This window comes from Meriones unguiculatus, chromosome 6 (genome assembly GCF_030254825.1).
Source record: "Meriones unguiculatus strain TT.TT164.6M chromosome 6, Bangor_MerUng_6.1, whole genome shotgun sequence".
Lineage (NCBI taxonomy): Eukaryota > Metazoa > Chordata > Mammalia > Rodentia > Muridae > Meriones > Meriones unguiculatus.
The window spans coordinates 60,266,515-60,338,603 of NC_083354.1; the positions used below are offsets into that span (position 1 = coordinate 60,266,515).

The following is a 72,089-nucleotide window of genomic DNA, read 5'->3' on the forward strand; positions in this document are numbered from 1 at the left end:
AATGTCCTATCTGCCTACCTTGAGCTCCATGAGTTACAGAGATTAAAACAGTCAATCAAAAAAAAATCATACAAACGTCAACCAACCAACCAACACACCAACCAACCAACTAAAACACTTGTTTTATATATAATATATATTTATATATAATAATATTTATATATAATAATAAATATATTATATTTATATTATTATTTAATATATTATTAATATATATTAAATATAATATATTAAAATCTGTTATTCTCTTTGTACTTTCAAAGTATCTTTACCCACACATTTTTGTTTGTTTGTTTGTTTCATTCTTCACTGGTCATTTGGTCAGCCATGGCTGTCTGAGAGAGGAACACCGACAGTGTGGAAACTCAGCCAGTCTAGTATATAGCACTGAGAGAGAAGGCATGTTTATTGTATGTAGACAAATGAATAGAAGCTACATTAGCTAATCTCAGCAGAAGGTTTCCATAGGAGGATACTTTTAGGTTAAGGCCATATTGGTGTAGGAAGTTGTAGCAATTTTTAAAATACTGATGGCTTTCCTGATACAGGGTTCAAATACACATTTGTTCACACAGACTTCGTCAGAACATCTTTGCATTCTGGAAGGCTGAGGATGTGCATTTCTTCAAATTCTAGTTTTTATTCAAAGAATCAGATTTTTATGACTGGCTGTGCTTAAAGCGATGTTTGACTTTATTGGCTTTATTTGAGAGAGTGTCTCTCAAATACTCAGGTCTGACTTGACAATCATTTATCTGCTGGTTTTCCAGGTAAACATTGCGTTGCATGGAAGACATGCCAGACTCAATTTGAAACTGAAAGGCCACCACAAGTTCTCTTCTAGGAGATGGTGAACAGCCTTCAGCACGTTGTGCAATTGCTTCCATTTCCCCACACGAAATATTGAAAGGATATACTGCAGAAAGGTCAGGTTTGCACAGAATTTATGACCTTTATTACTTTGTGCGGTACATACAAATTGGCCATTTGGATGTTTTGTCTTACTCTGAGCAAGTAACTCTGAAGAGCTCATGGCTACCAGTATATTAGCACACGTTACTCTATGGCTTCTGTGTCATCAGCCCAAAAGTTAAAGCAGTCCCAATGGTAAATAACACCTAAGCTTGTTAGAAAAATAGTTTTAACTTTGGAAACTGCTGGAAAAAAATCTCAAAGATCTCCCAGGGTCTATAAGATGTACTTTGAAAATTCAGTTTTTAAAGCAAAAACCTAGATTCATATCAGTCACCCATGTATACCTAATATTCATCTCCACTGAAAGCTTAAAATACCCTAGACACTAATGATCACATCTAATGCAGATTATAAACATATTTTAATGTCATTCAGTAGGAGTTGGGTTGTGTCTGATTTTTATGATTAAAACAATTTTTTTTTGTCATTTGTTTTCGAATCAGGATCCAAACAGCCACACAAGGCATTCTTTGTGTATGTGTGTGTGTGTGTGTGTAAATTGATGTCATTGCCATCTATTCTCTCCATTTTTGTTCCATTTGTTGAAGAAAGTGGGTCATCTATGCTATGAAATTTCATGTGTTCTGAACTTGGCTGGTAGCATCCTCCTAGTGTCATTAAACATGCTGCTCCTGTCTCCTTTAGAACAGGCGGTTGGATCAAGAGCAGGGTTTCTCAGCTCCACACTGTTGACATCTTGGGTGATTCCTTGTTGGTGGGGAACTGTACTGTGTACTGTGCTTTCCAAGCATTCCTGTTTTCATCACAGTAAATGTCAGTACTCTTCCGAGTTGGTGTGAGAGTGGACACTGACTCTAGACATTGCTAAGTGTTCTCTGCTGGGGATGACAAAGACTTTACCCTCAGCTTGCTGAGAATCACCGTTCCAGGATTCTAGAAACTTGGCTAGACTCAAGGTTAGCTTCTGCTTTGCCAAGACTAGGGCATTGGACTGGAGGTACGATTCTGAGTGCTTGTCTAGTGTGTGTAAAGCCTAGGGTTCTGTCTTCAGCACTGTGCAAAACAAACAGAAGAAACGGTACTAGTCACTGGCAAGGTATCAAGGTAGAGTATTTCTCACTGTATCTTTTTTCTTTTTTATTAATTACAATTTATTCACTTTGTATTCCCCATGTAGTTCCCTCCCTCTTCCCCTCCCAATTCCACCCTCCCTCCCCCTTCTCCATCCATGCTCCTTCCCCAGTCCACTGATAGGGGAGGTCTTCCTCTCTTTCCTCTGATCCTAGTCTATCAGGTCTCATCAGGAATGGCTGCATTGTCCTCAGGAGGAGATGATCAAAGAGCAGGCTAATCAGTTCGTGTCAGAGACAGTCCCTGTTCCCATTACTATGGAACCCACTTGGACGCTGAACTGCCATGGGCTACATATGTACAGGGCTTCTAGGTTATCTCCATGCATGGTCCTTGGTTGGAGTATCAGTCTCAGAAAAGACCCTTGTGCCCAGATTTTTTGGTTCTGTTGCTCTCCTTGTGGAGCTCCTGTCCTTTCCAGGTCTTATTATTTTCCACTTCTTTCATAAGGTTCCCTGCATTCTGCCCAGAGGTTGCCCATAAGTCTCAGCATCTGCTTTGATATCCTGCAAGGTAGAGCCTTTCAGATGTCTTCTGTGGCAGGCTCATTGGTCCCTGAGCTCCAGTGTTGTCAAACAGCTCTATTAAGTTTAGAGGTACCAAGTAAACCTAAAAATTCTAACACATATTAGTCAGGGTTCTTTATAGAAACAAAATGTATAGAATGAATCTCTATTATCTGTCTATCTATCTATCTATCTTCATCTATCTATATGGGATTTATTAGAATGGACTAAAGGCTGTGGTCCAGCTAGTACAACAATGGCTGTCTACCAGTGAGAGGTCCAAGAATCCAATAGTTGTTCAATCAATGAGACTGGATTTCTCAGCTAGTCTTCAGTACATGCCAGACCCCCCAAAGACGTATGCTTAAATACTTATGAAAAAAAATGGACTTGCCAGTGAGAGTGAGAACAACCAGGCAAAGAGAGTAAGTTTCCTTTTTATATGCCTTTTATATAGGTTGTCACAAGAAGAGGTAGCCTAGATTGAAAGTGAATCATTCCACCTCAAAAGATCCAGATTAAAAGGTGGGTCTTCTCACTTCAGATGATTTTATTAAGAAAATAATCCATCACAGATGTACCAAGCACTTGGGTTTTAGTTAATTTACAATATTGTCAACTTGACAACTAAGAATAGCCATCACACATATTGAACATGGTCTAGATCCATTATCTCATTGGAAATTGAAAGGTGAGGAGTTGCTTTCTTTAACCACCACCAAAATTCAAACAAACAAACAAACAAAAAACCCCCCAAATGTCCCCTGATCACCTATTTTGTTATCCCCAAATCAGGACTGTTAGCTTTTCATCTCTATGGCAATCTTTATGATCAAGAGAAAAAGTTTATTTCTGTTTTCCGTTTTATGCCTTTCAGCCCATAATTAATGGCAGGAATATATGAAAGAGCAAAACCATTCATCATGTGTTGGAAAGCAAAAATGAGAATGAAAAAGGCAGTAGGGTCTCACTATCCCCCCTTGAGGGAATGCTACCAGCAATCTGAGCACCTTACACAAACTCCCTTTCATCATCTCCCAGTAGCACTTCCTGGGGACAAAGTCTGATTCAACACAGCAGCTTCTGGCGGAACAGGGAACACTTGATATTCAAACTATAGCAAGTACTGAGTAGTGCAGGTATCTATCTTTTCCTTTTATTTACTAATTTTCAGAAAAAATAAGTCAATGTTCTACTTATACTTTTGTTAGCTTTTCTTTCTACATTGAATAGTTTTAAACTTATAGAAAAATTTACAGGAGTCTTTGAAAGGTTTTTTTTTTCTTCCCTGAACCATTTGAGAATGAACTCCTGACATGATGTCCCTTGATTTCTATAGCACACAAGAACCAGATAGTGCAGCCATTAACTGATACTTCATGCAAGACAGCCACCATCATCACTATCCTGATCCATCCCCAGAACACAAATGTCCTCCTCACCTCAATTCACACCAGGCTTAGTGGCTGCTTGAATGTGGGCACTTTAGGCATCTCTGTCCTACAATGTGAGAAGAGATGCTCAGTACCAGCAGTGTGTTGAAATGCACTTGAACTATCGTTGTGTAATAGTTCGTTTCAGAGGTAGTTAGTTTCAGGTTGTTTTCAGTCTGGGAAAATGGAAATTCTATTCCTTTGATATTTTCAATTATATGAAACCATTTTAGGGCTCCAAATTTACAACTAAAATACAAGATAAGTGTAGCTGCTAGAATTCAGAGGAGGCTTGCTTCCTCCCAGGTCTCCCTACTTCTGGCTGTTTGTTCTTAGAGATTAATGTTGTGTTAATTTTTGTTTTCTAAGACCATGACTTCCACTGTAGATATATGCTCCTTTTCAAATAAAAAGATAAAAAAATGAGCCTCACCCAAAATGTTCTGCTTCACTCCATTTCCAACTTGGTGCTATAGCCTGAAGATTGCTTATATTTATAAATTTTCTTTTGTTTGTAACACCATAATACTGATGAAATTACAAAGAAGATTACTTGGGCTCATAGTTTCAGGGGTCTGAGGTTAGTAATAGACATCTTGCTGTCAGAACCCCCAAACAGGTCAGAACATCAGGTGGTGAAATTGTGTGTGTGTGTGTGTGTGTGTGTGTGTGTGTGTGCATGTGTACATTCTCAGGTCGCCTACTCTCTTGTAAACTCTCCAATATTCAACCATAAGTGGTATGCTAATGGCCTGTCTAATAATCATTATCTCCCCAAAAGCTATTTATTTATTTGAGACAGGCTGGCCTTGAACACATGATCTTCCTGTTTTAGCTTCCCAGGTCCTGGGATTCCAAGCCGGCACCATCATCCCAGCAGGCTCCACCCATAAACATCATAGGTTTTGATTCCTCCCTCTTGACTCACAGTGGTGATTAAACTTAATGAAATGATGTCTTAGGAATCCACTCAGACCATAACAATACCATCGTCTCACTCTGGACAGAATTTGGAGATGGCCTCACTCATTTTTGCTTTGTGGTTTTATTGAGGAATGTTTTATATGCTATAAAACTCGGTTGTAAATGTATAATTTAGTGATTTTAATATATCTCAATCATTGTTCAAACATAATCTTGGTTTCAGATCATTTTCATCATTCAAAAACTTCTGCTATGCTCATTCGTTAATGTTTGTTCCTTTTTTAAAAAAATATTTTTTATTTGACAATTTTTGGGGAGAATTTCATGCATGAGTCCTGAGTTTATATGAGTTCCTCCTCATGTTCTACCCTTGAAGTACCCTGTGGTCAATTCTAATTCCCTCTCATCTTCCTGACTTCTTCTTCTCTTATTATTATTGTTACATTCACATACATATGCCTATATAAATAAATGTATCCTGCTGTGTCCTTTTAGTGCTGTTTGGGTGTATATGTGTTGAGGGCTGACTACATGCTGTTAGAACATCTATCAAGAATCTTGTCCTGGAGACAATCAGTTCTTCCTCTTTCAGCAGCCATTAATTGTTTATAGCTCTTCTTCTAATCTCAGTCAACCACTGGTCTACATTGTCACTGGGAGTTTGTTTTCTCTCAATGTTTCATGTTGTCACATGGTATTTTGTACTTTGCTTTTTTCACTTACCATGATGTTTTCTGAGCTTCGTACATGGAGCATGAATTAGTACTTTCTGAATTTTAAACTTTCTGATTTTGTTCTATTGTCTATAACATTTTGGTTGTTCCCAGGCAATCGTGTGTGTGTGTGTGTGTGTGTATGTGTGTGTGTGTGTGTGTGTGTGTGTGTGTGTGTCTATCTGTCTAGAGTTGTAGAAGCTAATTTCAGCAGTCTTCTGTTGATAGACACATGCTTCAGTTTTCCATTTTGCTATTACAAACAGTGATGCAATGGACAGCCAATGTACTGGTAGTCTGTTTCTTTTACTAATGTGTCATTTTTCTGGATTGCTAGACATGGTTTTGCTGAGTGGAAGAGTAATCACATATGTGGTTTGACAAGATATTCCCAAATTCTCTTCCATTATGTTTTGCTATTTTGTACCTTTATCAGAAAGCCATGAGAGTGATTTTACAGACTTCCCATGAGTACATATTAAGTATATAATAGGTTTAAAGTTACTTCAGTGTTTAATTTTTTTCTCCTTTATTTTGTGCCCCCCTCTTTGTTCATCCATCCATCCATTCATCCACCCACCCACCCATCCATCCATGAAATTTGTAAAGTGCTAGGGTGTCACTGGTGAGTAGCAACTAATTTTTTTTTTTTTTATAAGATGACTGCGAACAGTGTGTGGTCTCTGACCAGTCTTGCAAGATAACTGTTACTGGCTAACACTGCTGTGCTAGCTGGAGAAGATACAGAAAAACAGATGTCATTTTTGTTTACACTCTGGTCACCAAGCTCCTCCAGGAAGGCTGTATGGTCCTAAGGCTTGCTCTTGCACAGTTTGCCCAATTTCTGGAGCCCTGAAGTTTGTGATCATTAGTATTTCATTATTTATCCTCCATATCTGTTTCAGAAAGTATAAAACCTTCTTCTTCAAAGATGAGCATATCCCCAAAAGTTCTTCACAAGCTCTGTCTGTGAAGGGCCATGCAAAAAACCTTCTCTCCTGACCACTCATTTCTGAGGTACTGTGTGAAAACAATTGTAAGGTGAAAGGTGAAGGGGAATCTGGATTGTGAAGTTGATTTGGTTGCTGACAGCCAGGGGCATACTCTGGGTGTGTCTGTGGGGGATATTTACAAGCTGGAAGGTTCTCTAATTGATTGTTTAATCTATGAATGAATTCAGAATTGAGTAGCAGTAAAAGCATGGAAGGCAGGGCCTCACTAAAGAAATGGATTGCCAGGGGCACACCTTTGAAGGATGCATCTTGGTCCTAGTCCTTTCCTGTCATGTCTCTCTGCTCTGCTTCCTGGTTGTCATGAGGTGAACATCTGCACTTCATCATGCCATACCACCATGTCAGACTGCCTTAACAGTCTGCTGGCCCAGAAACATTGCACAAGCTAGCCATGCATGGTAACCTCTGAAGTCACAGGCCAAAGGGAAATTCTCCTTTGAGTCATTTGTCACAGTTATGAAAAGTCTGGCTAACAGGCTGTGGATGAGGATGCATTCCAACAAAATTCCATTTGTTAAAACATGCTGTGGAGGAGTTGACCCTCAGCAGCTTCAAAGTATTATGAACATAGAGAACAGATTTTTCTTTCTAAACTCTTTTTTTGTGTGGACTTACTTTATGATACTCTTTAAATAATATAAAAATGGGCAAAAATCCCAGTCTTACAGAAGAACTACTAGACTTTCATAAATGTGAGCAAACACAGTGGAAAACTGTTCCATAAAGTAAAAAATGAGTTCTTCACCTCTTTCATAACAAAATGCAATGTTTTTATCAAAAAAATTTACCTTTTTTTGTGATGAACTCACAAATAAAAATGCTATACCAATCAATTAGGGAATGGAATAATATACAGTGTAAAGAAAAGGAACTCATAAAATTTACAGGAAAATTGATGGTTTTAAGTTAATAAAGTAAGGTGACTCATATCAGAAGGAAAAAAATTGCATGTTTCCTCTTAGATGGGGATTCTAGCTTCTAATGTATACATGTCACTTAAACAGGTAGGTGTAAGTGTGGTATAGAGCAGCTTTAAAACAGGACACCAAGAGAGGGCAGTTTTGGTGATAATGAAAGATGGAATACAGGCGAAAGGACACATACATGAGTATTAAAGAGGATATAAAGCTATTTTTTTCTAGTTTCAGCTCTGTCACTTTTTTTTCTGGTGGATAAATGAATGAAAATGTAAATGTTAATGAAAGTGAAACCTTAAACATCAGTTTTGCATTAGTGCTACTGCTTGGCAGGCCAGGCTTTGGTACACAGAAGAGTGACTTGAAGCAGTTGCTTTCTGCATCCAGCACAGGAGTGATGCAGGGACTGATAATCTGCATTGCTTGGAGCATGTTCCCATTGCTGAGAATGACTCCTCAGACTCTCCGGTGTTGTTTGAAGCTCTGCTGTCTGTTGAAGGGCTTCCAAAGCCGTTCTGACTCTTTAGGAGACGGACTTAGTCATGATATCAGTCAGATTTTGCTGATGCTGTGGTAGTTTGAATGAGATATCCCCATAATCTCAGGAATTTTAATGCTTGGTTTCTAGTTGGTGGCCCTGTTTGGATAGGTTTAGGAGGTGTGCCCTTGTTGGAGGAAGTATGTCACTGGAGGCAAGCTTTGAGCTTTCGTAGCCACGTGCTGTTCTTATTTTTTTTTCTCTGCTTCTTGTTTGTGGTTTAAGTGAGCCCTCAGCTTTTAGCTTCCAGCTACATCCTCCATGAATGCCTGAAGCCATGCTTTCCTGAGATGATGGTGATGAAATTCTAACCCTCTGGAACTGTAAGCCTCAAACAAATAAACCCTTCCTTCTATAAGTTGCCTTGGTCATGGTATTTTATTGTAATGATAACAAAAGTAGTGGAGACAATTGCTTCCTTGGCCATGTCTGCAGGCACAAAGTTTGTTTGTTTATTTGTTTTAAACATAGAGTCTTATAGTGGAGACCAGGCTAATTTGGAACTCATGGCAATCCTCCTGCCTCAGTATTTTGAGAGCTGGAATTATAGGCATGTGCCGTTATGCCTGGTTTCCTTTGTTCTTTAGTCACTGTGCAGAAGTCAGTAGTACTTGATTCATCCACACACAAGTTGGGCCAAGGTAAGCCTGCCCTGCTGTAAGTTCATGATCACTGCCCAGGCTAAGTCAGAAATTCAATCAAAATGCAAGATCTGCCCTCTACACCTGCTCTAAAAAAGGAGTGATTAAAGTGGAAGGACAAGGATAAAGGATCTACGGATAACCTTCATGTGACAGGCTCCATCTTGCCAATATTACCAGCAGGGACATGAAGTCTAAAGGAAGTACCCCAGAGCAACTCCCAAGGAACCTCTGGGCAGCCCTGTCCCTGATGCCGGTCCTCATAGTGCTTCCTGGAGACTGCAAGCAAGGGCTGCATCTCCAGGCTGCTCAGTGCTTGGCTCCCAGTTCCTGGAAATTTACATATGCTAAACTTCCTTTGGAAGAAACAGGGTTTTAAATGAGATTATTTTTTTTTTAAAAAACTACAAGGCTCCTGCAGGACCCAAAAGCACAAGCTCACAGCTTCTAACTAGGGTAGCTAAACAAGGATGCTCCTTGGAGGGAGCTGCAAGTGTGGACTCTATTTTAGGCTTTTAGGAGGAACACGGGTGATCATGACTTCCACTGGATAGAGCAGCTATTTAGGGACATTTATTTTTGTTGAAATATTTGCTGAGTATTTTTATAAAGTACTTTAAATCTGAAAAGACTAAATAGCTCCTGTAGAAGCATTGAGAACAGGGTAGGAAGAGGGCAGCCATAATAGTGTTGCTTTTATGTGGTGGTGACACTTTGGATTCAGTCTTTAATGAAAGGAGAGAAAGGAGTGAAGCAGAGGCGGCAGCATAAATACCACACAGCTTGCTGCCTCTGTAGGCTTTCCCAGAGCCATTTTCCCTGATGGAGAGGACAATAGAGAAGAAGTTTCATGTGGCCATGCTTCTGAGAACTGTGGATTCATTCAGGTCTTGGGATTCTATTTCTTAGGGAGTCACTGTGCTGCCACCTGCTATGGTTACTTACATTCCTCCTTCTACAGGAAAGTTGACCTTAGCGTTTCAGGCACACCGAGCACACGGAAGAGCTAAGATCTAGACCCTAGAGTGAAACCGTCCCTACCTCTTTGAAAAAGACACTGATGCTTGGGCTCCAGCTCATCCAGTTGTACAATTTCTGATGGTGGGACTCAGATATGGGGGCTTAAATTAAATACTCCACATGACTCTATTGGACAGTTTTGCATTAGTGCTACTGCTTGGCAGGCCAGGCTTTGGTACACAGAAGAGTGAATTGAAGCAGTTGCTTTCTGCATCCAGCACAGGAGTGATGCAGGGACTGATAATCTGCATTGTTCTCAAGCTTCCTTGCACTGCTGCTGCTACTGCTGCTGCTGCTGCTGCTGCTGCTGCTGCTGCTGCTTCTCTAGGCATTCCACACTGAGGTCCCAGCTGTAGATCACTTCATACTTGACCAGTTGCAGGAACAGAAGGGCTTTTACCCCTGTCAGTAGCCATAGTGCATAGTTCAGTGAGCCCAGGCCTGAGCTTTTGCCATCTTTAGGAAATGTAAATTGGGCCATGCCATTCCTGAGAGCCCTTCAACCTCAGCTTTTCTATGATTTATGAATGCTGGTCAGGAGTGTATTAGACCTTGCTTATAACAGCTTGTAGGAATTGGATGTAAAATTTCGTGGAACTTTGCCAGCCTGATGTCAAAACATAGCCATTATTTAAAATTTTTATAGCAACTTAACAGTTGTGTCTACCAAAAAAAAAAAAAACATAAGTCCCCAAAATGCATTCCTTTATTGTATATATTCTTAGGGATATAGGCTTGTTATAGCTGTATGGTGGAAATACCATAGAAGGGCTTGGGAATCTCCATAGATCTGCTGGAATTCAGCGAATCAAAACCATCCATGACAGAAGAATCTATACCGTAGAATCATCAAACACATCAAGGCTAAACTTACCAGCCTACTTAATTTGTCTGTATTTCAGGAAGTAAGCAATGGAGGGAATGTTAATAATGTAGATTAAACTTAAAATGAGTGCTGGAGTAGAAGCAAGTTTTAGTTTAATAACACACACATACACACACACACATTTCTCACAAGAATGAGAAATAATCTGATACTAGATCGTGAAGTTGATGCAATGACAAACTTATTAAGAAACAAATTAGTGGTTGCATTGCTTCCTATATTTATAGTTTGATGAAGAAATAAGAAAAGGTAGTCAAGACTGGCTGCATTGTCTTCCTCTGTGGCCTGGCAACGCTGCACCCCCCCAGGGGGAGGTGATCAGAGAGCCTTCCCCTGAGTTCATGCCAGAGACACCCTCTGCTCCCCTTACTAGGGAACCTACTTGGAGATTGAGTCTCTGGGCTACATCTGAGCCAGAGTTTTAGGTACTCTCCATGCATGGTCCTTGGTTGGGGTATCAGTCTCTTCAGGGCTCCCAGGGCTCAGGAGACCTGATAGGCTGGGTTCAGATAGAAGGGGAGGAGGACTTCTCTTATAAGTGGACTAGAGAAGGGCATAGGGGAAGAAGGGAAGGGAGGGTGGAATTGGGAGGAGACAAGGGAAGGGACCATGGCCAGGATACAAACTGAATAAATTGTAATAATAAAAAATTAAAAAAGATAGTAAAAAATCAATAAAATCCTTTGGTGAGAATTAATTAATTACATGGAGGTTACAAAAAAGGACTTGCATATTTTATTATTATCTATACACAGCATACCAGTTGACCTTGATTTTAGTAATGCTTGAGCTGTTATGTATGGGAACAATGCGTATATGCAGATACACATAGCTGTAACCTGCACATTCGTTTTGCCAACCAGAGAGCTCATGGCATTCACCAGCATGCCACTATATTTTGCAAGATGTGTTTTCAACTTCCCTCCCTAGTAAAGATGTGTTTGCAATTAGAAACAGAAGTCTGCATGTGTTCAGGGATTCCCTAATCTGCATTGTAATGTCTACAGTTGATTCTGTGGCCTTTGCAATGAACAGAATTATAGAGAGTAATAGTAGCTGACTCTGAGGACTTTAAGCTCAAAGTCTAGGAAGCCAAAAGGTCTTTTCAGAGGGAACTATTGGAGATTCTGGGCATGAGACACGTTGCTGCATCACTAGTGGAAACCAAAGGCAAGGAGACTCTGGTCTACATTTAATTAAATTTTCTCCTGGGAGGAAATTTAAGACAGTTCCCTGCCTAGCGTTATGGGAAGCTGTTTGTGGGTGTAAAGGTTTCTGATGCTACATTTTCCATTCCTCTACTCAGTGGTCTCCACAGCATTCACACATCACTCAAAACACACTCCTGCTCAGCACCTTCTAGTGTTAAGCCCTGGAGGGAGTTCTGTTCATAATGAGTGAAAGATAAGGTTTGCTTCCTAGAGTCTATTTAGAGAGATACACAAATACAAAGAAATTTCAGGTTCCATCTCTAATCTGGTCTGTCAAAAATCACAATAAAATTTGGTTCTTGTTGGCAGAATCATATTCTTTACACTCAATATTTGCAGATGCTTGGAATATACATTTATAAGCCCTCTCTGGACACCATCTTACAAAGCATTGTTTGCAAAGGCTAGTGCCAAAGGTTCTGAATGGTTCAAGAAAGCTATGCTCCATGATGCGATTCATGTTAGCTCCCTAAAAATATTATGTCTCTAGGTGACTCATCTCAATTCCTGGCTGAATGCAGAAGAAAAGGTATTGCAGGCAATCTTCGCATATATCTCCATTCTTTTAGCACAGATATAAAGAGCTAAAGGGAACATAGGAGTCGTCAGGGAATATTGCTTGTATTCATGGGTCTCTTACTCAAATAAACAAAGAGCAACCTTGTACGAAAACCAACTCAAATGAATCAAAGATCTTAATTTGAAACCTGAAACACTGAAAACATAGGGAATACACTTCAAGATATTAGAGTAGGCAAGGACTTTTAAAATGAAATATCAATCAACAGCACAAGAGTATCAACAGATATCAAACATTAACAGTATCAACAGATGGGGCTATGTGAAAATAAAATATTTCCATACAGCAAAGAACAGTTGGCAGAGTTAACAGGCAGTCCACAGAGTGGGAGTAAAATCTTTACCAAATACACTTCAGACAAGGGGCTAATATTCAAGACTACAAAGAATTACAAAAATTAAATATCCAAGGAGTGAAACTTCCAATCAACAGATGGACAAATGAACTGAATAAACACAGCAGATTGAGACAGATGCTGGGACTTGTAGCCAAGTGCAGGGAAGAACTCTGAGGGTCCTGTGGAAGTGTTAGGAAAAGACTGAAGGACCTGGAGGGGACAAGAACTTCACAAGAAGACCAACAGAGACAACTAACCCAGTCTCATGGGGGCTTTCAGAGACTGAGACATCAATTAAGGAGCATGCATGGTCTGGACCTAGGCCCCCTGCACACATGTAAGCCAGGGGTGGTTTGGTCTTCATATTGGGAACCTGGTGAGTGGAGTGGGGGCTGTTTCTAACATGGACTCTATTGACTGCTTTTAGATCACTTCCTCCTGGTAGGGCTACCTTGCCTAGCCTTGGGGAAAGAAGGTTCTGATGTGGCTTGATGTGTTGGGGAAGGTTAATATGGGGTTTCCCCTTTTCTCAGGGGAAAGGGAAAGGGGAATGGAGAAGGAGGAAATTGGGGGGCTTGAAGGAGGGGAGGGAGTGGGCACCCCCTAGATGTAAAATAAATAAACTAATATAAAATTAAAAAAAAAACAAGAAAGAAAGAAAGAAGACAGGCAGACAGACAGACAAATGGCCAAGAACTACTTTAAAAAGAGTTCAGTATCCCTAGCCATCAGGGAAATGTAAATTAAAACTACTTTGAGATACAACCTTACTCCAGTTATCATCAAGAAATTTGACAACAAATGTTAAAGATGATATTGAGAGGGAGAAGGAAAGAAGAAAAGAGAAGAGAAGAGGAGAGGAGAGGAGAGGAGGGAAGGGGAGGGGAGGGGAGGGGAGGAGAGGGAAGGAGAGGAGAGGAGGGGAGGGGAGGGGAGGAGAGGGAAGGAGAGGAGAGGAGAGGAGGGGAGGGGAGAGAAGGGGAGGAGAGGAGAGGAGGGGAGGGGAGAAAAGGGGAGGAGAGGAGGGGAGGGGAGGGGAGGGGAGGAGAGATGAGAAGAGAAGAGAGAACCCTTATTCACTTATTCACTGTTTGTGGGGAGTGCAAATTAATACAGCCATTGTGGAAATAAGTTTAGGTATTTCCAAAATATATTTTTTAATTTTTAATTATACTTTATTTACTTTGTATCCCCCTCTAGTTCCCTCCCTCCTCCTCTCCTAATCCCTCCTTTCCTCCCCCTTCTCCACACACTCCCCTCCCCAAGTCCACTGGTAGGGGAGGGTTTCTTTTTCTTCCTTCTGATCCTAGTCTGTTAGGTCTCATCAGGAATGGCTGCATTATCTTCCTCTCTGGTCTGATAAGGCTGCTCCCCACTCAGGGCGAGGTGATCAAAGAGCAGGCCAATCAATGGGGAACAGAGCTAAACAGAGAATTCTCGACAGAGGAATATCGAATGGCAGAGAAGCACTTAAAGAAATGCTCAACCTCATTAGCCATTAGGGAAATGCAAATCAAAACAACCCTGAGATTTCACCTTACACCCATGAGAATGGCCAAGATCAAAAACTCAAGTGACAACACATGCTGGAGAGGTTGTGGAGAAAGGGGAACCCTTCTCCAGGAGACCCAGCACCTTTTTCTGACCTTTGTCTCACAAATAGATGGTACACAGTCATGCATACAAATAAATAAAAAAAAACAAGTCTTATTATTATTATTATTATTATTGGGCTGGAGAGATGACATAGAAGAGCACTTGCTGCTCTTTCAGAGGTCCCAGTTTCTATACTTAGCATCCACATGATTCGACACCCTGTCTGTAACGCCAGTTCCAGGGGACCCAACGCCCTCTTCAGGCTTCTACAGGCATCAGGCATGCACGGGATACACATACATAACATGTAGTCCATGCATACAAAATTAACAAGAGTGTAAAATTTCTCATTTTCTTGAGAATTTTACACAGTGTGTTTTGATCACATTTGCGCCTCCCTTCAGTTCCTCTTAGGTCCACACTTTCTTCCCATCCACTCACTTTGTGTCCACCCCCCTCCCCCCTTCCCGCTCGCATCACTTTCGGGGTGATTAATGCCTTCCGAGGAAAGTTCTTCCTTATACCTGATTTGCATCTTTTCTTTAGTAGTGTCTGGTCGGTCCTGTATTATCGGCTTCAGTCGTTTTTCACAAAGTAAGAAACAGGGATCTAGTTCCCTAGTCTACATGTGGACATCTACCTTTTTTAAACATGGTTTGTTGACAGAATATGTATTTCTCCAATATATATTATCGGCATCCTTGTAAAAAATAATCAGGTGGGTATAGCTGCGGGGTTTGTTTCTGGGTTCTCTCGATCATTCCACTGCCCTACATGTCTATTTTTTTGTGTCAATCCCATAATGTTTTTGTTACTATTGTTCTATAGTAGGACTTGAAATCAGGTATGGTGACCTCTCTAGCATTGTTTTATTATTATTATTATTATTTAAATCTAATTCTGGATTGCTTTGGCTATATGAGTCTCTTTTCACATAAGTTTGAGAGTTTTTCTAGTTGTGTGAAGACTGTCATTGGAACTTTGATGGGGAGTACAATGAATCAAAAATGACTTTGATGATATACCCATTATCACAATATTAATTCTGTCAATCATGAGCATAGGAGGTCTCTCCACTTCTTTGTGTCTTTGTCAATTGTTCAGTCTTTTAGAAATCTTTGAATTTTTTAGTGGTTCTTTTACTTTTAAAAAGCTATTGTGAAAGGGATTCTCTTTTCAATTTCTTTCTCAGAAAGTTTGTTACTGGCAAACAGAAAAGATTATGGTAGTTTTAACTGTTTATTTTTGTATCTTACTACCTTACTGAAAATGTTCATTGGAACTAAGGGTTTTCTGCTGACATCTTTAGGCTATTTTAAGTACAGGGTATTGTCATTTGTAAATAGGATTAGAATTGCTATCATTGCATTTCATGAGTTCTGGGATCTTATTTTTTCATTTTTATTTGATTTTAGGAGTTTTAAGTTTTTTCCTCTTGATTTCAATAATTCATTCATCATTCAACAGAGTGCTGTTCAGCTTCCACAAGTCTGTGTATATTCTATATTCTTGTTGCTTTTTAGTTTTATTCCATTGTGATCAGGTGAAATACAAGAACTATTTACATTTTTTGAAAAGTTTTTTCTGTATTTGTTTTCTTTTTGTATTTTGTATTTTTATTAATTACAGTTTATTTACTTTGTATCCCCCTGTAGCTCCCTCCCTCTTCCCCTCCCAAACCCACCTCCCTCTCCCTTCTCCACCCATGCCCCTGTCCACTGATAGGGCAGGTCTTCCTCTCCTTCCTTCTGATCCTAGTCTATCAGATCACATCAGGAGTGGCTGCATTGTCTTCTTCTGTGTCCTGGTAAAGCTGCTCCCCGCTCAGGGGGAGGTGATCAAAGAGCAGGCCAATCAGTTCATGTCAGAGACAGTCCCTGTTCCCATTACTATGGAACCCACTTGGACACTGAACTGCCATGGGCTACATCTGTGCAGGACTTCTAGGTTATCTCCATGCATGGTTCTTGGTCAGAGTATCAGTCTCAGAAAAGACCCTTCAGAAAAGTGCCCAGATTTTTTGGTTCTGTTGCTCTCCTTGTGGAGCTCCTGTCCTCTCCAGGTCTTTAACTACTGTATTTGTTTTCTGAAACACGTTCCACTTTAGAGAAAGTTTCATGGATGGTTGAGAAGAATGGCTGCTCTGCAGCATTTGGGTGGAATATACTGCAGATGTCTGTTATATCCATTTACTTTATGGTGCCATTTAACTCTGATGCTTCTTCATTTTCTTCCCCTGTGTGACCTATTTTTTTTTTTGTGGGAGAGGTATTTAGATCACACACTATTATTGTGTTGTAGTCAATGTGTACCTCTATATACAGTAGTGTTTCTTTTACAGAATTAATTGCATTAATGTTCAGTGCACATATGTTTATAATTATAATAACTTCTTGATAGACTGTTCAGTTCTTTTAATATTTGTTTGGGGGCTATTTTGTCAGGTATTAGAATTTCTGGAACAGCATGCTGTCTAGTTCCATCAGTTTAGAGGATCTTTTCCCTTCTTTTTAATCCTAAATCTGTTTGTCTTAGCCACAGAGTTGTATTATTACAGCCAAAAATGCATTGGTCCTGTTTGTTTTCTCTGATCTAGTCTATAGTTTTTGGTCATGAATTGAGACTGTTAGTGTTCAGAGTGATTACTGAAAAGTCTGTTTTCATTCGTTTCATCTTGTTTCTATACTTTCTTGAGCCTATTGATGTTCTAGTGCAATTTAGTCTTTCCTGTGGCTTCATGGATGTGTTTATCTTTCTCCTCTGTGGGTAGAATTTTTAAGAGAATCTTCTCTAGTGCTACCTTAGTGGTCGTAAAGAAGGGTTTTTTTTCTCTAGTTACAAAGAATAGTTTTTCTGGACATAGTAATATAAGTTATCAGATTTTATTCTGATGGTTTGACTTGGTATTTCTCTAAGCTTTCAATATCCTCTCTTTGTTCTGTGTATGTAGAGACTCAATTGTAATATGATGTGGCAGAGGAAAAAATTGTTTCTGGTCTTGTCTGATTAGTGCTTTAAGTATCTTCTGTATCTGAATGGCCATCGCTTTCCTTAGATATGGGAAAACATCTGCCATAATTTTGTTGACTATGTCTCCTATGCTTTTAGCTTCAAATTCTTCTTATATGTGTTTGGTTCATACTTTTAACCTTTTCATGATGTCTCATAAATCTCTCATCTTTCTTTTGTGCTTTCTTATTATTTCATCTTTGCTATATTATACTTAACATCTTAAGTTAGGCATCTATGCTATACTAAGAATGTTCTAATTCATCTATCTTGTCTTCTAGTCCTAGTATTTTGCTTCCCATTTGATTAAACTCTATTGGAATGAGGATTTCTATTTTATTTTATTTTTGAGATACTTTCTGATATTTTTGTTTGGTTACTTTTTATTATCCCTGTCACTAAAGTTTTACTTTCATATCTTATTTTAACATTCTCATTTAGTTCAGCTGTTTGATTGTATTTTCTTTGACTTCATTGACCGGATCATTTGTGCTCTCTTATTTCATTGAACATTCTTATAGTCATTCATTTGAATTGTCTAGGATTTCATCTAATTTACTCATTGGATAACTTACTGTGGAATCAGTCATTTTCAGTGAAGTCATGTTGCTATGGGCTTTCATGCTTCTTGTGTTTCTGTATTGAGATTTATGCATCTAGGATTAAATTGTTGGCTGAGTCTTTTTTAAATCACTCATTCTTTCAGTGGAAATGACTGCAATACTCAAATAGAACTAGACTGAAGGAGGGTTGAGGTGTTAATTTGTCTGCACTGGACTAAAGATGTAACTCAGAAATTAGATCTTCACCCAACGACTTCAGTGCAGCAGGCTCAATCTTCAGTACTATACTGAGAGCAAAATACTATCTGAAAAAAAAAACCCACAAATGATAGATAGGCCCACTATGAAAAATACAGCAATAGTCAGTTACAAACAAGCGCCCCCTTCAGCTTTAATACTTGTTTTTATAGTACAGAAACTCAGATAGTACTTTGTTTCCTACTATGAAAGTTGCTGGATAGATATAAACCAATGCCCATGCTTGGAAAGCTGAGGCAAGAAACCGTTAACTTTAGGTCAGCCTGAATTATTGTAAAAGCTTATATCAAAAAGAAAAATGCAAAGATAAGAACAGTATGAGAGACAAAACTGCTCCACTGAATTGGCATTAGGTGTTACATATGGAAGCATAAAAGGAAAGAGTCAGGTGGAAGTGAAGGGTCTGTATACAGTCTTTGTGGTGGTTTTGTGGGTGATAGTGCCCACCCATCTCTTTGGTTTGTGAGTGCTTATCAGTCATCTGGGTGGTTCTTGGTGGAGTCAGCTCATGTGTGCTGAGTTTGTGTCTACGGTTCCAACCAGATTTCCACCATGCTGAATACTGTGTGGTTACAGTTTAGCGTTACCCTTCCCCACTCCATCTAGAGGGATCTGCAGGCAGGTTTTATAGCTGTATGACACTCATTCTTGGTTCCCAGAGTATGCTTCTCAGGAAGAGGATTTTGTGTCTAGAGTCACCAAGCTACTGATTCAACATAAGTTTTTAAGATGATTTTCTGTGTTGAGAAGAAAGCTCATATGTGTGTGTGTGTGTGTGTGTGTGTGGTGTGTATGCTGCATTATTTAAAATGGAAACTTTGCAAAACCTTAATGTAAAACAGAGAATTGGTTAAAGAAAGTTTGTGCAAATATTAAAGTATTATGTAGCCTTTAACAATGACAGAGAAGATAGCATGTAATGATACAGAACTAGTATATAAAGGGATATAAAATTTATTTAAATTAATAGGTTTGTCGCTAACATTTTAAAGACAAGAGGACAATTTAAGATGAATATCTTATGTATGGTTTCATTTCTTTTATGTAAATTGTATTGTGCTATTTAATATAAATGTACATAATCTCTCTTTCTTGCAAAATTTTAATAACAAACATGATAATTACACTATCCATTTTTATTTTTGATGAGGACATGATGATTTATTTGGAACCAGCAGTAGATCAGACCAAAGAACAGATTCTTTTTTTCAGACTCAGCTATTCATAATAGTCTTGTTTTCCATATTTCCAGGACCTCTTCAATGTGATCCATTTGAAGTAAAATATATTTAACGATGAAGATGGTTGTGAGATCTATTGCTGGGGAAGTTTTGTCATAAAATATTGAGTGACAAGTAAAATTACTGTCCACTGCTGGTGACATGTCCAGAAAAGGAATTATTTTCTCATCAAAACTTACAAGTGGATTTGTGGTTTGTAAGAGCATGGGCTTACCCAGGGAATAGGGCTGTGAATCGATTCTTCACCTGGGCTGCCTGGCTTTTGGTCTCGATAAGGCTGCTGCTTCCCCCAGCTGCCTCTGGGGAGCCATGCAACATAGATTGGAGTTGCTAGGTGCAACCATGAAAGAGACTCTGTTGTTTAAAACTGTCACTCTGGAGACCAGAGAATGGAGAGCAACCATAAGTCAGTAAACCTAAATTTAACCTTCCACAAACTAAAGGTGAGAGACAGCCTGGGATATAGTTATGAAGAATGAAAGGCCCTGGTTTTGACAAGCCATGATGTGCAAGCATTAGGCTGGGTTGAGAGAGTGACATGCGCGGAAAAGGAGGCTTCATCCTCAGTTGCCAGAAAACAAGTCTCGTCAACTGGGATTACCCTGGGGTGGAACACCCTGAACCTAGTCTCTGGGGCAGACACAGCTCCAGAGCCACGTGCCAATATTGATTATGCATTTTGTCATCGTTGCAGTCTTTTCCTTTTCCTTTTCTTTTCTCCCTATGTTCACCTGTTTGTTTGTTTTTTTCTTAATTCTTGTGTCTGTTTTGTTTTCAAGAGAAAAAAATTTTTTTTTTTTGTGTATCCTTGGCTGTCCTGGCACTTGCTCTGTAGACCCAGAAAAAGACTGAAATTTTGAAACAACAACAATAACAAAAAACCAAATAGAAATAAAAAATTCAGTGAATCAAAAGAAAAGCACAATGGAAAGCATCACAAATAGTCTTGACTAAGCTACAGAAAGTTTAACAAAGATGGAGACAAGGTCAAGGAAATGGTACATTAAAAAACCAACAAAGAAAAAAAAGTTACCTGACCACATCATTCAAGAGCTATGGAATATACTTAAGAAATCAAATCTAAGAATCTGTGGAATAGAAGAAGGAATTGAGATAAAAACTAACGGCATAGAAAATCTAATCAACAAAATTATAATATAATGTCTCCTATATCTAAAGTTCTAAAGAGTTCTAAAGAGATAGAACTCAAAATAGAAGCATTTAAAACCCCAATACACATGACCAGATAAGAAGCTCTGTCACATATTATAAAGAAAATATCAAAACACAAAGAAAAAATATTAAAAGTTGTAAAGGATAAAAGCTAATCCATTTACAAAGTCAAAACATCAAATAAGAGGAATCTTTTGTAATCAGCACTAAAAGCCAAAAAAAAAAAAAAAAAAAACCAAAAAGAAATGATGTATTTTAATCTCTGAAAGTAAATCCTGCCAACTAAGATGGCTGTACTCAGCAAATATCTTTTAAAGCTAATGAAAACAAGGATGCTATAAATAAGTATAATCTGAGGCAGTTTGTGATCACCAAGCAAGCACTAAAGATGTTTAAAAGAATGCTACATACAGGGGTTGTGCAGAGAAAAGGACAGTCTCAATCTGAAGAGCACAGGATAGAATAAATTTTGGAGTACGGTAGATGAACAAAAGACAGCTAGAAAGAAATCCATCATATTTGACACAGTAAATCATCAACTTCTAATATTAATAAGAAAGCAAAAATTAATCTAAAGCACGTGGAAGAACAACCAATAAAATTATAGATAGAAATTAGTAAACCTCTCTTATTAAGTAAACTTAAATGTAATGACCTCAAGTCACCAATAAATTGATGTAGACTAGCTGAATGAATAAAAAAAATGTGTGATCTATGGGTTATAGAGATGGTTCAGCTGTAAAGATGCAAAGGGCTCTACCAGAAGACTGAAGTTCAGTTCCCAGCACTCATGTCATGTGGCTTACAACCACTTATAACTCTAGTTTCAGGGGATCTGATACCTTCTTTTGATTTCTGTGGGTGCCTTCAGTCATGTACACACACACACACACACACACTTTAAAAATAAAATAAGAATTTTAATAAAACACAAGATCTAGCTATCTATTGCCTCTAAGAAACAAATCTCATTGGCAAAGACACCCACAGACTGACAGTCAAAAGATGAAAGTAAATCTGTCAAGTGAATAGAAGCTGAAAATAGGCTGGCATAGCTATTTTTAAATCTGATAAAGTATACTTTGAATCAAAATTAGTCAGGAAAGAAAGTCACTAATAAAAATAACAATTTAGAAATAAAGAAAAATAATTGTAAAGATATATGTATCAAACATTGATGATTCTGGTTTGATAAAGTGTACACTATTGGGAATAATATGTCAGGTAGTTCTGATAAAAGTAGTGGATGATTTAAATACATCACTCTCATTTTTAGATAGTTCGTATCAACTAAAATCCAAAAAAGAAACTTCAGGGTTAAACTGTGCCATAAATATTGAAATTAACAGATAACTCCAGAATATTCTATTTTGCCTATACTAAATGCCCTTCTCAGCAACTGTAGAAATTTCTCTAAAACAGACAACATTTCAGACTACAAAGAAAAGTCTTATAAAATACAAAAGAATCAAAATAACTTCTGGCATCTCTCATCAGATCATATTAGAGTAAAATTTGAAGGAAATAGTAAGAGAAACTGCACAAATACAAGAAGCATGAACAATACAAACTATTGACTGGCTAGTGGATCTTTAATAAAACCAGGGAGGAAAAATTTAAACCCTCCAAAATCCAACAAATATTAGACACATCTTACTAAAAGTGTTTGGAATGCAAGTCTGTTCTGAGTGGAAAGTGTGTGGTTTTGAGTGCTTACCTTAAGAAGCCAATGACTGGATAGCTGTATGACTCAGCTGGTACCAGCACATGTGCTTGCTGCATAAACCCGATACCTGAGTTTGAACCTTTGATCCCATGGTAGAAGTAGAGTCCTGAAGTTAGAAAGTTGTCCTCTGACCTCCATATATGCATAAGGCATGTTTACACACACACACACACACACACACTCACATGGAAAGAGGGAGAGAAAGAGAGAGAGAGAGAGAGAGAGAGATGCATGTGTGTCTCTAAAATAAGTAAATAAATACATTTTTAAAATTCAGAGGTATCTCAAACAAATAACCTAATGATGCACCTTAGAAAAATAATACAAGACAAATTAAAAGCAGTGGAAATTAATAGATAATAAGTATCAGGGCAGAAATTGATGAAATGGAGACTCAAACAACAATACATAAATTCAAAGAGCCACTTATTTGAAGGAAAAAAAAACACCTAGCCAAATTAGCCAAAAGGAAGGATGGAAAGTCTCAAATTAATAAAATAAGAGATGAGTAAAGGGAGGTTACAATACATTCTAATTGCATCATTCTAATTCTAATGATCATTAAGCGATACTTTAAGAATCTGTATTCCCTTAAACTAGAAAAATCCAGCATAAATAGATTCCTAGATGCATATGATCTACCAAAACCGAATGAAGAGAATCTAAACAACCTAAATAGATTCATAAACAGGTAGCAGTATTGAAATAGTAACAAATCTCTCCCAACAGAGGAAAACCCAGGACCACTGAAAAATTCTACCAAACTTCTAAAGAAGAGCTAACCCCAACATTCCTTTAATTGTTCCATGGACTAAACAGAGAAGAGACTCCCCTAAACTCTCTCTATGAAACTTGGATTTCACTGATAAGGACATAACAAAAAAATGAAAATTTCCATGCAACTTCCCAATGAACAAAGATACAGAAAGTTTTAACAAAATTCTTGGAGACGCGTTAAGAAGGTAATATACCAAGTTTCTTCCATCCAGGGATGTAAGAATAATAAACTTATAGCAGTCAATAAATGTAGTACAAAACAGAAACAGACTCAAGGAGAGAAATCACATGATTATCTCAATAGATGCAGAAAGGGTTTCTGACAAAGTTCACTATCCCTTTACACGAAAAGTCCGGAGGAAACCAAGACTAGAAGAAACATATGTTGACATAATAAAAACTTGGCACAAGAAACTAATAACCAAAATTGTACTAGCTCAGAGAAAACCTGCAACTATTTTCTCTAAAAATCAGAAACAAGACAAGAGTGCTGATTCTCTCCATTCTTGTTTAATTTATTGCTTAAAATCTTAGTAGGACAAAAAGAGAAATAAAAAGAATACCAATATAAAAAATGAAGTAAAATTACCTCTGTTTGTAGGTGACATTATTCTATACTTAAACTATTCTAAAGATTCCATCAGAAAACTCATAAATTTGAGCAAAATATCAGGATTCAAAATCAACATACAAAACCCTGTAGCATGCTGGAGAGATGGCTCAGTGCTTAAGAGCACTGGCTGAAACCAGGTTCAATTCCTAGCACCCTCATGAAGGCTCACAACCCTCTGGAATTCCATCCCCCAAATGGTCCTCAAAGGCACTTCACACATACAAAATATTAAAAATTAAAAAAAGTCATAGATTTTCTTAATGCCAATAATGAACTTATTAAGAAAGACATGAAGAAAGTGAGAAAATGATACTATTCACAACACCCTTAAACTTATTTGGAAATTAGGTCAGTGAGATGGTTCTAGGGGTAGGACACCTGCTGACAAGCCTGATGACCTGAGTTCATTTCCTAGAACCCCATGGTAGAATAAGAGAAAAAAAATATATCTTCTTACCTCTACGTGTGCTCTACAAATGTACATACAGAATAAATAAATGTAAAAAAGGAGTTTGCACAAGAATGTCATTGATAATGAGAACTTTAAGACAGAAAGATAGTTTTTCTCTGGGATTAGCAGATTCCATATTGTGAAATGGCTATATAACTTAAAGAAATGCCTACTCCTTAATTGTGCTACAGAGCCATAGCAAGCATCATGGCCCCAAACAGACACATATAATAGTGGAATAGAATGGAGGACTACAGATAAACTCCCAAGGCCACAGGCACCTAATCTCTGACAAAGGAATTTTAAAACCCAACATTGGAAAAAAGAGGCAACCAATGTTGCTGCAGCAAGGGGCACATCCGTGTGGAAAGGAGTGAGGAGACTTCTAGCTCTTTCATCTTGTGGAAACGTCAATTTAAAGTGTCTTCATAAGACCTGGAATTGTAACACTGTTAGAGGAAAGCAGGTATGACACATCATGATATAGGCACAGTCTACAGGGCACAAAAAGTGCACAGAAAAACAAACAGACAAACAAGAATTGACAGACCTAGTGGTCTAGTGTCTGGCTGCAGGGAACCAGCAATATCTAGGTTATTAAAATTTTATTGCTTTTATTAGTAATTAGTTTTAAAACATTTTATTGTTGTTGTGGTTAATCAAGTAGGTCCAGTACAAAAGGTTCTTGTGTAAGGAAGTGGCTGTATTATTCACTGACAAGTAGACTTGGAGTAATTTGCAAAGAGGCTTTACTTCATATTGTCACATATGGCATTGATGACCTAAAATAGAAGAACACACACACAGGAGATGGGGGGGCAGAGACTGAGAGACAGAGAGAGATAGAGAGAGAGACAGACAGACAGAGACTACTAAATCTTTAGCAGGTCCCATCTGCAAAAGCAGACAATATGTTTGTCTTGTTCACAGCTGAATTTGAGCACACTAAAGAGGGCATATTCATGTCACCCAGATTCAGTGACTTTTCCGGAAAAAAAAAGTCTTTCAAATATCCTGGGATATTACAAAAATTGGTTTAAAAATATTTGTAGATTAACGACTAACAGACATACCTAACATGTAAATAGACACAGTAATTTATCTTATTTTACACAATGGAAAACTGGGGCAGGAAGAGGTTCAGTGCTTTTTGTTTTATGTTTGTTTGTTTTGCTTGTTTGTTTTTTCACCAGAGATCCCACAGTTAGTAAGGAATAGAACTGAGATTCAAATACAGGCAGTTTGTCTCCACGATCTGTGCTCTGACTAACAAAATGTACTGCCTTAGGGTGCAAAGCAAAGATGTGAAGGATACATTTGCACATATAACATAAAATGCCACTTCCTCATTGAAACTTAGGAAAAATACTCATTGAATATTTTGAAATGGCCATATAAATAGACTACAAAATGAAAATTATGTAAACCAGAAATTCAAATATAGCAAAATAACACCAGTTATAAATAGCAAAGATAATGTGTGAGAACATGACATTAGTTATGATGAAGTTCAAAGAAGAGTAATTATGAAAGGACAGTTTGTAACTGGAAAGCCATAATTTGAAAATATGAAAAAATAATCTATTTTTCTCTAAGCAAATAGTACTCAAAATTGACTCAATGAGAGTCAAAGCAAACAAACAAACAAAAAAAAACAATAACAACTCCAGCAGCCATCAATGCTTTTCAAAAGATAGTAAAAAAAAAAATCTGTCCTTTTAAAATATATCAGGCACAGATAGTTTTTGAGGGTCACCTAAGAAATTCTCAATAAATAGATAATCATATGTTAATAATTTAAATATCTATGGGAGGAACAGGAATGCTAGGAAGATTTTGTTTTGGGTTAGTACAATGCTATATTAAAACTCAATGTGAGATCAGCTATTCCTAACAAACACCAGTTTATTATTAGGAAAGGAGAAAACAACCCTTACATAAGTAAATAACATGAATTCGGCAGTATGCTGGCATGAAAGAACAGACACGGTCACATAGAGTTTGCAGACTGTAACACAGCATTGTCAGAGATAGCAGAGATATTTAAATAAATAGCCATAAACAGCACTCAAGTCATTACAAATCATGGGAACTAAATAGAAACTTGTATGTGAGGTACTATGGAACCACCAACCAATAAAGGCACAGTAGGAAATAATATTTATGTATTTAAAGACCAGTAAAATTGGTAGACGTCTAGTAAGTTTGGTTTTAAAATAAGAAGATAGGGTACTAGAAAATGCCAGCAGAGAATATTAGGAACTCAAAGAGGATTTTCTCAGAACAGTATCAGTTACACACACACAATGACAAGGCAACACTTCGAAACTTTGTGCTGGAACATTGGACATATAAATGAGACAGATAATTTTCAAGGAATATAGAAATTACTAAACTTGACTCAAAGAAGTAGGACATTTTGGGGTATGATAAATAGATGCTACGTGTGCATATATATTTAGAAAAAAAAAAGTAATCTTACATCTGGGAAGAAGACTAGTGGGGAAATGGCGCTACAGGGCTCCGAGGAAGGAGACACCCACTTCCTAAATAGAGCACTCTGCTTTGAATGATATCGAGTAGCCATGAATTGATTTAGTTAAAAGACAGCAAAATTTGTTAGTGATGACTTCATGGGAAGTCATGGGAAGAGGGAGGATGGAATCCGGGAGTATGCCATGTGGGAAACATCACAAATAATCAGATTCTCGTTCCTCTCAATATTGTGGACTGTCATCTCGAAGACACCTAGGAGTTTCTCAAAAAAAAAAAAAAAAAAAAAAAAAAAAAGGCAGGCAGGGCCTTAGGAAGACCAAAATAGACACGAGTTCGAATTTCTAGGAGTGCCAGGCTTTGCAAAGGACCCTTCAAGTCTCCAGACCCCAGTGTCTGCCCTCGCTATGTCATGCTCGCAGGGACAGCAGGGGCTCTCAGACTTCTGCCAAGTTGTTGAGCAAGTCTGGTTTCAACTGGAGCTGAGGGAAAGGGGGCGGGGCAATGGCTCCTTTTCCCACTGCTGCAGGTAGGCACCTCCCCCCCTCTGCCCCCTCCTTCCAGCTTCCTCGCTCACACCCACCCACACAGCCCTCTCCGTTAGCGGCTGGAGAGCCGTTCTTGGGCGCCAGCGGGCAGCAGTGGCTTGTCAGCCCTAGAGCCAGCCAGCAGAAGCCAAGCTGCAGGACCAGGCTGCGCAGGAGCTCTGCGGCCGGCAGCACCAAGCTGGGTAGCGTTCTCACGTTTCTTTAATACTTCTTTCTCTGATTAAACACCTCTTTCCCCTTAGCCGACACAAGTTGGAAGAGCAGAGAGTGGTTCGAATAATTGGCACAGAGGTTTCATTGATGGCCCTTGAAGAAGTTCCGAGCAAGGCATTCATCGGCATCCACGAGGATAGATGGGGCTAGCCCAGCTTCTGGCCCTGCTTCAGATGGCCAGAGCCCTTTGCTCGCTGGCCTGAAGCCGCAGGAGGAGGTGCTGTGGACGTGATGGCACTGTCCAAGTCCTGGACCAACATAGCGTCGCTGGCTACGCAGGTAAGCAAGCACCCCTACTGGGTAAGTGCACCTCAAGGGCTTTCCACTGGTCACCTAGGTGAGACCAGAGGTTCCTCAGAAGTAACTCCGGGTTTTTTAGGCAGGGCAGGAGGCGGGGCTTGTAGGAGAGAGTCTGCTTTTACCACAGGAAATTGTGAGAGACTGAAATAGAAGGATTCAATTTAATATATGTATATATATATATATATATGCGTTAACGTGTGGGGATGAGATGCGTAGGAGACAGGGATTTTTGTAGGAAATGGTTTCAGGTGGGGGCTGGCTGTTAGGCATCTGGGTTTTTACAGGAACTGAGGCGAAGCCTTACATTTTTGCATAAACCTGTGAGGAGTGGGCAATGACAAGATCTGATTCTGAAAATGTGCAAAAAAAACCAAATCGAAAAGTGTATGTGTCTGAGAATTTCTAAGAAATAATGGGAGGAGCATTTATGGCTCTATCTCCCCCGACCCCCCCCCCATATTCGGCCTTCAGGAAGGTGCCCAGCCACACCGATAGCAATGGACGCCCACACACCGGGCGCGGCGGTACCCCAGGTTTCAGCACCTTGGACAGAGGCACCCCGCCCCCATTCCCTCACCCCCGCAGCGTTAAGCCACTGGCTCTGATCAGCTCCTAAGCTGCTACCTCCATCAGTGGTGGGCGGAGACTCCCTGAATTTGGCCAGATAGGGCTCTTGAATGGCAAAGACAAACGTGGAGTTCAGTTTTTTTAATCCGCTTCTAACTGCTTCCCATGACTACAGAAGGAAGGGGCGGAGTGCAAAGATACCCTTCCAAGCTTCCGCAACTGCTGCAGCCGAACCAAGTGGCCTCCTGAGTTTTGGAGGGTGTATTCAAACTTTCCCAAGTACTTGTCATTTATAAAGAGCTTACAGTGTGCCAACACCCAGTGCCAAACGTTCTACATAGATTGTATAATTTTATATACCATGACAGTTCCATTTGCATGATATTTTTATCCCCATTTTTCAGAAGAGAAAAACTGAAGCAAGAGAGACTAAAAAACTTGACCAAGTTTATACAGGCAGAGACTGCTACAGCTGACTGAATCTGAAATTCCACCCCAGCCTGCACACAAGTGGAACCCTAAGTCTGAGCAGAGTTTCCTCTGTGAAACAGCTTTGAACTTGAGGTTTCAGGGGACAGAACAGGGATCACAGTTGTAGCACTGTGCCTTCGGACAAGGTTACTGCATGTGTTTGAATGAATGCTCTGTGTTTGCTGCTGTAGCTCAGTTGGTAGAGTGTATGTACAGCATGGTCAAAGCCCAGAGTAAGACTCTCAGAATCAGTAAAATCAGGCATAGTGGTTGCATGCCTTTAGTCTAAGTATTCTGGAAGGGAAGGCAGGAGGGTCAGAAGTTCAAGGCCATTCTCCTTTACATGTGACTTTGAGGCCACATTGGGATATATGAAAGCCTAGTTCAAAACAAACAAACAAACAAACATGTCTGTAATTTTAGCATGTTTCTCTTCCCTGGCAGAAATTGTGTGTGTGTGTGTGTGTGTGTGTGTGTGAACATCTGTAGAACTTTAGTTGTGGTTGGTGTCATTAGTAAGAAAAGAGCAGGTAGATGGTAAAGCTATAAGGCAGTAATAAACAGTACTATTACTGACTTCAGAGCAGGTCAGGGCTCCGCGAAAACAATGTGAGACGGGCTTAATTCAGTGTAATCATCACGGAGGATTTTAAAAGCAGAACTTTCTGTAGGACATTCTCATACTGCCTGTCATTTGATTCTTATTACAACACTGAGAAGTGTCATTTGGCAAAAGGACACTTGACCTGAATTTGAATTCCTTATGTATCTACCTGGAAACCATTTGTTTGTTTTCTTTTTTCATGAATTTATTTACTTATTCAATTTACATTCCCATCTCTTGCATCTTTGTTTTGCAGTTCTCCTGACAAAGACTGGCACTTCCTTAGGAGCTTGGACTTTGGCAATTTCAGCACTGAAAGTATTTAGGCAGATAGTATTAACATGTGACAAAGAAGTGGGGACTGCATCAGACTCATATTCACTTGCCAGTTTTTTGATTACTTCCTCCTGGCAGGACTGCCTTGCCAGGCCACAGGGAAAAGGAAACTCATTCCTGATAAACTTGATGAAAGGGAGCTCTCTTGATGAAAGGGAAAGGGAGCTCTCATTTTCTTCAGAAAAGGTGAGGGGAGTGGGGGAAGGATGCAGGATGGGATTGGGAAGGGAAGGGGGATGAGACTACAACAAGGATGCAAAGTAAATAAAAAAGAAAAAGTCATGTGACAGGGATGACTTCTAAACTACTTTTGGATCAACTTAATAAATGCATATTAACTATATTCTATTTTGGGTCACAATGAGCTCAAAACAAAATTTAAAGATTCACAAGATACCAGGTTTATTATACTCAGTGGTAGTTAGAAGAAGTAGAGGGAAAACAAGATAAAGCTATAGCTGGAAACAAATGAATACAAAATGTATATTTAAAAGTCCTGCAAGCCCACTCTGGTCAGTAAGAACAAAATTTACCTAAGGCTTTTCAGTAAGGCATCAATAATTGTGAAACCACTCACAAAATGTCTATAGACCTTTCTGTTTTGCATAACGACATCTTTCAGACTATGGAAATATTTGCTTGTGTGATGAATAAGGGAAGATATCTGGAAATTTGATGGACCTGTGACTGAAGAAAGTAGCCATAAAGTAAATGACATTATGACATTACATCTTTACCAAAGTAACTGCTAGTTACATAATTTATGATAGCTCACTTGACTATACGCACCTTAAACTTTACCAAAGACTCTGGATTTATTGTTTTATTTGAGCCTTCTGACAACTTTGAAGAGGTTAGCAATAGGAAGTGAAAAAAAAGGCAAAATAATGGCAAGATGGCCTTTTGCTTTTATATGCAAACCCCTGTCCCTATATAACCCAGATAAGCAACAAATGTATGAATAAGGCTAGTTTTAAGACTATAGAAAATGGCAGCCCCTTCTCATGCTAAACAATGACTAATCCTCCTTAATATATTCAAATCCAATCATTGAAATATCATGTCATGGGCTGAAGAGGTGTCTCAGCAGCTAAGAACACTTGTCTTCCTTGCAGAGGACCTGGGTTCTATCCTACATACCTACAAGTAGCTCACAGCCGTTCCACATCCTCTTCTGACCTCCTTAGGTACCTGGCAAGCACATGCTACACAGACACACATTCAACCAAAATATTCATGCACAGAAAATAAAGTCAACAAATCTAAAAACATTTAAAATGCTGTACCAGTCAAACCAGTCTCTCTCTCTCTATCTAATCTATTTGCAGCCCGATACCAGCCTCCCTCACTCCTCTTCTCCCAGCCCCACCCTCATGCCCCTCCTCTCATCTCCCCCTTTCTTCTCAAAGAAGAGGAGACCCTCGAGACCCTGGCACCTCAAGTCGCAGCAGGACTAAGTACATCCTCTTTCACTGGGGCCTGACAAGGTAGCCCAGCTTGGGGAAAAGGATCTAGAGTCAGAAAGCCCATCATTTTTACTTCCTATTTTTAAATCATGAAGCAATATGACCGTCTGAGCTTAAAAGAAACATAAGACTTGTATAGCTTTATAGACAACAAAATAACAGAAAGACTTCAGGACAAAGATGGTACCTATCTTCCCTCTGTCATGCCAGTCAAACAGCACATGATAGACCGTCTTCCCACCATCAGGTGTTCTTAGCATTCAGTTCATGGGGCACAATAGAAACAAAGCTCAAATGAAAGGAAACTAGGGATTGGTTGAGTCTCACATTGAATTTATCACTGGTCAGTTCTTTCTTGCTGACTTCTTTCCAGCTTCACTCATCCTCAGCCTTTGCACTGTGGTAGCTCCAATTCTCTTCATCTCCTCAAGGCTCTTATGTGGCCTCCCAGATTTCTGATCTGTTCCTACCCTCTCACCAATGATTATGTCACCTTTTCCTTTACAGTTCTCCACTATTTGACATTTCCACATACCAGCATCTACCTTCAGGACAATAGTCTAAAGGGTGTTGCCTATCATACTAGTTAGCTCACTCTATGGATGTCTGTGCCCTTTCACTCCTGACCCTGTACCTCAAATCTCTCTAAATTTCTGGGCTATGCTACCCTTTTCTTTATAAGCCAAGGTGTGATGTTATCCATATTTTGGTTCAAGAAACTTCTATTCCTTTTTTTTTTTCAAGAGCTATCCCAATTATGTGGTTCACTAACAATCCTTTCCTAATCTGTATCCTTAGTTTCTTGTGGTACTCTTCTCTCCCTGCTGTACGTTTGTCTTCTATTCTGGGACGTACTACACCAAACTACCATTGCTTCACATAGAAGTCAAGAAAATGGACTTTGAGGTGAGACTGGCAGATGTGAATTCTGACTCTGCAACCTCCTACTTAGGTGATTTTTAGATAAGTGGCTTTATCTTCCTAATGCTCATTTTAAACTTCAAGTTAAGAAAGAAATAAAATTACTTTCCATCTCATGTTATGGTTGCAGGGACTAAGTGGCAATGCATAAAGACATTGTCATGATTCAGCATATTGCTTGGCACATGGCAAGCACAACATAAAATTATTATTATTACCTTCCTTCTGGATTGTAAATACCTGCGTTCCATAATATCTTTAACATCATTACTGACATAAATATACAGACTATGTTTGATGATGAAGAAATAAATGAATAAGCAGATAGCATTGGTACTTTAGCCAGGACTTAATTATAAGTATCAAAAATTTTAACTCATATAACTAGAGTCAAAAACATACTAATTAATCAAAAGTCTTGTAGAGTTCATTTTCTTATACTCCAAAAGCAAAAGTGAGTAAATAAATAATATAAAATGAAATCAGAAAAAAAGCAAAAAATTTCTCTCCAACTCTTCTCTAAACTTATTCGTCAGTTCACTCAGTCAGTTGCAATTATCTGGGAGGTGGTTGGGGATAGACATGGAAAATGGTATGAACTATATTCAGGAAGTTAGCTAAAGCTCTACCTGACCTTTCTGGAGGAATATCTCAGTCTTTCTCATAAAAACATCTGGGTTCCAAGATGCTTTTATGTTGCAGGGCCTGTGAAGGCTTTTCTCAAAAGTAATGGTGTTATTTTGCCTATTTTATTGGCCAGCTTCTTACACATATACCAGGATAGGAGGATTTTGTATCCATGGTTTACACTTAGCCACAAGTATCAACCTAGGCATCGGATGACTGGGTCAGAGTGTAGATTTTAGTTTAGAATAGTGGTACCTATTCCATTAGGTTCCTGATGGGTTCTGACTTCCTGCATCCTTTGGATTGTCATTCTGTGTAACATTGGGTGGTACCTTGTGCTTTGGTTTGATTTTCCTTGAATACTGATGAGGCTGAGTACTTTTGATAATCACATAAAGCTCATGGGTCATTTGTGTATCCTCTTTTGGAGGAAATGATTTGGAGGAGTTCTTTATATAGTCCAGGTATGAGTCATTGTAATTTTACTCAACTTTCCCTCTTGGATCTTGATTGATTTTTCTCTTGATTACAAAGGAAGTAACATTTGAGCTGATGTTTGGAGGATGATGAATAATTAAAGAAGAGCAGGGAGTCCTTAGAGTTAGAAACAAGAGCAGTTCCAGGAAGGGAAAAAAGTGGGCGTATTTAAGAAACACTGACATTTCAAGGTAGGCAGACTGTGAGAAGAGCTGGCATTGCAGGGATGACTCTGGGAGGTAAGTTGGGGTCAGAGAAAAAAGCTTTCATGATGAAATGAAGAAAAGTGTTTGCATTGGTCAGTGCTTGGAAATTCTGCTTTTGGTCTCCAGGGCACAAAGACCTAGAAGTTTATTGAATATTGAACAATTCAAGACTTTAAAATAGCCACCACAGGTAGCACAGCATTAAGGAGACCATCATAACAGCAGGAGAAAGAGAAAACACATACACACACACACACACACACGAGAGAGAGAGAGAGAGAGAGAGAGAGAGAGAGAGAGAGAGAGAGAGAGAGAAAGGGAGATATAATAAAAACCAACAGGGTATTAAAGGAAAAAAAGATGAGGATGGAAACAGAAATATAAACATGATATATCAATTTTCCGATGTCCTCAGATGACAGCAAATTTTCAGAAACTCTTATAGAAAGATACAAGCACGACTGCAGCAGTTTAGACTCACGGTGTTCAGTGTGTTGTGAGGAATACACCAAAGCAGGAAGATAGAGACAGGGCTGATGGTGCTGTTATTTTTAAAGGAGAGTGCTTCCAGAAGGAGTTGGGATGGATGAATAAAATCTCTTTTTCTTAATGTGGTGGTGATGGTGATGGTGTGTTCATGTGTATGCCTGAGTGTGGAGAGGCCATAGATCAACCTTGGATGTTATTCCTAAAGAAGCATCCATGTTTTCGAATTTTGAGACAAGGTCTCTTACTAGGACCCTAGGTTCACTAATCAGGCCACCAAGCCCCAGAGAAACTTTTCACCAAATTCTTCCCCGTCTCTAGGATTATAAGTGTGTAAACATGCCCATCTTTTTTTTAATGGGTTCTAGGGATTGAATTCAGGTCCTCATGCTTATATGGCACAGACTTTACAGACTAAGCTATCTCTCAGGTACCGGTTTTCTTTTTTACTGCATTAAACTTTTTAAAAGAATGTGCACCTATCTCTCAACTTCAGCCAAGAAAGCTTTGTCTTCTAATTCTATAAAAAACAGAAACTGAGATGCTGTTGCTTTGAGTAGGATAGGAGGACAGAGATCATTGTGGGTTAGATGAAGAGGAAACCATAGGCCACCAGCTCAGTGGGGGCTAGATAGCCAAGGTGTCCATGTGAAGAAGTCATTCTTGTAGACACGAATAACCTAATTGGTACCCATAGGCTGGCCAGGGCATTCATGCTGGCCTGCCCATCCCTCCCTATTTGAAAAATGCATTTTAAGTACACAGTGTGGAAGTTCTGAGTCTATGGACTAGATAAGTCAAATGAAGAGAAAGAAAAACTTGATTGTGACAAACTTTGGTGAAGGAACTTTGGTTTTGTGTGAACAAAAATTCAACACTGTTCTTCATTCTTTGTCATTTATCAGTTCAGCAAGTGAGAAGGATATAGCATGGCATGGCAAGAGCTACTGTGAGTTAGACAAATGAGAATTCTGACATCTGCTGGGAAAATGGGAACTAGAGCCTGGAAAATTATAGTTATAATGACTTTATTTTATGTATTTGTTACTGCTTTATTTCTATGATCATAGTGATACATATTTATTTTAGGAACACAATAACAACAACAAAATGACTCCCTCCCTAGGTAGGCCTATTACCTAAAATAGGGTTCAACAAATCAGTGCATTTTATACTAGCTTTTCAGATGTACAAAATGCTTTTAATGATTTTTTGTGAAGTAGCCTACTCATTATGTGTGAATCACTGCTAAGTGCCAAGGATCCAACAGTGAATAATAAAACATATGAATGTTTATTTCCTAAAGGAACTTAGATTTCACTATTTGTGTTAACTGAGCAGTCAACAAAACCGTATCTTGCATTTTAAAAATAGCTATACTGTGTTCATTATGCTAATTGATTTTCATATGGCCAGGTGGTTTTGTATGTATATGTGCCTGTGTTTTACACGTTTTTAGGCTTATTCATTTTATTTTGTGTGTGTGAGTGTTTTGCCTTCATGTATATATGTGTACCTTCATGTATATATGTGTGTGGTGCCCATGAAGGTCAAAGGTGTTGGGCTCCGGAGACTGGAGTTATGGATTATTGTGAGCCACGATGTGGGTTCTAGAATTCAAATCTGGGTCCTCTGCAAGAGTAACAAATGCTCTTAACCACTGAGACAATGTTCCAGCTAGGTGTTTTATGTACACTATCTGAAGGAATTTTCAGAATAACCCCAGGAGGTAGGTCACTATTATTTTCATCCCCATTTATAGATGAAGAAACTCACTCTTGGGTATTAGATAATTTAGTTCAGGCAACACAACTTGGAATCAGGCTGGGACATGGTCATACCTAGACTTCGACATAGCCATGCTGCATAGAGTAGCAGTAAATTAACACTTTTCCTTCTTCCCTTGCTAGGTCTGATACCCCCTGTGGCTCAGAGATCTTAAGTTACAGCCACCATGATGGATGATGACACTGAGTTGAGGACTGATGGAAACTCTCTCTTAAAAGCCGTGTGGCTTGGGAGGCTTCGGCTGACCAGACTCCTTTTGGAAGGGGGAGCTTACATCAATGAAAGCAACGACAAAGGTGAAACGGCTCTCATGGTGGCCTGCATTACTAAACATGTGGACCAGCAAAGCATTAGCAAGTCTAAGATGGTGAAGTATCTGTTGGACAATAGGGCAGACCCTAATATTCAAGATAAGTCTGGCAAGACTGCACTCATCCACGCTTGCATCAGACGGGCCGGGGGAGAAGTGGTGTCCTTACTGCTAGAGAATGGAGCAGACCCCAGCCTTGAGGATCGAACTGGGGCTTCAGCTCTGGTTTATGCAATAAATGCAGATGACAAGGATGCACTGAAGCATCTCCTTGATGCCTGCAAAGCCAAAGGTAAGGAAGTGATTATTATAACAACAGACAAATCATCTTCCGGCACCAAAACCACCAAGCAGTATCTGAATGTCCCTCCTTCACCCAAAGTGGAAGATAGACAGTCGCCACCACTATGTGCGTCTCCTTCCGACATTGAACTGAAGGCTCCTGGCCTGGGCTCTTCACCCACTGAGAAGGATGATGACTTCTTCACTCTTCATACAGGACACCAAAGTGGCTGTAGTACTTCTAAGGTCCTTAATGAGCCTGGATCACCCACAAGGAAAGTGTCTAGTCTCAAAAGGGCCCGTTTGCCCCAACTGAAGAGGCTCCAGTCTGAACCCTGGGGCTTGATAGCTCCCTCTGTGCTGGCAGCCTCCACACGCCAGGATGAAACCCACGGGACAAGCACAGACAATGAGGTTATCAGGAGCATCAATGACATGTCCTTCCCTAAAAGAGGGCCCCTCTCCAGAGCCAACAGCATTGACAGTAAAGACCCTACTCTCTTCCCCACAGTCCAGGAACAAGTTTTGAAGGTTCCAGCTTCAGCACCAGCTTCCTGGAAAGCAGCTTACGAGAAAGGCCAGGCTTCCCACCCCCGTATGGTCAGGAGAGGAACGCTTCCCGTTGACCAAGAGAAGGGTGGGATGTGTCCACCAGGATCCTCAGCTCTGAAAGATCCAGCATCTCTCAAGCTGTTGGAAAATGACCTCTATGACTTAGATGTACAGTCAGGGGCTGACCCACCCAACTCCATGTCCCTTGAGTCAGGCAAAGGACCTTTAGATAGAAAGAAGCTCAACAGTTCTCACTTGTCCCTTTTCCATGGCTCTCGGGAGTCCCTGGATGCTGTACCCAGCACATCTCCCAGCTCAGTGCGCCGCAGGCCACCTCATCTTCTAGAAAGAAGAGGTTCTGGAACTCTCTTGCTAGACCGCATTGCTCACACGAGGCCTGGCTTTCTGCCCCCTTTAAATGTGAATTTAAACCCACCTATCCCGGATATTAGAGCCAACAGCAAGCCAGCTTCCCCACTTGCTAGTGGCTTAAAATCTATGGTTCCCGTTGCTCCAAATTCACCAAAGAGAGTTGACTTGAGAAGTAAAAAGAAACTCCTTCGAAGGCATTCTATGCAGATCGAACAGATGAAGCAGCTGTCTGACTTTGAAGAGATCATGACCTAGGCCCCATTTAAAACAGTTCCCGCCTCCATCTCTAATCTGTAGAACAAGAAAGGAATCAAGGTTAAGCAACAAAGTCCCACAGCCCCCTTTCACCCGGTCATGGCGTGTGGCAACATCAGAAAACATGGTGACAGAGTGTAGCTTCACTTCTGAGACAAACCCAAGGGTTATTTCAGAGCGCCACTTCTGAGATAACCCCTGGGTGGTGGTGTTGCTGCTGCTGTTGTTTTGCATTCTCAAAAGAGCTCAGATTAATTGGATTTTGGAGAAGTAACAGGAATAAAAAAATATTCTCCTAAGGAAATACACCATTGTAGTTGGAAGGTAACCATGCAAGGGTAAGGGTTGGTATTTTTCTGCCAGAAAAGCAGAGAACATAAATTTAAAATGTGAGATTGTATCTGGACTATGTCATTTGTAATCTGTAAAGTGCCTAAAAAGAAAAGGAAGCTTTCAAAATTTCCTGGAATGTGGAAAAATTAAAAAACACCTCCAAACTGCTATATCTGAACATCTTCTCTAGGGTGAAGGAGAAGCAAAGTGTTCCCGCATAGAGGAGGTTTTGGCATGTGGGTCCCGCCTCTTGCTGTGCTGTGAGCATTGTCAAGAAGAGTAGGGACCATTCAGATTCCCTACTAATATATTTTGTTGACATACTAAATCCTCAAATATCACATCTCTGTGTGTCTGCTCTGGTGTGCCACAGTAGCAGGTGACTCAGTGATGAGCCTATTTCTAGAAAAGAAACCCAAGATACCATACAGGCTCCATGTTGATACTGTGTGGAACACTCTCTTAAAAAAAAACATAATTAATTAAGCTGTACTTGAACATGATGTAACTAACCCAACAGACCTACAAATGTTTCCTAATTATCCTTAAAACAGTTTTGGGAGATTTATGGAAAGCATAATGATAAATGACTATGGGTGTGTACAGTACAGCCCGTGAACCTTCAGATAGAAGCTGCAAAAACCAGTTCAATTTTTTTTAAAGCCTAAACATTTAATGGGGTGAAAAACCATAATTCCTCTTCAAAGATATGAGTAATTTTAGAGCAAGCTGGTTTCTTCTTTACCTACATCATCTAGGTGATGGAGGATTTATATAAAGTGCCTGGACAGGTCTTTCAAGGCATGAGCAAAACCCACAGAGGAAGAGGGGTAGCACATTTGGCAAACAGTGGCTACATTATAAGTGAGGAGATTCCTGGTTTCCCCCCACTTCTTTTCCTCTCATGCTGCTGGGGTGTATTTGTTTGATAGTTAAGAAGCTCAGGTGTCCCTGTAGGTGGCATTCTGCAGAGGAATAACCAGCCTTTGAGAGTGACATACTAGTGTTTGCACCTCTGCCTTTTCATTTTCAAGTGTTTGATTTTAGGGAAGTAGCAATACTACCCTGAGCCCCTGTTACATCAGCTGTGAAAGGGGATTCACAATGTCTAGGAAGTTGTGCTAAGGGTTAAATAATGCAGCATATAGAAGTATCAGATTTTGTAGCTGGCATGGGTATAAGTCATTGGATAACAGGTAGCTACTCTTTAAGCTATTTCCTGAGATCCTGGAAATCTCAAAAATCCCAAGCAGTAAATGATGTCCTATACAAAACAGAGTTAAGCCTAGCTAAAAGATTCCAGAGTCTCTATGAGACCCTCAGTGACTCTAAAAAATATCAATTCCTAAAATATCATTTGTCACAAAAAAAAACCCAATCACCACAAAAGCTCTATATCTTACACCATTTCTATCAGATCATATGAAATTTATCTACGTATTTCAAAACAGTTGCTAGTAAATTTATTATCAAAACAAACTGTTTATCTTTTTCAAAAAGGATTCCTTTAAGGCAAGTGCTTACTGGATCTCAGAGCTTTTGGCACATGGGGCTGGTAACGATTGTGGGATGTATGCCCTGGCCACTGCGGAATCAATAACAACATACCTAGAACTGTTTAGTAGAGGACACTCTGATCTCCAAATTATGACAACTAGAAAGACCGTAGCCATGTCAAGGTGTCTCCTAGCAACAACATTGCCCTGGTTGCTCACCAGAGTTTTAAGAAATCCTGCATGTGTTAGAAATATGCCATGACCCACAAAGTGAATTGGAGGTGTGGCCTTCAGAATTCTTAGCAAATGCACATGAACAGGAGTATTAAAGGTCTTGTACTTTGCAAGAAAGAAGGCATTATTAGAAGAAAAGTACACTAAGAGAAAAATAGTGAGCGTCAGGTGCTACATAAACTTGGTTTAGTGTGGAAAACCCATATGCTTTTCAGAATTGTTTAGTAGTTCTCACCATGTAGACATAACCACAGGCAAATAGCAACTCTAAATTCATTAAAGGGAGAATCATAGAGACAACAGCTGCTTTCATCATGTCAACACACACACACAGACACATACATGCACACGTGTGTACATTCACATACGCATGCATACCCATACACACACAAACACATATAGAGACACACACAGACAATGCACATTTCAAGTACATTTTAAGCTGTGATTAGTGCTAATTAGAATTAACCTCTGCTGGTAGTATCTAACTGTGAGGATTTCAAGACACTGCATAAGAAAATTTCCTGAGTCTTTGGCTAAGATCTGGAAGCCTAATTTATCCTCAGTAGTAACTGTGGTACATTCATATTAGTTAGCTTAGGTGAAATGCCAAATGGGAAATTGCTCATTCCAAGTAGTTGGTCCATTGAGCAAATACATAAGATGAGATATTTTCATGCTGGTGTCAGCCAGTTGTGACCTTTCTATCAGCCTTTCTTTAGATAGTCATCAGGGGAGCATGTTATCTCATCACTTCCCGGTGATGTATTAGTCAAGTTAGACTGTCACAAGCTAGGCCAAATTATTGCATCACTGGCCATGCCTAAATAAGCAATCTTGTCCATGTCAACGGACTTCACAGAAACATTTACAAATTGCTTTAGATTCATACATGCTTTCTAGTCAGGGGCTAGCATCTCCCTCCAGAAATCTAATCACTCTACACACCAGCTTCAAACTATAGCTTTAATATTCTATCCACATTAGTGTCTGGATTGTTCCTAAATATAATTTAGAAAGTGAACCTGGAGTTTAAAGTCTCAAACTTTGGTTTAATTTCTAGACATTCCAAAGCTTTTTTTTTTTTTTTAAGACAAATTCCTGTCAATGCTCTTAAGATGTACTCTGTAGATGACACCTTGCACATGAGGGCTGTATGCGACCTTAGATGGCACCTTGCACATGCAGGTAGTAGATGACCTTCCTGCTTTGTGTACGATGGTGCTTCTGAGGTAGCCTGTGCTGCCTACCCTGTTTCTCTGTAGTGCTCTGGTCTGGTCTCAGGCAGAGAGTGTGCACAAACATGTATCCAACTCTGCAATGAAACCATCTAGATGTTTCCAAGATGTCAATAAATGATGTATTGCAAACTTTCAACACAAATGACTTATTTTTGTCCCTCAGAGACAGTTCAAGGATAAGTATTATCTCTGTTACACTTTCTTATCTTTTAAAGGCAGAGCCACACTCTGCTTGAGCTGGTGTATGTTCTCTAAGATGGTGTTGACAGGCTGACCGAGCGACATCAGCTTCAGCAGATACTCAACATTCACACAATTGGAAAAGCAAGCTTTAAGCTATGTGAACATTATGGCTGACTTCTCTCCTGTGAGAAAAGAATTTAATTAATGAGAATACGTGTTGCCACTTTTTCAGATGAGGAATCACCCCTGTTGCTTAGGATGATCAGGACTGCTTGCTATCCCCTCAGAGCTTTTATCACTGCATACTTCTCTCTGGGTCCTGGTATGTGTAGTGTGTGGGGTGTGTGTGTGTGTTGTGTGTGTGTGTGTGTGTCTGTGTGTTCATGTCTGAGCATGTTCATTTAGTGTACATGTTTATATGCATGCATATATGTGTACATACGTGTGTGCAGTGTGTGTTCATGCAAGACCATGTGTGTGTGCTTGTGTTTGAGTGTCTGTGTGTGTGTGTGAGAGAGAGAGAGAGAGAGAGAGAGAGAGAGAGAGAGAGAATGCTGAGTCAGAGTGTAAGTTTACAAGAGTTGGTTCTCTTCTCTTCCTTCTACCATTTGAAGCCAATGGATAGAGCTCAGGTCATCTGGCTTGATAGCAGGTGCTTTTTTTCCACTGAGCCACTCCGCCAGTCCCAGGTTGTCTTTAACGTGAGGACTGTGAGAATACCAGCAGGTTTTTGTTTTTTCTTTAAAAACGACAGAATTATCCCAGAATTCATATCAAGCAGCAGTGAGCTGGAAATAGCTAAACTAGGTCTGAAGAACAATAACAAGGAAGATCATGGTACCAGATGATGAGACTTAAAAAGCAATAGTTATTGAAGCAGTGTAACATAACGAAGTAATACCTAACTGACCCACAAAACCAGAATAGATCAGAACCTCAGGGAGGTGTAACAGAGATAACATTTCTGATCAATAAATAATGCGGGGATAATTTGTTTTCCACTTAAAATGAAATAAAAGGTGAATTTGGATCTTTATTTCACAGCACAGACTTAAAATGTGAATAAAAATACTAGACTAGTTTTCCTTTTTTTTTTGTATTTATAAATGAAATTGGCTTATATTTTTCCTTTTAAACAATTCTTCATCTGTGGATTTGAAGTCCCACAAGAAGTTATATGTTGAAAACATGTTCCCTACTCTGCGGTGCTATTGGGAGATGGGGCTTAGTGAAAGTAAGTACTGACACTACATCTGAAGGCAATAAAGGGGTCGCTTTATCTCTGCCATCTCCATCCATCCCTTCCCCGCCCTCTCTCTGTGTTCTTTTCTGCTGCCATGAGGTAAGCAGCTTAGCTTTACTGAGACTTTGAGAAAGTGTATTCTCTTTTCTCAGGTATTTGTCAGGGCAAAAGAACCAACACAGTCGGAGTCTGATAACTTGGGCATATTCTCTTGTTTTTGTATTCTCCCAACAGGTTTATCTAAATTGGGATTGAAATGATTCTTGGTTGTGTGCTCACTCACAGGACTTTTTAAGATGTGGACCTCACTGGTGACTGTCCCAGCCAGTGAAGACAGCCTGTGCAAGCATGGATGCATATATGTGCAGAGAGCCGATTCTTCTTATATAGTATTAAGGACATCAAGGCATAGAAAGATTAGGTGATTTTCCCAAGGCCTCCCAGCTGGGAAATGTTAACCTGGGATTAGAATTTAGGCAGTTTGGGCCTAGATCCTCTCTTGTTTGTTTGTTATCAGGTACTTGAACCTTAAGTTTTTAAGTACTAATTGTTTTGTTTTTGATGATATTATGATCTAAGAAAACACTAAGTCTGAGGGGGTCAATGAATTGAGATTTGTTTGGGCACACATATCTGGAGGTGGGAAAGTTTAGCAGAATGGTGATGGGAAGGGCCCCAAGTTGCTTTACCTCACTACAGAAAGCAGGGGATGAAATGGGAAGAGTGAACACCAGGGAATGGATGTCCTCTATCAGCTAATCTCCTGGAAACTCACAACTCTTTTCAAGACATCAGAACCCTGCTATCTAAAAATATTAAGGGTCCCATGCCTTTTCTGTGGGTTACATTGGCAGCTGTTTTTTTTTTTTTCATGTGAGTTTGGGCAAGGACAACCCAGTTCTAAACTGTAGCATTTATTATATTTACTTATTGGATATATGGTTTCTTAGATTGGGCTCATGAAATTCAGGGCAGGGATTTGGGTTGTTGGGATTTACTGAGGCGTGCACTTCAGACACCTTTCTAAGGAAGGTGGGAGAACAGGACTGAGAAAGGGGAACGACCCAGGGAGGATATTGAAAGGACCTGGGTACAGCCGTGTCCCTCTCTGGACCCCAGATTAGACACAGAGTACACCTAAACATCAATTTCCAAACACAAACCAAATACAAAAAAGATCCTTTATTAAGCAAGCAACAACACAAGGAGGCTGGATCTGAATTCAACGGTAACAGCTGCAAATATCTTTGCAAGTGTTAATTTTAAGAGGGGAAAAGGGGAAGTTAGTGTTAGAATGAGCTAAGATGGGTTGGTAGGTTCTGATTGGGTATTTTAATTAGGGTAGCCAAACGGGGAACTTGATTCCTGAACATTGGTGTTTTGATAGTTGGACCTTGGTGACCAGCCTCAGCAAAGAGTCATGTATAATAAAGTGGCCAAATAAGGGAATAGACTTTAAGAATGTAATCTACTGGTTTTGCAAGGGAGAGGGAAGAGGGAAGGACAAGATCTGCCAGCGCCATCTTTGGAATGCTTGGGGCTGCTAGAGCCTTTCAGATATAACCTTCAGGGAAATATTGCTTGGCTAGATGTTCAGAGATGGGCTGCAGAAATAACAAAAATACAATGATGTTATTTTTCTGCAATGCAAGGGGCTCAGAGCTGTCATTCTAGCTTCTGACAGTGACAGATGCAGACCAAGGAAAGAGGTATTTATTCTCCTATTGATTTGGGAGAAATTTTAGGGCAAAATAAAGAAGTGAACAAACTCATTGGTGGACACAGCTGAGGCAAGTGAGGGGGTAAAAGGAATTTAGACAGGGTCTTTAATCAGCACGGGATATTGAGAACTAATCTTTCTGAATCAGACTTAAAAGTTATATTTTTTCTAAGAAATTCATTTTCCTCCTAAATTTATCACATTTTGGAATGAAATTATTCATAATGATGTTTTGAAGAAGATTTCCAAATGTGCTGTTTAATTTTTGACTTTCTTTAAACCTCACGAAAGAGTCTTGTGAAGTATGAACAGTTTCAGTCTGGTAAAGTCCAATTTATTGATTTGTTCTTCTGTTACAGTTTGTGATTTAGGTCTTGTATTAATTCTCTATGAAGTTCAAGCCATAAAATCTTTGTTTTATGGTTTCTTCTAGAAACTTTGTGATCTTAGGCTTTATCTTTAGATCTACATCACTTGAGTTAAATTGTACTTATGATGTAAGATGAGGATTTAGGGTCACTTTTTTTTTTTTTTTTGAATTGTTGATAGCCAATCTTTTTGGTAGTATTTGTTAAATAAATGACTGTTTTGTCTGTTGTTAAAAGGCAGTTGTCCACATACATGGTCAGGTTCAGTTATATATATATATTTTTTTCTAGAAATTAATAAATTAATTTTAAAATTTTATTGGGAATGCAGCACATGGCCTTCAAGAGCCAATACAATGTTGAAAAAGAACAGAGCTGGAGGGTTATTTTTACATGGTTTCATATCTTATTAAATATCTCTAGTAATCAAGAAAATGTGGTGTTGGCATAGAGATAGACAAACAATGGGGCAGATTAGACAGACTGGGAATAGACATATACAGAACACAAGAAGTCAGAAAAAAAAAACCTGAACTATTGGCATACACTAGAACATGGATGAGTTTTAAAATAATTACGGTGAGTTTAAGAAGGCATGCTAAAAAGAGTGCTGTTATATAATTCCATTTATTCAGAATTCTAGAAAATTATGATATATTGGGTAGCGGAGGTAGAGAGGGATTATAAGATAATAATGTGGCTTTAGAGTTGATGTACATGCTTATTCCATGATGGTGGCAATGGTCTTGTAGGTGAACACATCTGAAAACTTACCTAATTAAACATTTTAAATATGTTACTGTATGTAGGTTATATCTGAGTTTTTACCAAAATGTCTTTATAAGTCTCCCTTTGTGGATGGTCCATTAATGTTGATTTTCAGTTTGACAGGATCTAGAATCACCCAAACCTTCAGGCACACCTGTTGGGATTATTTAGACTAGACTAGCCTCTGGGGATTATCTTGATTAGTTTTAAGATAGGTTAGAAGACTCACTTTCAACAAGGTGACATCATTCCCTAGGCTTGAGTTCTAGATTGCAGAAAAAGGAAGAAGCTAACTGCACAAGAGTGTCCATTGTTCTTTTCCTCCTGATTGTGGATGTGATCTGAGCAGCTACTTTGCAGTTCCTGCTGCCTTGACTTCTCCACCATAATGGACTGCACCAACAACAGTAACTCAAAATAAGCCTTCTCTTCTTCAGGCTGTCATTGTCAGCGTATTTTCTCACCACAACAGAAAAGAAACCAAGACACTCCATATATTGAAGGAAGAGTCCAATAACAATTATATAAAGGGACAATTATAATAAATCAATGTGAAGTGTAGATGAGAGGGGAGGAGGTTTATAGAGGCTGTGATTAACAACGGGTCTCAAAATTGAGTTGGCAAGAAACAATGGCCACAGACAGTGTCGTGGAGTTGGAATTCAGAGAATGACAAGAGAAAGAAAGAAAGAAAGAAAGAAAGAAAGAAAGAAAGAAAGAAAGAAAGATAGAAAGAAGGAAAGAAAGGAGCCAGAAGACCAGGAGACCAAGAGTCCAGGAAGGCAAATGGTAAAAAGGACCAGTGTAATCAAAATGGCTGGATTATATATGGAAGAGCCCTGGGAGAAGAGCAGGCCAGTCCCTGGGCTGGAGAGTTCAGGTTAGAGGGTGGGGTATGCTGGCTATACCTTGGACCAGGTAGAGATTGAGGAATGCTAGGAGAACCTGGCAGCATATCAAAGCATCTTCTTTGATATGCTAATGAGCACCTTAGTTTTCCATTGGTCCTGAGTCTGAGACCTAAAAGTCACCATCACAGTCTATGAAGCCCAATGGAACCTTTTTACAGCAGAGGCGATGGCAGGAGTGGGTTGGGACGAAGGAGAGAGGTGATGCCGAGTCAGGATTTTGATGAACACTGCGCCGCACAGTCCCTAAGCAGGAGAGTGGCATGGTGAGGCCCTTCATCATTTCTTCAACCCTGATTTCCATGCATTCTCCCTGTAAAGCTGTCAGAAGAAATATCCCATAATCTCCTGGCTTGAGAAACAGACTGATGGGGAAAGTTACTTTGGGGCACCTCCATTTCTGGAATGTTGTTCTCCTGTCAGTTTTGGCTTCTTGGTTCTTTGCTGTTTGCTAGGCTATGTGATGATTTACAGAAAGTATCTTTAAAATGGTATTTTTACTTTTTTTTTTTCTTTTAGGAAGAATGTGCATTTAGATAGTCTGATCTGCCTTTCTCTGGAAATCTAAGCATTTGTTTTATCATAATCAGCATTCTTCGTATGACTAATTTTACTGAAGATGGCTAGAGGAGATGGAGCATGTACTGGCTAGTTATATGTCAACTTGACACAAGCTAGAGTCATTTTGGAAGAGGAAAAGTCAGTTGAGAAAACACCCCACACTTTAGATTGATCTCTGGGATCAATCTCTGTGATGCATTTTCTTGATTGATCATTGATGTGGGAGGGCCCAGCTCATGTGAGCTGTGCTGCACCTGGGCTGATGGTCTGGCTTGTATAAAAAGAACAAGCCAATAAGCAGCACCCCTACTTGGACTCTGCTCCAGTTATTGCCTCCAGGTTCCTTCCCTGCTTTCCCCTGGTGATGACTTACAAGCCTTAAGTGAGCTAAACCCTTTCCTCTCCTAGTTGCTTTTGGTCATGGTCTTTTTCTCACAGCAATAGAAACCCTAATGAAAATAGACTTACTTAAATGACTGGGATTTCTGTCAGCCTGGGAACCTGAGTGATGACGTGGGGACGTCTCTGTTCCCCAACCTGTGAGAACTATAAACAGTGACTGAGAATAAACCTTATTTTGCTAAGTCATAAAATTTTGTGGGTTTTTTTTTATGGTATCATAGTCTTTCCTATACTGACCAATATTCAGAATGGATGTTCTCTTTCTCTCTCTCCCTCTCCTTTTCCCTCTCCCCCTCTCTCCTACCCTCAATTTTTTTCTTTCTGAAAGAAAAAGCTCTCTGATTGAGAAAATGTATGTGATTAGAGTGAGCAAATCTAGAGTGAGCAAATCTTAGGAACCACCTCATTTGTCCCCTCCCTCAACTTCCAGTGCAGAGTTGCAGATACTTACTTTGAAAGGAAGAAAAATGTAAAGCAAAAAGAGTTATGCAGACACAAGTTGGAGGATTTTAACAATTCTCCACATTGTAATTGGGAGACTAAATGAGATGATTTTTTTTCAAAGCCTAGGTGTCTCATGCTTCACAGGTAACAAATGAAATGTCATCATGCAGCTAAGTTGTACTTTCCCCCTACAATTCAGGACACATGCTGTTAAGATAGACTCTCACAACTAAATATTGAACTGCACCGGTTGTTTGTGTAGGAAAAAGAGAAACTTTAATTGTAGCAACAAATCAATGGCAAAGATACATCATTTGTTTCCTAGAACCTTGTAAGAATATCAGCAAGTGAGCAAAGAACCAGTGGGAGCATGGAAGCTGCACGGCAGAGGTGAGGGGGTGAATCCTGAGGGATCCTGGAGACTTTGGAACTGTGATGTGTAATGGACACTGTTTGAACTATTGGTGACTTGTTTGATGTTGCTTACTGTCTTAGATCCTTTATATATGTTACTGATAAAGTTTTGTATTCAAATATGTGTTATCAACACAAAAAGCTTGAGGCCATTGTCAAGGAGCTTCTTGTTTCTCTTCTTTGAGAGCTAGTTTGTTGACTAGTCTATATAATGTGAGGATCACCTTCATAAGTGGTCTGTAGAATCTCTGTCCCATCTCTTTCTGACATTTTGAGCAAATTCACAGCTTTGGAGCTATTTTGGGTAATGAAAAAAACAGAAACAAAAACAGTGACGTTTCATGAAAGTTGGAACGGATGTTTTACTCCCAGTGTTGGGAATTGAACCAAAGGCCTTGCACAAAGGCAACCACTTTGCCACAGAGGTGAATTCCTAAGATTTCAAACTGCATTTCAATGAACAAGGTTGAACTCTATTGAACCAGTGAGAAAAATAGAAGTGGCCTCATAGAGGAGCAGGGATTAAGAAGGTAAGTAGCCAAATGCATTACCAAAATCATGCTGTGGGAACCATCTCCCCAGGATGCAGGCCTGGCACTCCAATGCCATCAGTATTCTCTGTCTTGCTTGAGGCTTTGAACCAGTTTATGACTCACAGGCAAAAGCAACCAACTGGCAGAGCCTGTGGCACACACTCAGATGCTTTGGGATCAGAGAACAGGGATAAAGAATATCTTCCTCCGCTTGGTTTGCTGGTAAAAGGCAGAACAGTTTCTTCTAATACAAAGAATGTTTAAATGCATGACACATACAAACACAATTGTTCTGGAGAAGTTGGTAAATCCCAGAGGACAGCAATGGCACCACCACACCCTGTTATCTAGCTTGCTTTCTCCTTTCTCTGTTTAGTTTGTTTAGTGTTGCTTACAGTTTCATTTTCACTAACTTGTTGGTAAAGTGTCTATTTGGTTTTGTCAGTCCACATAGTGACTACATGTATTTGATTATTTTTGCTGATTTACAAGTTGACATTAAAAAAAAAAAACCTAACATACAAAGTATCAGGTGTTCTTACTGTATTTTCCTGATATTTAATTTTGGTTGACCTTTCCTTCCCCTGCTTTTTTCTCCCTCATCTTCCTATTTACTTCACCCTCCTTCAAAGCCTCTTCCACCATCTGATAGGCCCTTTTCTACTTTTATGGCCTCTACCAACACTCACTTGTACATAAACACACATTTGTATAAATTAGAAGCTAGAATCTGAATTTGAAAGCCAATACACAGTGCTTGCTTTCTGAGCATGGCTCTCCCCATTCGACACAATGTTTGAAGGTTCCATCCATATTTCTTCTTCACCAGTTGAATTTATGGATAAATGCTGATTTGCTTTCAAAATCCTAGCAGCATGCTGGAGAGTGCTCCTGCTATGTGGGGTAAGGACAAAATGGCACAGATAAGCCATTTCAAATTGCCCATTTCACCTTGGTGCACTTATTTACCTTGTAAAATTTTATAACTATGAAATCACACACTGAGAAAAAAATTATAGAACATAAATGAATGATTCAACAAAAATAATAGTGTGAATCCCTGAGGCACTCTTAGATAACAGCCTTAACTTTCTGTCTCCCCCTGCTTCATGATAGCCCAGTTCTGGCTTTTATCCTTCTAATGCTCATTCCCTTCTTTTTTTTTTTTTTTCCTTTATCTTATCTTACTTGAAATTGAATGTGAATCTCAACTGTAATAGTAGAAATTGTAACCCCAATTTGAAAGGAAAGGTGTGTGTGTTTGTGTGGATGTGTGTGTCTGTGTGTGTGATATGTACATATAGATGTGTTACATCATGTATGTGTGTGAGCATGCTTCTCCGTGTGGGTGAATGTTAGAAGAGAACATCGGTGTCCTGATCTGCCACTGTCCATCTTATTCCTCTTAGACAGGGTCTTTAACTGACCCAGGGGGTGAAGTGGCAGCCACTTCAGCACCCTATAGATCCTCCTGTCTCTGCCCTCCACAGTGCTGGTGTTAAAGGCATGCGCACAGCCACGCCAGGGTTTCTTTCTGTGGGTGCTGGGATCTGAAATCTGAACCTCATGCTTGTGAACAAGTGTTCAGACCCATTGAGACGTTTCTCCAGCTCCAAAGGGAACCATGAAGTTCGGTCTAGTTTTAACAGATGTTAATGGCAGAAAGGAAATTATCTTATTTGTGAGCCACTAAGAGTTTGTTTTAGGAACAGCTATTAAATTTTGTCATATGCTTCTTCTGCGTCTATTAAGATATGAATTTTTAAAAAGGGATTTCACAAGTTACTTTAGGAATAAGACAGACAGATGTTGTTATAGTTTTCTTTCAGATTTTCTTAATTTTAGGATTTTCCAGCACATATGATGGAATATATAGTTTCAAAGGCACTTCAGAAGTTGACTAACATTATGTTCTGTAACTCAGCTCATGAATCATCTCTACAGCATCTTGAGTATATGGCTGTTCACCGGTCTCTGCTTGAGTATATGCAGGGGTAGAAATTGTGCTACCCATTTGTTCTCTTCTCAGGAGAATTCCAGTTCCCAAAAGAGACTTTTTATGATCAGCAGAGACACACCGAAGTGTCATTCATGTCCTTTATAATGATCCCAGGAGATAGAGGCAGCATGCTTGTTGAGGAAGCACAAAGCCTTCAGGACTGTACAGATCTGAGTTCAGCCTCTGGCTTAGCTATTGATGAGGCAGGTGAATTTGAATATTGCAACAGATGGTGGAACAGTCCCTAATGCCTCCCTTTCCCTAACAGCTCCCCCTTTACAAAGGGTCTTGAAAATTCCTCACCTTAGAGGTGGACTTTATTTCTACCTCTTCTTGTGTCTAGGTCAACTTTAGGCCTGATCGTCCAGTAAATGTATACAAAGTGATGTTGGAAGAATTCTTCAGTCTGGCTCTTAGAGAGCTATCTGTGCCTAGATCCTCTCGGGATGCTTCTCTGAGCATGTCACATAAGAACAGTAGCCTAGCCTACCAGTGGTGATAAAAAGATGCTTGAAAGAGAAACAAGGTATTCCAGCCAATAACCTGCATCTGCCCCAGACATGCCAGTGGGGTCATCGCGTACCGCCCAGATGGACTCTAGTTGAATGTAGCTTCGTGGGTGATCCCAGGGAAGACTTCCTGAAGCTCAACTGCCCAGCTGACCCACAAAATCATGGAGATTATAAATCACCGCTGGCTTGAGCTGCTGACACACAGAAAAATTGAAAAACGATAAGTGCTACTGAAATAAACATCCTGAGCTCCTGCTTATTCCTTGTCAAATAGGAACAAACTTATTCATTAAATACATGGCTGCTAGTGAGAATTAATTAGTATAGACTATGCTGAGCTGGACAGATAGGTGATTGCGTGTCAGGTACATTGTTAGAGCCAAATAAATGGTTGCTGTTATGTAAATCTTTAAAGCTAACATTCCCTTTTGGTTTTTAATTTTCCACGCTAAGTCCTTCTTCCTGGGCATTCCCTTGGGTAAGTGTTTACGCTGCCGACCTCCTAATCACTGTCTTTGGCTAGTCCCTCAATTTTGTTAACACCTCTTCTAAAATAGCATAACACACGCCACCTGATCATTACCTGTAAAGGGCAATAATTTACTTTATCAAAACTCAGGCATTTCTCTTATCTTATGCAGTTTGATACTCAATCCAATTCTGTCTGCTCCGACTTAAACAGCTGTGAAATCATGCCTCCTCCTCTGAACTTACACAGGTTTTTGTTTGTTTGTTTGTTTGTTTACTTAGAGGTGGACTCTATTTAACCTTCATATTTAACCTGTGGAAATTTCTGTTCATTGTTTTTTGTTTTGTTCAATTGATTCCTCTAGTTAGATGATTATAACTTTCATGTCCTCTTCATTAAAAATGTTAAGAGCTGGAGAAGAGATGACTCAGTGGTAATGAGCACTTCCAGAGGACAGAAGACCCCAGTTTGGGTCCCAGAAACCTCACCAGAAACCTCAACCAAATGGCAACTGCCTGCAATTCCAGCTCCAGGGATCCAAAGCCTCTGGCCTCCTTGGGAACCTGCTCTCAGATACACATACATGCACATATGTACACACACATAATTACAAATGTAAAATAACATTAAGTGGGGCAGACAGCGAAGGAGCCTCAAGGCACAGCACTCAACACCTTTTCCACATCTAGCACCGAGACAGTACACATTATTGATAACTATATTATGGGCGATGCTATTTCACAACTTACAGGGTGCTTTCACACACATTAGCTCCTTGATACAGGATCCAATATGGCCAGTGGCAGTGTATGTCAATATTACCTATGTGGTAGTATATACGAGCAGTAAAATTCTTTGCTAAAATCAAGATTCATCATATCTAATAATGTTCTGTGAAATAAGTTTTTTTATCGAGCAGCAAATATCGTAACATATATTTTCTTTTTGTTTATGGGACTATGGTGAACATAAAAAATCCTATTATATGTGCATATACATATACATAAAGGATCTATCTATGTCCTTATTAGAGCAGTAGTCATAAGACAGTAAATCAGTTTGTCGTTAAACTCTTTTGAGAAGTCAAAGGGGATGACAGATTCTTCCCCAAAGAATTTTCATTGTGACCCAAATGTGAAAACATAAATGAAAATTTTTAGATGCTTTTATTTTCAGAAGGGAGTCTCTGTGTGAGAGAACCTGTTTCCCCTCAGAGCAGGTGTAGCTGGCTCTGGGGTTTAATTTGTTGAACACTTTTTTTACCTTGGGTAGGAGCGGGGAATCAAGAATCCATTGCTTTCCTTCCCTGCGTTTCCTTTTTTGTTCAGTTACCCTCCTAGGTACTGAGTGTGTTCCCTACGTCCCAGATTTCTCGGGAGACTTGGGAGACAAGTGACAGCAAGTCACTAAAAGAGCTGGAGGAACACACGGAGAAGTACTTGCCGCCTAGACCGGTGACAGAACCGATCCGCTTCCAAACTCAGTGCTGCGCAGGCGCAGCGACCAGAAAGGTCCCTGGCCGGCCTCTCCGGTACGCGGCTGCGCGCTGAGTCGCAGCGCTGCCGGAAGCGATGTGCTGAGCTCGCGCCACGTCTCTCCAGGGGGCTCCTCCCAGCTCCCTGCTGTCTCTGTCTTCCAGCCGCGGATGAGCGGACCAGGCCCAGAGCATCATGGGCAACAAAGGTCCGCGCGCTTCATCCTTCCAGATGCTGCTGCTGCTGCTTCTGCTCCTGCTCCGGGCCGAGCGACTGTGGGGCGCCGAGCTCACCTTCGAGCTGCCGGACAATGCCAAACAGTGCTTCCACGAAGAGGTGGAGCAGGGCGTGAAGTTCTCTCTGGATTACCAGGTGCGGTCCTAGCCGCGTCTCACTCGGCCACTGGCGCGCCGCCATCCGGAGAGGTCAAGATTAGCCACCAGAGGCTGCTGCGGGTGGGGGATGGGGATCGGGATGGGGAAAAACCTAGACCAACGTTGACTTCTCCCTAAAAAGAAAAGAACCCACCCGAAGTGGGCCAGGGTGGTTGGGGAGTTAGGCAGGCTACAGGTGCGCGCCTAGGGTGGGGAGGCCTGTCCCACCCATAGACGGGAATGACCTCCCCATGAACCTTCCACTCTATGAACGCCAGTATTAATTAGCTGGGCACAGGCTGACAGTCTGTCTCAACTGTCTCTTGGGCTGCTTATTTTGCAGGTGCTGAAGCCAGCAGCAACAGTTGGAGTTGGGGTGAGCTAGCAGGAGTTTAAGGTTTTTTGGTTTTTTTTTTTTTTTTTTTTTTTTGAAAGGAAGGTTCAGGGCAGACTTTGAGCCCTGGTAGTGTTCATCAAGAAATTCATCTCTCCTTTTCCCCGTGTCGTGGCTACCTGGCTTTCCTCTTTTCTTACCATATGGCTCTGCGAAGTCCCCTAGGGTTAGTGAGCAGGTCTGGGGTGGAGGGATGAGTGAACAAGACTTCTAGAAATGAGGTGACACAGACAGTCCAAATGGTACACACTTCTGCGGTGGGAGCTCTGAAGGACACTTCTGCTTGAACACAACAACAACCTCACCAGGAGTCACTGGTGAGGCCTCTCTCACATCTGTGAACAACATGCAGACTGTGTGTAGGTGCCTGCCTCAGCACAGGCAGCCTAGGAACAAGAATAGCGTTCTTAATGATGTGGCCAGGGAGGCTCCAGAAGCCACTGGGGGTAGGCATTCCCCATCAACGGGGAAGTCTATCATCATCAAGGAGACAGGCCTCTGCCATGTCTGGGAGGGGGTTTCTAGGTTAGATTGAAGTGGGACGAGCCACTCTTAAGTGTGGGTACCACCATTCCTTGGGTTGGGGTCCCAGGCTCAATAAAAAGGAGAAAGCCAGCTGAACATCAGTATTCATCTCTTCTGCATCCAGATTCTGGATGCCTGTGACCAGCTGTCTCGTGCTCATGACCCAGTGCCTTCTCCCCGTGCCATGATGAGCTGTACCCTCAAATTTATTTGTGAGCCAGAATAAACCCTTCTCTCCTTGAATCACTTTTGTCAAGTGTTTTGTCATGGTGACAAGGATAATATTGAGCACAGTGGCCACTGCCTCTTATTTAACTGCTCAAGCTTGGCAAAATGGGAAGTGCCATGGCATTTGTGTTAGAACATGGTGAAGGTTAAAGGATAGAATACTTAGTACGATCACTGTTGCGGTCAGCATTTTGAAGCCTTGGTTGCCCCGCAGTAACAGCATGCTTTCTCTGGTTGCCAGGTTATCACGGGAGGCCACTACGATGTGGACTGCTATGTGGAGGACCCCGTGGGAAATGTCATCTACAGGGAGACCAAGAAGCAGTACGACAGCTTCACGTACAGGACGGAGGTCAAGGGCGTTTATCGTTTTTGCTTCAGTAACGAGTTTTCCACCTTCTCTCACAAGACCGTCTACTTTGACTTTCAAGTGGGTGATGAGCCCCCCATTCTCCCAGACATGGGGAACAGGGTCACAGCTCTCACCCAGGTGAGTGGGCACAACAGCGATGAAACTAATGGAACCCTCCTGCTCTCAGCATGTTCCTGCTTTCCTGTCCTTGTCTTAGCTGATGAGCAAGAATCACCATCTAGCCGTAAAGGACTCCATTCCCCTTCTGGTCTCCTGTTTTTAGCCAGAGCCCTCTCATATGTGATGCTTTTCCTCTCCGCCATGCCAACAGTCTTTCTCTGACTCAGCACCTCTTTCAAAATGATGTCATGTACCTGTTTGCTGTGTGATATACTCAGATCATGAAGACCCAAGTCCTGCTTCAGGAGTGTGTTGGTGAGGGTAACACAACCTGCCATGACATCCACATGTCAGTACACTGGGGTCTCTTCTCAGAATGGTCAGGAAAAGGCTGGATGGCCACTTGGGAATCCAGGCTCTTTCTTTTCTTTTTCTCCCTTCCTTCCTTCCTTCCTTCCTTCCTTCCTTCCTTCCTTCCTTCCTTCCTTCCTTCCTTCCTTCTTTCCTTCCTTCCTTCCTTTTTTCTGAACTTAGGACCTTGTTCATACTAAGTACATGCTCTACTACAGAGCTATGTCCTGAACCCAAGGCTCTTTCTCACCATCCTTCTCCCATCCCTCCAGCTTCAGAATTCTATGCATCTTGATAGGAGAAATGAGAAAGACACAGCTGTCCCTTCAAAGGCTTGGCCTATAGTCACACACATTACTTCCACTCATGTCCCTTTGGTGAGCACTTGTATAGCAAGTTAGGAAGAGAGGATGGCTACCAAGGGTAGTCTCTGAACAACAAATCCACTGTGGAGGAGAAATCATGGCATTTTTGGAGGATGGGTAGTTTCTATTGACCCCCCCCCCGCCCCTGGCTATCAATATTATTGACTAATCCCAGCCTCCATCCTAAGCTCTCCCTCTTTTATTTAAGCTTCTCTTTCCTCCTACACGTGGGCTGGGCTTTCCAAGAGCCAGGACTCTGGTATCTATTTATCTTTATATTCTTTGTACCTCAGTGTAAGAGGCATTGCACCGGAGGAGCTCACCAAATGTTCATCTTATGACTTATCAGCATGGCCCCGGGAACCTGTAAGACAGGAATAACCATCTATGCTGTACTTACTTATTTCAGGACCAAAGCCAGAATGTCTCAATTCTCTAAGGAGGCAGACCTTTTCCCTGTTTGCTCTCTGAGGAGACCATATATTCTTTTTCTCTGTGGCTCATGTCCAGTCTTTTACCATTTCTGGACAGTTAGAGGATAAAGATGCATCGCCCAGTACAGTAACTACTGTGTAGACTTGGCTGTTTAGATGAAAGTTAGAAGATCCATTCGAAGGTACAGATTGTTCTCTTGGTCACTGATGAAACCGTGGAAGTTTATGGACTCCTTGTACCAGTGAGAGAAAGTGAGAGAGAAAAGGTTAATGAGTTAGAGCAACAGAGAAAGACCTTTCCCAGAGCCTTGGTTCCAATGTGATACTGGTGCAAGGAGGAGGGCAGGTGGAATTTGTGAAGTTCCTCTTTCACCAGCCCGTTTTTCAGTATCACATGGGTCCCCTTTTAGCCAGTTCCTGTTTCCCTTCATTCCCAGAAGCAAGCTAGGTCATTATCTAACTGAAATTCTGTGGTAACAAGACTTTTGTGGTAGCGCAAAAGGGAGACCCCAGTGGATGGGGATATAGCATGCATTTATAGCTTAAGGGAGTGCTCTCGAGTACTTTGGGGAGGGCATATGCCATGTGTCCTAATCATAGGCTATGATTGGGATATGTCCCCCCACCTCTGCCATCAGGGGTTCATGTGCTGGAGGCTTGGTCTCCATTTAGCAGTATGGAAAGGTGGTATATTGTGCTGAAGCATCAGGCTAGGGCAAAGGGCCGGAGGAATTCCTAGTCGGTGGATCCAGTGGCCACCAGGTTACTGAAATGAACTTGGAGAATGGGTTTCTAACTTAGAGAACCAAATGGGCCATTCCCTCCTTGGTACTTAAAAACAAAATGCCTGTGAATTTATTTAAATGAAGGCATGTGCGTGTTTGCACACATTTACATGTATACATACATACACGCACACTCACAGCCTATGACTGTGAACACACACTACACGTGTGTGTCTTTTATCCACTTTTCCTTCTAACAATGCCCTTTACTACTAAGTTCTCTGGCTTTAGCATCCTAAACTTCCCCTAAGTCCACTCCTGTCCAGCACAGGGGTCTTCTTAGTGGAGGTCTTCATCTTTTGCCAGCGCTCTGTCAACTGTAGGGCTCTCTGGAAGTGGAAAGCGAGGAGCAGCAAGTCCATGTCGACTGCTATGGTCTCCGTGAACTAAAGGGCTTCTTCTGGTGGCTGACAGTGGAGATATCTTTTGCCATCATTTTCTTTTTTGGTTGTGAATAATTTATTATTGGTGTTTTTTTTTTTTTTCTGTGATGGCATTTTTGAGTTTATTCTTCCTATCTTTTTTGCTTGTGTAAACTAGCATACTCCATTCCTCTTTATCTCTTTGTTTTCTTTTTTCTTTTTTTTAACTGACTGTCATAGAAATACTCTTCAACCCTTTTTTACTTCATTCTGAGACTACGTTATAGTTTATCACACTATATAGCATACGGCAGAGCTCCAGGGACTTGGATCTGACCTGGGTGGTGAGGGAATGAAGAAAAGACAAACACATAGACACAGCGAAAGAAAAGTTGGGATTGGGTGGTCTGGGCTCTCTGGAGAAGCTTCAGAACCCTGGAAGTTCAGTGTGTTTGCTGTGTACAGTTGAACAGGAAGGTGGGGTTGTTGCACACAGCTATGCAAGGAGGTTTGGTTATTAGTCAGATGAACAAAGAGGTGTGGTTGTTACATACAGTTGAACAAGGAGGCAGGCTTAGTTAATCTTGAGAGGAGCAGTCTCTGTAAGGCACAAACTTTAGGCTATAAAGAGCTGGGGGAGAAAGTTACAACAGAGATGTTCTGTGTAGACTATCAACATTTGCACTGGAGCATGAGGGAAGGCTTAGCCGTTTCTCTGCACTTAGCCCATTTTCTCATAGGTCTAAGGCAGTGGTTCTCAACCTTCCTGTGCGGGGCCCTTTAATACAGTTCTCATGTGTGGTGACCCCCAACCATAAAATTATTTTCATTTCTACTTTATAGCTGTAATTCTGTCACTGTTAAGAATCATAATGTAAATATCTGATATTTCCAAATATCAGACAATCCCTGTTAAATGGTCATTTGGCAAACAAGAGTCGTGACCCACAGGTTGAGACTACTGGCCTAAGGCTTCGGAGTCCTTGACATGGCTGTGCCCACAGCAATGGAGCACACTCACTCAGGACTTCATTCACTCAGGGCCCTTTTCTACTAACCCGTTAACCTTAATCAATTCTATTTTGCATTTCTTTTTTAAAAGATTCATTGTTTTATGTGTATGAGTGTTTTGCCTATGTGGATAGCTGTATATATAGTGCCCAAGGAGGTCAGAAGAGCATCACAGCCCCTGGAACTGGAGTTACAGTTGTGAACTGCCATGTGGTTGCTGAGAATCAAACCATGATCCTATGCAAGAGGAACGAGCAGCCCATGCCTTTAACATAGGTTTCTCCATTTATCCAGCCCTCCTGTTGCTTTTTTTGTTTGTTTGTTTGTAAGCCAGTGGGTTTAGTTAGTTAAGATTACTTCTAATCATCATAAAAGGTTATTTATTCAAACTGGATTACTTCCCAATCACTGTTCCTCTCCCAGCAACAGTTAACATCTATAGATTCTCAGTAAGAGGCTGGGTCTTGTGACTCCCTCCTCCATGACAGAATGTTGACAGGCCCAGTCTTGTGCAGGTGATCACAGCTTCTGGAGTGAGGACTCACGCTGTTCAGCAGGCCTGATGCACTAGTTGTCCATTGCTGCAGACATGGTGGATGAATGCTACATGCATCTTTCCCCTCACAACTCTGGGTGATGAGAGTCTGGGCAGACTTAGTATAGTTCCCTGCTCATAATCTCTCAGAGGTACGATGGAATTGTCAAGCAGGCTGTGAGCTAGAAGAGGAAGCATCTGCATTCTTGTAGGCAGGTTGATGACCATATTCCCTTCTCTATGGTCATACAGCTAAGGACCCTGTTTCATTGCCAACCTTTATGCTGTCAGCCCTTTGAAACGTTTTGCTGATTTTTGTAGAGGTTACCTTCTTCCAGCCAGAGTGAGTCTCTGCTGTAAGGGCTTGTGTGAGTAGATCAGGCCGCAGGATCATCTTTCTTCCTGTCTTAAGGTCAGCTGTTCCAAGTGACAGCAACCACAGGAGCGGTAGCTCCCAGTGTCTTAAATTCCTGGGGAGGGAGCAAGGACTGGTGGTGGTGTTCCAGACATTTGCAGAGATGTGCTTACGATATGGACTATTTTAGGAGGCATGTGAAATTGGGAAGTTGTGTGTTATTTGTGAGCATGTGTGTGTATGTACATAGCTGTGTGTTCATAGGTGTTTGTGTTTACACATGAAGCATCAGTCATACAGTAGACTAAGCAGTGGATTCAAAGTCCTACATAATTGTGTCTAGTTCGCACTGCTTGTTAATTAGCCTGTGTGTCTCAGGCAGTTCATGTAGCCTCTTTGAGCTCAATTTCCTCATCAGTTAGGATAACTAAGCTCTGATCTGGCTTGTCTGAGGGTGGTGATGGTGTCTGTCAGGACATTGTAAGGAATAAATAAGAGACACAGGATAGGGCTTGCACACATAGGCTGATTCTGTCATTAAACATGTATGATTGGGTGTAACCGTCTCTGTGCTCCCCGCAGGTAGAATTATGAAGCCTCATGAAGTGCTTACCACAGACCCCTTGGATCCATCAGTAGAATATGGCTGGGTTCCACACTGCCTGACTTAGGGTTAGCAACTGACTACTTTTCTCTTCCTGCCTAGATGGAGTCTGCCTGTGTAACTATTCACGAGGCCCTGAAGACTGTGATTGACTCCCAGACACATTATCGCCTGCGAGAGGCCCAGGACCGAGCCCGAGCTGAAGACCTTAATAGTCGAGTGTCTTACTGGTCTGTAGGTGAGACCATTGCCCTATTTGTGGTCAGCTTCAGCCAGGTGCTACTGCTGAAAAGCTTCTTTACAGAGAAACGACCCATTAACAGAACGGTCCACTCCTAACTGTGCAGTCCATGCCACAGCCCCTCAGACCCTGGGGTCTCAGGTTTCTGCAGGGGTGGGAACATGACACAGGGTGAAAGGAGAGCTGCAGGGAGAACAGAAGCCACACTTTGCCGTGTGTGTACACATCTGATCCTTGCACTCCAGCAACTGAAGCTCACAGAGCTCAATAATCTGATTGTATTGTGTGTGTAACATTAACCAAAAATGTTTATGGGTCAGCCTAGGGATTGGCCACTATGGTGCAATGATCCAGTATCCAGTCTGTGGGAGAACACAAGTACGTAGGCTTCCAGGGCACCTTAGGGTTCTGCCACTGCTCCATGATACCCGGGTCATTAGGTTGTTGTATTGGAGGAGGAGAAAGGAACTCTGAGTTTGTGTCCTCTTCCATCTGGAGAAAGAAACTGAGTTCTGACCTTCCTGTCATGGGTCTCTCTGTACCTGAGCAAAGCAGGTCTAGCCTGGAAGAAGTAGGGTCAGCCATTCAACCAGGACTCAAAGGGAGAATGCGTGCCCTTGGTGATCTGTGTCTCTTGGAGGCAGAACTATGCTAATAAAAACCAAAATTTGAGCACTCTAGAGGGCTGTGCCTTTATTTCTTTGCTTCAGAGGAACTTCTAGCTTAATGAGGATCATGGTTGTGTATGTAAACTGTGTGAAAGAGGAAGTGGATGGCTGTATAACAGTATGGCGAAGAGATGCGGAGAGGAGCCAGCGAACCATGCCCCTCCCAAGGGGATGGCAACAGGAAGACCCCTTCTCATTTCTGTCACTCACCTGGCTGTGCAAAGGCTGTGTGTAAATGGTTTCCACTGTTAAAACAACCAAGCCGTCTACATGATCTGCCTCCTCATTTCCTGTTAATCAGATGTCATTTTTCTGTTTAGGGTGGCATCACACTTCCTCTAATGCTTCTCTGTTAGGAATTAATGCATACTATGGAGTCTGTGGGTCTGGAAAGAAGATGGGCTGTCCGTCTAAAAGAAAGCTACAAAGGAATCTGGAAATCCAAGCTGATAATAACACATTCTGGGAAAGTGGGCAGCACAGTCCTTTGAGAAAACAGGTTGGAAACCTTATTATTTAGCTTGATGGAGAAGAAGATTTGTTTTCTGTGTGGTTTTGTCTCTTATTTTGAATTTAAGTGTTATGTATCTCTAAAAGATTGTTTTATAAACTCCAGGGGAGAGTGAGAAACAGTCAACTTTAATATATCTGCTACCCAGATTAATAAAATGCCTGGGCTAATGCTTTTTTGTTTTGGTTTTTGTTTGTTTTTTGAGATAGTTACTGCTATGTAGCCCAGGTTAGTTTCCAGCTCTCAATCCTGAGTGCTGTGTTAAGTGGTGTGCACTACCACATCTAGCTGTAACCTGCACTTCTTAGATGCTCCCTAGCTGTGACCCTCGCCAGTCCCAGCTTCTGTGGGAACCACCAACTTGAACATTTTGTTCTTCAGTCACTGAGGAGGCCCAGGAGTCCATGCCATTGCTGGAATACAGCTTCTCATGTGATTCTTCTTTGAGAGAGGGATGGGGAGGAAGGGAAGAAGGAAGGGAGAGAGGAAGAGGGAGAGAGGTTCTCCTAACTTTTAGAAAAAAAAAATAGAATTGCTATTACACCCTTTATTAATATTACCTCATTTGACTGTCAAGAACACAGACTAAGGGAGACACTGTCCCATTCATTCAGTTTTGGAAATAATGTTTGCAATGCAACTTATAGTTTGTTTATTGTTTGACAAATATTTTTGATCAATTATACACTAGTAACAAGTTTAGTAATTACCCAGTCTTGAAGACATAGTTTTTAACCTGTTGAATTTTACAGTTCTTCAGCCAATGAAGCAAAATTTTAAATGAAATAGCTTTAAGCAGATTAGTAGGATACTGCAAATAATAATTTCAAACACAGAAGACATGTGGTGTAGAAGAGATGAATGGGAACATGAATATAGGGAGGAAAGGGAAAGCTGGAAAATCTAAGCATGCACTAGATGGAGGATCTGAAGTCACTGATGCATCCAAATAGTCATAAATGTTGACAAGTTAATGCTTAAGCTCTGTCTTTCAGAGCCCTGTGTTCATTATGAAAAGGTTTAGATAGGAATTTTAGAATGTGTGAGACTTTATGGTTTCTCCAGTCTTCTTTGGGTATTCAAGAAAAAGAATAGAAAGCACTTCTTTGCTTCAAGCCTGGCCTCCCTGGGAAATACTCCTATTTCACATGTTGGAAGAGGTGTTCAATGTTGCGTTTGAAATAACTGAAATACTCAGTTATTTTGGCCCCCAGCTCTACCATGCATCATGGAGAAGGTGATGAGCTGCTTGCTTTGAGCTGTCCTTATTGGCGAGGTGAGAGTATTCTAACTGGACAGGGAGTTGGGCCATAAACATCACTGTTGAGCAGAATTCACTCTCTTCCAGCAAAAATGTATTTGAGTTGAAGCCTGGATGCTGCTGACAGGTGGATCTTAAAGGCACATCTGTTCTTCAGCTTACCCAGGAGACTGAGAATCCCTATGGGAAGAGGAAAAGACTTCTAAACTTCCTTTGAGGGTTAACAATCTCAAGGGGAAGAGAGGCTTTTAAAAACCGAGGGCTGGGTACATAGAAGGTATAAAGTTGGCACATTGTGTCTGAGTCCTGCAGAGGAGGGAGAAGAAATAGAAGGGGAAGAGAGGGAAATGGAATAAAGAAAAGGGAAAGAGATCCAATGAAATGAGAGAGATCCAATGAAATATGGTATGTTTCATAGCGTATGTTTCCAAAACAAGTAGAGTTTCTGCAGGGATATTTCTAAAGTATTTATGAATTTGGATAGTTTGGGACTGTCCCCAGTACTGAGAATTGGCCTGAGGCAGTAATTCTGGCTGCTCTAGGTCACAGCCCTGTACCAGTCATACTACTGCAGTGCATATTTGAGGCTCATGTGTCATTCCTGTCAGACCCCCTCCATGGGACCACACTGAGTAGACATTTGTTAAAGTACATTTGTCTAAACGGAATAAAATTATGAGCCTCCTACCAGGTATCAGATTAATATATTCTAAAGGTTTTATTCCTGAATCAGTGGGGCATCTGGTCTCAATGGTTCGAAAGAGAATTCAAGGGGACAGACATTAATACAAAGCTATGAAGTAGCTCAAAGACACTGAGACAGGCTTGCCAGTAACCCAGGAGGATGTACTATATAGAGAAAACAGTTGCAAAAATAGCTCAAGGTCAAGGTTGGAATTAGATGGTCGGGGGGGTATATAGAAATATAGAGGTTTTATTTTTGTTGTTTGCTTTAAACATACTCTTCCTTTCTCAGAAATCTAAAGTGGCTGTTGACTTTTACTCTCAGCATCCAGGGAGTGGCACTAGTGTCTGAAATCAAGCAGACCAGCTGTTCCATTTTTCTCTAATTCCAAAAAGAGTCATCCTCTGGTCTTTCCAGGCCTGGGCTGCGAAGAACTTACTGCCATCTACTCTTGGGATTTCACCTTAATTTTATACTGCTTTCTGCCCTTAATTTCACTCTGCTCAATAAATAATAAATCTTGCTCAATTAGAATGGGAAGAAATGGAGGATGGAAGAAGTAAGGAAAATCAGTTGTTGCAGATTCTGGTTGCTACAGAGGAAGTATTTTTGCCTGGCTTCCATCAATTTTTGCAATTCCTAGTTGGGATTGGCAGTTCAATAGCTTTTCTTTGCTCATCACTGGAGTTCCAGTGGTCATGGGCTATACTACTTTGGGGGATGGTTCATTTTATCTCAATACAAGTAAGGCCTTCAAAATAAAATAAAATGACTGCTTATTTGGGGTTACCAAATAACCCTCCACCTTACCCCACCCCCTGACCATCCCCTTCTTTTTCTCTACGAAGATCCCATGTGTTTGGGGGTTTGAGTAAGACTTCTAAGCTATAGAAATACAGGGATGAGTTTGTAAATGGTTTACAGCATTGTTCTTACTTCTCTGACATTCAGAGACAGTGAGGCAGCTTCTGTCGAGGCTCTCTAGTGCATGCCAATCAAAGTATGCTGCTTTCTTTTGTATTTGTTTCAACAGCAGCTTTAAAAAGTCATGTTTCTTAGGATTTCTAGGTGTTTCAATAAGTAAAGTGTTTGCTGCCAAGCCTGAGAAACTGTTCAACCTCTGGGACCCATATGATAGAGGGAGAGAACTGACTCTCATAGGTTGTTGTCTGACCTCCACATGAGTGTCATGGCATGTTTATGCCCTTTCCAGGATTCCCATATACGCCCATGCACGCATACACATGTGTGTACATGCTTTTACAAACAAACTAAATACATAAATGATTTTAAAAGTCATCTTTCTTGGCATTTGTTTCCATAGCAAAGAGGAATAGTTAGAAATGAGATAGATGGCTGCTTTGTGTAATACAAGAGGATAACTCAAGTGACAACACATGCTGGCAAGGATGTGGAGAAAGGGGAACACTCCTTCATTGCTGGTGGGAGTGCAAATCTGTACGACCTACTTTGGAAATCAATCTGGCACTTTTGCAGAAAACTGGGAATAGCCATGTCTCAAGACCCAGCTATACCGCTCCTGGGTGTATTCCCAAAAGATGCTCCACCATACAACAAAGACATTTGCTCAACCATGTTTATAGCAGCTTTGTTTATAATAGCCAGAAACTGGAAACAGCTTCGATGTCTATCAACTGAAGAATGGATAAAGGAACTGTGGTACATTTATACAGTGAAACACTTCTCAGCCATTAAAAAAAATGAGGAAATCATGAAATTTGCAGGCAAATGTATGAAACTAGAAAAGTTCATCTTGAGTGAGGTAACAGACCCAGTACATGGTATGTACTCACTTAGAAGCTGATTTTAGTCATATAAGTACAGGATAGACATACTCAATACACAAACCCCAAGAAGTTAAGTCTGATGGTCATCTTAGGCTTCATGTTGGCCACTATTTAGGGGAGTGGGACATATATCTGACATGGACTATGTTTCCTGTTTTTTGATCACTTCCCTACCAGGCCACAGGGGAGGAAGATGAATTCAGTCCCCATGTGAATAGATGAGCTGGAGTGTCTGGGTAGGGGAACTCTGCTTTTCTGAGGAATAGGGGATAGGGGATGTGGGAGGGAGGGTGGAACTGGGAGGAGAAGAGGGAGGAGCCTATGACTGAGATGTAAATTGAATTAATTAATAAAAAAGGAAAAAGTCATGACCCTCTCCAGGATCATTATGCAACCCGATTACAGCCTAGTTTATTATATACCTTGCCTTTAAGAAGAGAAGAGCTAACTACATTTCAGTTAAAAAAAAGTCACCTCAATTTATGAAGACATATTTCTGGTAATTAAGATACTAACTTAAAATGAATCCCTTGCCCTGCCTCCAGACAAGATGTTCCCTGCCGTGTTCTTTTTCTTTTAATTTTATTTTTCTTTTTAGTTACATTTTGTTAATTCTGTGTCCCAGCTGTATCCCGCTCCCTCATTCCCTCCCCAACCCCACACTCCCTCCCTGGTCTCCTCCCTGCCCCTTTCCAAGTCCACTGATAGGGGAGGACCTCTTCCCCTTTCATTTGACCCTGTTTTATTAGGTATCTTCAGGGCTGGCTGTAGAGTCCTCCTCTGTGGCCTAACAGGACTGCTCCTCCCCTGGGGGCGGGGGGAGTCAAGGAGCCTGACCTTGAGATCCTGTTAGAAATAGTCCTTGTTCCCCTCACTTTGGAAAACTATTTGGTTACTGAGCTACCACGGGCCACATCCGAGCAGAAGTTCTAGGTTATATCCATAGATGGTCCTTGGTTGAGTGTCAGTCTCAGAAAAGACCCTGTGCCCGGATATATTTAGAGCTCCTATCCTTTCCATGTCATACTAACTCCCCTTTTTTCATATGATTCCCTGCACTCTGCCGAGGGTTTGGTTATGAGTCTTAGTGTCTGCTTTGAAACACTGCTAGATAGAGTCTTTCAAATGCCTTTTGCGGTAGATTCCTGTCATACCTTAAATACACATCTCATTTGTCTTTCTAAATGAGGATTGATCATCTTCGCCTGTGTCCACTTTCTTGATTATCTTCTTTAGGTGTGTAGATTTCATTATGTTTATCATATCTTGTAGGTCTATATAACCCTGCCATGTTCTTGTGATTTGCTGAAGGAACATAGTGGTGGGACCAAGTGACAGGGATTGGAACCCTGATCCCAAATAAATCTTTCCTTCTTTAAATCAATTCTTGGAGAGCTTTTTGTCACAGCCATGAAAAAGTGCTTAGCACAGATGCACTTCTAGTGATAGGGAACTCAGAGCCTGAACCAACCATCTTTGGTAATCAGGCAAGGCTTCTAGTGGAGGGATTAGAGGAACAACCCAGCCACAAAACCTTGGACCTACAATTTGTCCTGCCTGCAAGATGTGCTGGGGTAAAGGTGGCTCAGAACTTATGGGAGCGGCCAACCAATGGCTGGTCCAACTTGCGTCCCAGCCACAACAGGAAGCCCATGCCTGACACTGTCTAGAGGGCCAGGAACCAGAAGCTGAATAACCCAGAGATCTAGGATAGAACCAAACACAACTGGAAAAAAAAAGTCAATGAGATGATTCCTAATGATATGCTACTATAATTATAGACTGGAGCCTAGCATAGCTGTCATCAAAGAGGTTTCATCTAGCATCTGATAGGAGCACATACACACTCACAGGCAAACTTTAGACAGAGCTCAGGGAACCCCATGGAAAAGAGGGATGAAGAATTATAGGAGTTGGCGGAGTCAGGGACACCACAAGAAAATGACTCACAGAATCAACTAGCTGGGACTGATAGGGGCTCATAGAGACTGCTGTGACAGTTAGGGAGCCTGTATGGGTCTGACCTAGGTCTTCTGCATATATGTGGTGGTTGTGTAGCTGGATGTTCTGTGGGACCCCTAACAATGGTAGTGAGGACTGACTGACTCTTTTGCCTGCTTTGGGGATTCCTTTCTTCCTACTAGACTGTGTCATCCAGCCTTGATAGGAGGGTATATGCTTAGGCTTATTGCAACTTGTGCCACATTGATATCCCTGAGAGATCTGCTCTTTTCTGAAGGAAAATGGAGGAGGAATGGATCTGGGGAAGAGGGGAGATGGATGGGTGAGGGAGGCCTGCAGTAGGGGTGTAATATATGAGAAAAGGATAAATAAAGAAATATACAACCCTTCCATAGGAATGTTGAAACTATGTGGATGAAAAGCCTTTTTAGAAAATATCAACCAAGCGAAAAAGAGAAGACATGACCATGACATCTGGCAAACAGAACTCAAAGCAAATTATCACAATAGGCTGGGGTATTACACACTGCTTCATAGGGGCTCATGAGAGGAAGGACAGGTCAATGGATTCAACTGAGAAACAGTACAACAGCACAAAGAGTCACGGAGGCGGGGAGAGGGGCCACAGTGACTCATGCATGAAAACAGATTACCGCCAGAGCTGCAGAAATTATGAGTCATCGTGTGTACGTGCAGGGGGCCAGGTAACAGTTTCTTCGCTCAAATGAAGCAGATGAGCTGGAAACAGGGATGGAGAGACATTGGGGCACATTTGAGGTTTATTTTACCATACTTTACCCCACTCTACGATATTTTAAATTTTCTTTTGGGCCAGCAAGATGGCTCAGCAGTCAAAGTCAAAGTGCTTGATGCCTAGGAGGATGACCTGAATTTGGCCATGGAACAGATTCTCACAAACTGTTCACTTATCTTCACACACGCATCCTGGACACATGTGCCAGCTACCACCCCACACTAAATAAATAAGTAAATGACAACCATATGTTTTTCTGTTCACGACAACTCAAAATTAGTATTCCTACCAATAGTCAAATAGTGTATTGTAATAAAAAAAATTCTAAATAACATGGCCAGTATTGGGGAGGTAGGAATGGCAATATCCTGAAAAGTCAAACCTTCAGCCCAATTTTCACTTGCCACACTCTCCGCTTCCTGTGAGGGTCAAGGTTGCCTGCTCTCGTCCAGAGACATTGCCATTTCTTACAGACTATGGCCTCCTAGAACACAATGGGGCGAGGCTCTAAAAGGCAGTCTCATTTCATTTCTGTTGTTGTAGCAGGGGCCTGTATGGTATGGTATGTGCTATAGAGTCAAGTAATTTATTCTCTGATTCAGTGCTAGAGAGTACTTGTTGCTCTTGAAGAGACCCAGGTTCAATTCCCAGTACCCACATGGTGGCTCACTACCATCTGTAACTCCAGTTCCAAGGGGATCCTATGCCCTCTTCTGACTTCCATGGGAACTAGGCATGCACATGCTACACAGACATACATGCAGGCAAAACACTCATACACATAAAATAAAATGGAAAAATCTTTTTGTTGTATTGTGTTGTGTTATTTATTTGAAAAAGGAGCCTTTGAATCCCAGGAGTGATTCAAAAGAGGCAGGCTTCCTGGTAGAAATTATAGTCAGTTTGAAGACACCTAAGGAGAAACCTGTCTTCCGGTCACAGGAAGGACATCAAGGAATCCCTAGGGACTTTCCAGAAGTGGCCAGGGGAGGGGCAGAGAGATTTGTACCAACAAGGCCCTCTATCCATCGTGTAGATAACTACTGTTCCCACAGTAAACAGAACAAGCTTTTAAAAAGCAGAGAAGCCAATTCTTGGTTTCCATTGGCACTTTGCACTTCAGGAAACAGTGACACAGACAGAGTGAAGTTACTGGTCTTTAGGGAATGAGAAAGAAATGATCAACCCAAAATGAGAAGTGAGTCATCTATTGAGGAAAACTGTGGAAACTCAATTCTTGGACATATATTGGGAAAAAAGCCTAGAGTATTGTGTAAGAGAAACACAACCTAGTACAAACCTAAGATTATTTCGTTTGTTTTTATTAGTGTCTGACTATGTCCCTGGTTGTCCTTGAACTCGTTAAGTAGATCAGACTGGCTTTGAAATTGCCATGCTCCTCCTGCTTCTTCCTCCTGAGTGCTGGGATTACAGGCATGCACTACCAGGCCAGATCCATATATCAAAAACCTTGTAGTTTACATGTGAAAGCTGCATGTAGGCAGCCTAAAATTTGAAGAAATTCAGGGAATATAACACACAAAAACCATTCTTGAATGAACTTCCCCAGAAAAAAACTCTGTTGAGTCAGAGTAAGCCATTATATGAAATGTGGATAGATCCTGAATATATATATATATATATATATATATATACACATATGTGTATATATATGTATATCAGTTATGTGTTATGAAATTAGAAGTGATACTATCTGGGGGTGGAAGGGAGGGCTCATGCATATCAGGGAAGAATGTATAGGAATGAATATGATCTAAGTATATGACATAATTAAATGAAAATGTCTGTGTGAAAAAACATCACTGTGTCAATGATTATAAACCAATAAGAAAAGGGCAGCTGGTGAGCATGCATTTTATCTACTAATGTCCATGGACAACAATGAAAAAAAACATACTAAGACTAAATTTTATAAATCTTAATAATTTAAGCATAGCAAAATAGAAAGTTGAGGAAAGACAGGGGTAAGTATAAATATTAATCTTAATTTTATAGAGGGTTTAGAGTAATACTGTTGTGGAAAATTTTGGTTATCAATATTTGCTGTTCTATATAATTATTATGGCAGTTAATATTTATTCCACTATCAATCAATAAAAGACAGATACCTGACACATTTTTTAATAAACCTTAATCCACGTGGGGCTGGGCAGATATTAACTACTTTGTTATCTCGCAGTCCTACATGCCATGCCATTTGCTCTAATCATTCCTGCCTGAGTTAGTTCCCATCCAAAATTCCATAACACTTGCACATGGTTCCCATTCGGGCTGCTTTTCTCAAGCTACACAGATCCTCAGAGCAGGCTCCTCCCAGCCTCCTCCTCCTCTCTCCTGTGGACTCTCTTTCTCTCCTGTGATCCTCTTGTCCTCCAAGCCCTTGAGCCTTAGTTCCACCTACCTCACGTCTGCCCTGGCCAGGTGTGTAGGCAACTTTATTTAGCCAATCAGGTATAATTTTGGAGGCAAGGTTACACAGCAACATTTGGGATACGTGATAGTCTGCTCGTAGAAGACAGCAAACAGACCTCAGGGAGCAAAATAATTAACCAAATACAAAAGGGCCACACGATGCTGTAGCAATTTTAATTTTAATGACTAATTAAATAACTGATTTTAATAACTAGGGAAAATCAGGATCAGTTCCTGTTCTACTCCAATGCTAGTTCTACTGCTTCGTTTTCAGTGTCTACTCATAATGGCTTTCTGAGGCAGAATCTAAGCATTCCCTTTTTGTAAATGAGAAACACAGCATACAACCCAGGGCCATGGGGCTAGTAAATGTAAGGTGAGGAAAACTATTTATTTATCTTTTTAGTGACTAAGTTGCTAAGATTAGCTGCAGCCACTCCTGATGCCATCTGATGAAGGATGTCTTGGTCAAGGACAAGGATGGTCACTGGAATTGGGGCAGTCAGCCCTGCCCTTTCTAAGTCTTGTGCCACAGAGATGGCCACATTTAAGCCTTGGATAGAAAAGTTTTGTCTTCTGACTATGATCATAGTAGGCAGATGTTAAAACACGTAAAAGATAGGGCCCCATGGCTGGGTCAATAGTAGGTAGAGTGTTTGCAAACACTTCATGCACAAGCATCAAGAGCTGAGTTTGGAAACCTAGAACCCATATAAAACCCAGGGTCTGTGCACTTATGTCCCTAGAGCTGGTCAGCTAGCCTAGCCAACTTGGTGAGCTCTGGGCCAATAAGAGTCATTGTCTCAAAAATAGATGGATGGTGACCGAGAAACGACAGCCAGTGTTGTCTTGTGGCCTCCACATGTGCACGTGCATCTGCATACACAACAGACCCACTAACCTACTTCCTTCCAGTTTTGGAGACTGGAAGCCTGAGGCCTTTGTCTGTGGCTTGCAGATGACTCTCCATTCCCTATGTCCCTACACAGTCTCTTGAAATGTATTTTTGACACAAATATAGCTCAGCTCATGAGCAGTGGTCCTGAGGAGATGTCATCCAACTCTTTCAATCTACGTTGCTTTAAAAATTAATTATATTCTAATCAGCATCACCATTTAATCAGGTTTGGGTATTTCACAGCATGGGTTAATTGTCATGGCTCCTTATCTCCTTTATGAAATATTGACCTGTACAAATATGCCTAGAGGATGGAGACGTTTGATAATGACCCAGTTTTGACCATCACTTGGGAGCTGTCTGAGAGCTATGTGGTGATGAGCAAGTCACATAGCCTCTTCTTTATGAGCCTCAGTTTCTTCACTTGTAAGTAGATATGATATTAAGGGACATGAATAAGGATGTTCATTGTAGCGCAGTGCATGGGATGAAACATCGGGTACAATTCAAATGCCCATCAGGAGGGAGCTGGATAAACAAACTTTAAATGACTTACATGTGGGAACGCTTTATTGTGGTTGGAAATGAATGGAATGCTCCCCACGCAGCTGTATGAAATGATACCGAAAGCATATTGAAGAGTGAAAAACATTGCAAAGTGTTCCAGTGTGATACCCCTCATTTCTCACTAAAAGCATGCATAAAACTGTATTCTTATGAGGAAGACATATTTGCGTGTATACATAAATACACTATAAATACATATTAAAGTTATGGAAACAAAGACTGTGCATAATGGTATCAAATGAAAAGTTATCACTGGGATGAAGGATAAGAAATGGGAGTAGGAAGAGCTACAAAGGACACTTCCACTTCAAAGTGGAATGTAACTTTCTTCTTTTAAAGAACTGAGATATATATGACAAAAATATTACCACATGTCAATTCTAGGTGGCAGGTGTGTGGGTGTTTGTTATGTTTCCTTTTGTATTACTTTGTATGGAAAATCTCAAAAGCAAAGTAAACAAAATGGTGGAACTACTACTTGCCTTGTCTCTTAGAAATAAAATATCTGTGGAAGCTTTTAGAAAAGTAAAAACTCCTGTATAAATGTTAGTTCTATGGCTAAACTGTTCCATTACTGTTGATTCCATTCATGTTTATTGCAAAAGTCCATGTTGTCTGGTAGTTCGCAAGTTGGAGTGGTGTTTGCTGTAATCATGATGAGAGCGGCAGTGGATGACTGATGGTGACAATAGGGATGGGAGTATTCATGCTAAGTTGAGCAGCAGAGGCACAC

At 40.6% G+C, this 72,089-nt stretch overlaps 2 protein-coding genes across 4 annotated transcripts; both read left to right on the plus strand.

The window, feature by feature from the left end:
* Nucleotides 1-27,299: 27,299 nt before the first annotated feature.
* Ankrd34c (ankyrin repeat domain 34C) lies at nt 27,300-38,080 on the plus strand. 3 transcript variants are annotated; one of them, XM_060385542.1, is made up of 4 exons: nt 27,300-27,726; nt 29,649-29,914; nt 31,993-32,100; nt 35,822-38,080. In XM_060385542.1, the coding sequence occupies exon 4, from the start codon at nt 35,866-35,868 to the stop codon at nt 37,468-37,470; it is 1,605 nt and encodes a 534-aa protein (XP_060241525.1). In that variant the 5' UTR covers nt 27,300-27,726; nt 29,649-29,914; nt 31,993-32,100; nt 35,822-35,865; the 3' UTR covers nt 37,471-38,080. The 3 variants fall into 3 exon arrangements, with proteins under 3 accessions (XP_060241525.1, XP_060241526.1, XP_021494373.1); XM_060385543.1 differs by lacking the exon at nt 29,649-29,914; XM_021638698.2 differs by lacking the exons at nt 29,649-29,914; nt 31,993-32,100.
* Nucleotides 38,081-52,831: 14,751 nt separating this feature from the next.
* On the plus strand, nt 52,832-60,489 carry Tmed3 (transmembrane p24 trafficking protein 3). Its single transcript, XM_021638713.2, has 3 exons — nt 52,832-53,145; nt 54,536-54,784; nt 59,671-60,489. Exons 1-3 carry the CDS (start codon nt 52,969-52,971, stop codon nt 59,905-59,907), a joined length of 663 nt encoding a protein of 220 aa, XP_021494388.1. The 5' UTR covers nt 52,832-52,968; the 3' UTR covers nt 59,908-60,489.
* The last annotated feature ends 11,600 nt before the right edge of the window (nt 60,490-72,089 follow it).

Excerpts from the sequence above, each read along its gene's own strand:
- Ankrd34c (XM_060385542.1), top strand. The coding sequence starts at position 35,866 with ATGATGGATGATGACACTGAGTTGAGGACTGATGGAAACTCTCTCTTA.
- Tmed3 (XM_021638713.2), top strand. The coding sequence starts at position 52,969 with ATGGGCAACAAAGGTCCGCGCGCTTCATCCTTCCAGATGCTGCTGCTG. Across the intron at positions 53,146-54,535 it reads AGTTCTCTCTGGATTACCAG|GTTATCACGGGAGGCCACTA; the intron begins GTGCGGTCCTAG and ends TCTGGTTGCCAG. Across the intron at positions 54,785-59,670 it reads GGGTCACAGCTCTCACCCAG|ATGGAGTCTGCCTGTGTAAC; the intron begins GTGAGTGGGCAC and ends CTTCCTGCCTAG.